This window comes from Theobroma cacao, chromosome 4, assembly GCF_053813885.1.
Source record: "Theobroma cacao isolate CCN51 chromosome 4, ASM5381388v1, whole genome shotgun sequence".
NCBI lineage: Eukaryota > Viridiplantae > Streptophyta > Magnoliopsida > Malvales > Malvaceae > Theobroma > Theobroma cacao.
Window position 1 is genome coordinate 25,674,693 of NC_142642.1, and position 72,089 is coordinate 25,746,781.

Consider the following 72,089-nt stretch of genomic DNA (forward strand, 5'->3'; position numbering starts at 1 on the left):
CAATAGTGATCACTAATCTCAAAGAAATTCAAAATTCAACACTTTTTTAAAAGAGAAAATTGTGAGGAATAACCCTCCTGATAAGACAATTTCAGAAATAATCATCAAAATAAGTTTAACTGTTTTGACCCAAAGTTAGGTATGAGTTGACAAAAATACCCTTAAAAACATTTTAAAGAAAATAATCTCGCAATTTCTCCCTTCTGCCATGTAGACAAATTAAATGCTTTTTCAGATCCCTAAGCTCCCTCAAGTCGCTCAACTTTATCAACTTTATCAGGTTTCTCAACTCCCCCAGATCTCACAAATATCTTAGCTCTATTAGATATCTGAGCTTTCCTATCTCTTTCTTGCCATACTAGCCTCCCTAATTTGAGCACCATCGACATCGCGTTTTGGTTTATCTCTTGCCATCTTGCTATATCATCGGCAGGATACAGACCCAAGAACAGAGATGACATCAAGGAATGTTATTTGGTTTATTGCTTTTCATAGAACGACAAAGTTGACGGAAAACCCACTCCATTCATTTCTTAAAATTTGTATGTAAATTAGAACACTTCCCATAATTGTTTACCTCTCATGGCTTCATTTAACAGCTTTAATGCACATAGTGTGTAAAACATATAGTGAACATGGCATGGCATGTAACAAAATTGTTTTGTACATGGCGTGTAGTAAAATTTGTCTATACATGGATGTAGCAAAATGGTTGAACATGGTGTGTAAAAATTTGTTTCTTTAAACATGGTGTGTAACATAATTTGTGGAAAGTAACATGTGGCAATATTTAAGAACCTAGTGTGTATAGGGTTGTTGATGAATTGATTTGATTTTTTTGATTTAAGAGAATGTAGAGAACGATGTAAACCCATTACGTGTAACATAACTTGCTTGTGAGCACTTGCTAGGTGTCTGCAGTGAACTTGATTTCATCATACAATACTTTGTAATTAGTGGTTATAAGAAAAGAGAAGAAAATAGGCATTTTTGTTAGGTTATGTAGGGAAAAAGCCAGGCCACTTATTACCATGTCTTGTATGATGATGAAAACACTAGTTTTAGATAGAAGAAGCATATCATAATATTAAAAGGAAAGCGTAGTTGACCTGGATTCCGGCATGAAATAAAAATAAAAATTTGTGGGGTGGCAAATGGTAATCTGAACATCAAAGCTGCCAAATTTTTTTCAACATGGCGTGTAAGAACAACATGTTTTCAAGGGGATATGTAGCAAAATTTTAGAGCATGGTATGTAGCAATGTAAGTACTGTGTAAATGGATTTTGACCTTTTATTTTTATTTTTAAATTACAGTGGTGTGCCAATTGTGCGACTTGTGATAAGATAAGGTGGTCATTGGGTCGATGGCATTTACAAGGGGGTGAGTCACGAATTGGGGGGTTTATGAGTGATTTGTCATTTCGGGGCTCGATGAAGCTAGTAGAAGATGTTGTGGATAAACTCACATAATCATGAAATCGAGTTACATGCATTGATAAGTATACCAGAAGAGCTATCACGGCCAGTTATCAAGGACGATGAGGATGCTGCCTTAATTCTAGTAGAGCAAAAGAATGTTTCAGCAATGTAAGTCACTATTAAGGAATTCCATATGATACCTCTATGATATAGAGTTATTTAAGCTTAATTTTGATAATAATTTGGCTAAGTTTTTATAATAATGCATAGAAATTAGCAAGCTTTATTTAATTATTTTAAATTAGTTATTTTAGGTGAGTCAATTTAATCATAGTTAATTTTATACTTAATTTGGTGTTAATATGATTAAGATAGGTTATTATTGATTTAATTGTTTTTTTGTAGGTGTTTGAAAGAAGAATTTTAATGGAAGAAGGAGAGCAATTTTAAGGTACAGGCTTCCAATGCATATGTTTCGATATTTCGACCATAGCTTTCTCTACAGAGCTCCAAATGAAGCGATGCTTGGACCATTGGAAAGCTAAGAGAAAGGTCTACAATTTTATGTTTACCACTTCACCCAGTTTGGTCTGTAGGATGGTCAAAAATCTTGTTGAAGTTGACATACTGCAATAGTCCTAGAACAATTATGATTTTTGTTAATTAATTTGGCAAAACTACAACTTACATAGTCTGATGAAGACATCCTAGTTGAAATTGACTTCTTTCTTCACCCAACTTGGTCTAACTTCAAAGCCTATAAAAATAACTTTTCGGAGGACTTGAAGAAAGAGAAGAAACACCAGATTAACATTTGAGAGTCAAGGCACAGAGTCATTGAAGCTAAGAAGAATTTACAAGATTTAAGGAGATTTGAAGATCAAGAACACAATTCTTGAGTTTCTCTATATTTTATTTTATTCTCTTTTTTCTTGGTTTTGTTTTAATGTTTATATTTTATTCAATGATGATGTATGACTTGATGGGGAACTAAATTTTTAATCTAAAATTATGATTGAACTCAATATATAGTCTGAATTATTTATCTCTCTTTGACTTATGTTTGATATATTTAAGTTGTTTATTTTATTATGTTCTTAATACTTCTAATTGCCTGATCACCAATTAGATTGAATTAAAAACCTAGGTTAAACCTTGACGAATGAGATTTAGGTAGACCTTGAATAAAATAGCGTATTATCGAATACACTTAGTTGATTAGGTGATTTGATTTGTCATATAGAGTAGACATACACCTATAAGCCATACGTAGCCAAAATTAGAGCACAAACTTAATGAATCTTTTTTTAATTTAATTTGCATAGACATATAGTAAATTAATTGGGAGAGATATTTTTATAAGAAACTCGACAGAGACTTATAAATAATTTAGGACTCTAGGTTAACAATTTAATGTATTAAACTAAGTTAAGAGAAAGAGAGACAATAATCAGATAAAGTATTGAGGGATATCATAATCTTAGGTCTGGTAGTCATTCACATTTAATAAAGTAAATTTGCTAATAGATTTTAGATTAAGTTTTAGTTTTCGTTATTAGTTTATTAATTTAAATTTTGCTTTTTAATTTTAATTGTTTAGATAAAGTTAAGGTGTGTTAATTTTAGTAGTTAATTGTAAGGATTAATTCAATTCTCAGTGGGATCGACACTCTACTCATATTTATATTAACTTTGTGATACTTACACTTGCGTGAGTAGAAAATTCAACAACACCATACAAATGCTATGCCACATAACAAAACTATACAACATGTTAATCACTTCAATTAGATTCAGATTTACACGCCTTCACAGATACCACAAAATTCAGTCCCTAACCCACAATAATGGCAATCAACGTATGCACATGAGTTTGTGCAGGTCAGTACACACATGACATTTGCACACTAGTTGGCTACACAATTCCAATCAGCATGTGTATTGAACCAATTACTTGGTTATGTGCAACTAATGCAACGCTTGAGTGAAATTATAGAGGGTCTAATGCCATTTCTAATTGACACTGTGACACTCGAGGATGACATTATGACGAAAGACACAACGTTGCTCGAGGATGACATTATGACAAAAGACACGACGCTACTCGAGGATGACTATGCGTCTGATCATGATAAAGATAGTTGGTTTTCTACCAGTGAAGATAACTTTAATGACAATTCTGACAGTGGGCCAAATGGCTAGCATGATGACAGTTTAGAGGATGACTGGGGTGACAACATTGACATTCCGAATTTCAACCATGTTAAAGGTGAAATAGAAATGTCAGAGGTGTAGATTTAGGAGAAGTTTAGTGTGATGACCCCGTAGACAATAACCCCATCACTAATAAGAAAGGGATTAATTTACTTGTGACATTGCCCAACGACAATCATCAAGAAAGGGGAAATGCAAGGGTATCTCGTACGTGGCATATTTTGGTGCAAAAATGTTCTCCTTGCAAACAGTTACCACAAAAAAGTCCATATCAACCGATGACTGCTTATACAGAGGAAAAATGTTTTCCTAGAAGGAATAATTGAAAAGATCTTTGAACATGTTGGCATTAAGGGAACAATTTGCGTTAAGAGTTAAAAGGTCATGTAAGGCTCGTTTTGAGGTTTCTTATAAGGACATGCTATGCAATTTTTGTGTGTGAGCAATGAAGTTACCTGAAGAAGATTATTGGGAAATTTGAACTTTCCACAAGGTACACACGTGTTCTGTCAATGGTTTAAAAGGACGGTTCTGAATTGTGAATGTGAAGATAATTGATGAACTTATGTCACATAAGCTTCAAGTTAATGGAGTAGCATTGAGACCTAAGGACATAATTAGTGAGATAAAGGTTTAGTGAGGATTGAAATGCTTGTATGGTGAGGCTTGGCAAGCGAAGAAGTATGCGGAGAGGCTTGTTTTTGGTCCTTCGAAGGAGTTTGTCCAACTCCTACCCTCGTATTTCCACATGTTGAAGCATGAAAATCCCAACACAGTCATAGCAATGGCTATTGATGAGGCACAATAATTCAAATATTGCTTCTAGTCATGTAGGGCTTGTATTTGGAGGTTCGAGGAGGTCATGCATCCTATAGTTGTTATTGATGCCAGGCAGGTTCAAGGGTGTTCTGTTTATGGTTGTCTATAAACACGTGAATGAGTGCATATATTTGGTTGCATTTGGCATAGGGCACATTGAGGACGAAGACTCGTGGACTTGGTTTCTTAGTATCCTGCGTTGTGCGGTTGGTTGTCCTGAAAACAGAATGTTCATTTTAGATCAACATCTTAGCATCAAGAAAGCAATTGAAAATGCATACCTAGACGCACACCACGATCTATGTGGTTACCACTTGAAGAAAAACTTAAGAAACAAGTTCAAGCGTGATGACTTTTCAATAATTTTCACCCTTGCTGGAGACTGCTACAAGGTTTCTAATTTTAACAAACATATAAACCAATTGAACCAGATTCATGTAAAAGCCCACTCTGACCTTGTGAGAATAGGCCTTGAGATATGGGCACGTGCACAATCACTAGTAAGGCGATATCGACTCATGACATTGAACATTGGAAAATGTGCTAACTCATGCTTGAAGCATGCAAGATAAATGCCAATCACTGTTCTGATCAAGTTGATCAGAGACATGTTCTAGTGTTGGTTCCATGGTTGGTATGAGGAGGCTGTCAAAGTGAGCACGCTCCTCAGCCATTGGGTTGTAAGGTTGTTGAGCAAATGGTTTAATGATGATTATCACTTTATAGTTAAACCAATAGATCGAGTGGAGTTCGAAGTTAAAAATGAGAGGAATGATAGACTTGTAAACCTGTCAAGGAAGACGTGTTTATGTTGTGAGTTCTAAACAGATCTATTACCATGCAACCATCCCATTGCTACAATAAGGTACGAATATGCTTGTTTCTGATTTGATTTGTATTTAACTTGGACATTGTGATTGAACCGTGAGTTCCTTGCATTCGAAGTAAGTGCAAATGTGAAGTCATTGAATTTTGCATGGAGTATTACAGGACTACATATTTGTTAAAGGGTTATGTTGGGTCCATTTGGTTGGTTGGGCATCCTAGTGAGTGGGACATCCCTCTTGATGTGAAAAAAATCATCATTTTACCACCACATTGGTGAGGTAAAGTAGGAAGACCTACAAAGAGAAGGATTCCATCGGTTGGAGAAGGCAGTCGACCACGGAGATGTTCACAATGCAACGGGTACGGGCATAATAGACAAAATTGCCCATCTTCATTTGTAGTTCCTTTCGCAAATCCTGTACCATATCCATGTCAGTCGATGCCTTCATGTATATGACGAAGGAAAACTTGTTCAAGTTGTAGATAACCCAATCACACACGCAACACTTGTCCAATACAAAGGACAATGTTTGAAAACATAGGGTGTCTTGCAGACGAAGACTGTGGGTCGACCTAACTAATTATGGGAGTCATGTTCAGTACTTTTCTTACATGTAGAGCAGGTTTAGGTGCAATGGGAGAAAATGTGTTAGTATGAATGAATGATATGTTGTGCAGTTTATTCATTTATTTTTTATCTACTAATGGACTGACTTGATTTGTCAACTGTTTGTTATTATAGTTAATTATTGCAACTAATATCTTTTTGGTTATAGGGACAATGAAACGAAGGGTAGTATGGAAGAAGTAGTTAGGTATTGGTCCTGTGAATTGGTCTACCTAAGCAAGGTTGAATAGCTTTAACAGTAGTCGTGACATGCCATGCCTTGGTAGGCAATTGTTGTTATACGACATACATATATAATATAATGTGAGACACCATGTTTATAATATGGCTTGTTGCAACATGAGTTTAGTTGGTACATGCCACGCGGACAGTGCGGTAGATTGTGACATGCCATGCTAACAAAAAGGTTTTTACCCGCCATGCATTATTAGAAACTATTATTACATGCCATTCTATATCAATCTTGTGTCGCAAGGAAAGCATTAGACATTTGTTGATTGATGTAAATCGTGAGAGTAAGCATATGATACAGAGAAAGAACACACAAATAATAATATGATGATATGTTCTGTAGGGTAATGCAAACCAAAGAGGAACAAAAATCAATTAAGTGAGAATGAAATAGGAAATTAGAGACATTCTAAACCCCACGAAATGTCATCTTTCAATGCTTATTCCTATGTTGCATCAAGGCAATCAAACATATTAATGGCTATTTCTAAAATGGGTTTATCAAGAAGGTTATTTCTCACAATTTCCTCCATATATTTCGTGTGAGTTTTCTATTTATTTTGTTTTTTTATATGATCATTTTAGTGTATATTTTCTTTGGCTGTAGGAACATAAAATATAGTATAATAGAAATGCAATAAAGGTATTGTGAGTAATTCGTATTTCAAAGAATGTGAAACACTTCATATTCAGAAAGATGGTTGTTTGCGATTTAAGAGACATAACTTTAAATTTAGTATCCAAAACGTCCTCATCCTTGACAAGGGTCACATTGAAAGGGTTCAAGTAAGTTTATATAAGAAGTTGAAAGGTTGAACTAACTTTTTTCATTGCTTTAATCTAAGGTTTGTTTTTCTCTTATTAAAATCTATTTTGTTTGCATTTATGACAATGAAGAAAATTTGCAGCAATACTCAATCTCTTCCAAGTGAGGTGTTGGCAAAAATTCTAATACATGTGGCATCCAATTCAGTGGGCGATTTTGAAAATGCGAAATTAACGTGTAAGGTTTTTCTTGAAGGATCAAGGGATAATCGAATATTTGAGAATGTTTCAATGGAGAATATAAGCCTTGTCTCATCATCTAATAGTGAGAAATTATTTCTTAGAATATGCAAAAATGTGAAGAATGCATCTGCATTATATAGGAAATGGATGCTCAATTGTTTTTGCAAGTGTAAAGTAGAGTCTGGGCTAAGTCACTGGAAGAAAGCAGTGGATAGAGGTAACGTCGAAGCCAAATATGTGTATGGCATTATCTTGATTTGTTTTGGGGGTGAGCCTAAAAGTAAAAGGCTTGAAATTCTATCTTCTTTCAATCATGCATGCTCAAGTAAAAGAAGCAAAATAGAGAAGATGTTGAGGATGATGTGGGTTCGTGTGACTTTGGAAGGGCCAACAAATTTTGTCCTAAAGGCAAATTTGAGCTACAAGTGTCATGCTAGTTTTTGTTCAAATGTTGGTGATGTTTGGGAACCTAAATTGAATCTATTTGATAACCTCCCTTGTTGTGATGCTTACTTTTGGGCTTCCGAAATAAGTTTGTTTGCTATAATGGTCAAGAAAAACCTACTTCAATAAATTTAATTATCCAAGGATTCAATGTTTTGTTTACTTTTCTTTATGGCATTGTATTGCAAATTGTTATATGAATTAAATATTAACAAACAAGGTACTGTCGACATATGCTTTACTATAACAACAAAAGCAATGAGCAATGATCTCAGTTATGACAAATGAAATTATTGAATATATTGATGTTATTACAACACGCCATGCGTACTGATTAATTATTATAACACACCATAAAGTCAAATTCAATTGTTACATGCTTCACCTTTAATCCAATATGACGCTACACGCCATGCAAACAACTACTTGTGTGTGCGTTGTTCGTATAGACACTATTATGATAAGCCATGGCTACTACATTGTAGCTTGTTGATACACAACATGCATAAAATTATATGGTTTGGAAAGGAAAAAGCCATATATATATATATATATTAATTCATACTATGAACCTGGTATATCATTTATTCCATTAGCACCATGGGCAACTTCGGGTAAGCTCCTTATGTTCTCCATCATCCCCACCAATATGTCTTCCAAGCTTATCAAAAACTGTTGCATTTTTTTATTTTGGTTTTTTTCATTATTTATTTTTGGAAAAAAAAATTTCTGGGTTTAGGGTACCCTTGCCACATCCTATGAATGAATATACGGTAATCACCTTTAAGATTTAGAATATACAATAGGGAACATTTGCATGTTGATGGAATAATATAGATGCAATAAATCCCTGAACCCTTGCCACTACGTTTGTTTTAAGTCACTTGTGCTGATGGCCATATGGGGTTTTGAATTGATATTTGGTTTGGAATGATTAAAGATAGTGGAAATGATTGAGGATTTACTTAGGTATTGTGGTTGCTTCAAGCAAGTGTCAATTTCCTAAGATGTTATATAGTATGCCTTAGTCATTTGATTATACACGCCTTCCCTTAAGCCTAATGTGTTAAATGACATGCCTTATCTAAACCTAAATGTTTACCCACCATTGCTACCCAATTAACCCATAAGGCCCTAAACCAAGTTCTGTCGTTAGATTATATGACAGTTTCCCTTGAATAAGAGATTACACTACATGCCATCTTTTGTCGGCTATTAAATGCTTACGTATATAAATAGTTGTTACATGCCATAAGTAGTCAGCTGGAATGGTAACACGCCATGACTAGGGATTTGTTGGTGCTACACGCCATGCATTAGCAACCCTTGTTACTGCATGCCATTTAAAGCCTTAAAGCTATATTTTGAACAAAGCATTTTCACTCGTAAATGCCCCAAAGCATAAACCCTTGTGTTGGTTTAGGGTAAGGGCCTTTGCTACGTGAAACAAATGCATAACACTTTTATAAATTCCATGCATCCCACCCATGCAATAGTGGAGCACGTCTTGGTCCCCAACTGCAAATTTGCCAGCTCCTTATCACCAAAATCTTCCCTAACCAAATTACGGTTAAGAATCTGATGTGATATGAGTATATCTTACTTTCATCTAATTTGATATGAATATATTTTGCTCATTTATCATCTATTATGTCCCTTTTTCCATCGTAATATCAAACAGCTTCAACTGGAGTTTCCCAATAGATGATCCTCCTGAGTGGCAATTGCAAAGCATATGAATCATGTCTTTACTGAAGTTGGTGTGATAAGGATAAGTGCAGGCATAGAATGATCCTTTTATAAGGAAAGTTGGAACTTTGCTAACAATGTTGGAACCTTGGTTTAAAACCCTAACAACTGTTATAACTAGTTGTATTTAATTTTTAATGGCATCCATCTGAAATATTCTTTCTGATCGATAATGAATCTGCACTATAGGTATTGCATTCATGAAAAGAATTATGGGAATCTTGAAATCTATTGTCGATTTGTGCATCGAGTGTGTTCATTGTAGCGATCAGTGCATTCATTGAGGTCGATTTGGAGGAAAGCATGGTAGATATTGCATTGCTTGTGTCAGGCTTCAGTCGATGTGCAAAATATACAGATAGAGGCCATGATGAAAATAATGTTGTTACTTGTGAGACATAGTCATAATGTGAATTACATGTAAAAACAGATGTGTTTCTGTTCAAAAGCTGCCAATTCTGATGTGATTCCTTTATGAGGTAATGACTAATTAGATGGGCGTTAGATATATGGATTCCATTATGGATTGCCTTTATGTTCTTGAAAAAGCACGTGATAAGGGATTTGAGATTGAACTTATTTTTCCGTCAGAAGCTAAACAGATTTTATTACTAGCTCTTTGTTTCAACCTATTGTTTTTAAATGAAATGTGATAGGTTTGTGAACGGTTTAGGGTACAAGCAAAGGTGTTTACAAACTGAATAGAAACAGCATTTTGAAAAACCACCACTACCTCACATCAAATGTAGTTCCCATTGAAGTCACATAGGGTAAGATTAACAAAGCTCAAAAGTAAAGAAGAGACATTGAACTCATAAAACTCAAGTTATTACTAGCTCTGCTTCATCCACCAACAAATAATGAAGAACCAAAAGAGGTAGCATCGATTGGCGAAACTTAACGATGATCTGATCGTTAGGATATTGGCTAGACTTCCTCTAAAATGTGTTGTCCAACTTTGATGTCTATCGAAATCCTGTTACACTTTAATTAGTAGCCCATATTACATCCGACTACATCTCAATAACTATAACGGTATGCAACAACTTTGTTTATGTTCTAAATTTTCTCTTCAATCTATGAGCTTTGAACCATATAAGAAAACAGTGTCCAATCTAGATTTTCCAATGCCATATATAGAGCAAAAACATTCTCCTGTACATTGTCTTGTACTGTTAAGGCATGTAATGGCTTGTTATGCATTCCTGTGCCAAGGGAAACTATTATCCTATGGAATGCTACCATAAAAGAATTTAAGAAACTACCCCTCTCTTCCCCACTAACCATCGAGTTATATGGAAACAGTCTGAAAGATACTTTTGGCTTTAGGTATGATCAGTTTACACTTGATTACAAATTGATATGGTTTGTTGATGTTAGTATAAGGGTAGATTTATCAAATCAAACATCATCATTAAAGTCTATTCCTTGATATGCAATTCTTGAAGAAGAATTGATGGATTCTTTCTTTCTATAAGTTTTTTAGATCGTGAGTGGTCAGGGACTCTTCATGATGGTGTCATTTATTGGAATGTGAACTATAAAACTAGTCTTGAGTTTAAGGAATATAAGAATTCACGTCATCGATTTCTTTCACTTCATCTATCATCTAAAGAGTTTGATGTAATCGATGCACCTAATGATGCAATTCGGGGACGTGATCATACTGTTAGGGTGGTGGTGCTTGGAGGATGTCTAAGTTTCGTACAAAATGACTATGGGGAAAAAATTAAGATTTAGAAACTGGAAAAGGATGTAACGACTCATAGTTGGATAAGGTTCATGATAATTTCAAATTGTCCCCCATCGACATGAAACTCATCCTTGGAGCCAATATGGTTATTTGCAAATGGTGAAGTCCTCTTTACCTATGAATCAGGTGTGTCTTACATGTATGTAGGTAGAAATTCAAAAATATTAGAATTGTATAATCCTGTTTAAGGCATTTTTAGAGTAGTCAATGTTAGTAGAATACGACAATGGTTTTAGGGAGTAACATACATGGAAAGTTTGGTTTCACCAAACTTTGATGTCATCCGATCATGTAATTGTTAAATAGTTTAAGGTTAAAGGGGTTATTATGGTTTTGGATTTTGTGTCTCGGGTTTATACTGCAACCAATGTGCATTGATAACTTCGTTTATGGTTTATGTCAGTTTGTAGACCTCACACTTGTTTTCTTTCAATTGAAATATTGAATGTTTTAGAATCTTCGAAATTGGTGTAATTTGATTGGGCCTTTATGTTAGATTTGTGTAACACATCAATAAGTGAAAAGGCATTTTTAACCATTAGTAGCTTCAGCTTCTTACTAGTTAACTTAGTATGTTATGGAAAATAAAAGTACATGTCATATAATTGTTAGAGTTTAACAACACATTAGACCACGAAGGCACATTGTGTATCAACATTTCAACCGAATGGCATTGCATTAAAGAATTAACATTTGATCTTCATATAGGAAGGCATAGGGTTATGTGCACCGTTTCACTAATACAACACGAGATTGCAACCTTTTAAGTTTTCTCGCCATGTTATTTTGCCTACATTGCCGATTTCCCTCCATAGAGCGCGATCTTGTGTCAATGTATGGATTACGTCTACCACGTTAGACGCAATCCATAAACCCTTAAACGCAACGATTTACAATTACACCCTGCATTTCATATGCTGAAATTGTTCAAACTCACTTCAGTGCAAACCAATAACCAACTTATTTCCCTAACCCTAAACTAGTGTTGGCTAAACTTTCGTTCACAGCCTCATGTGAAACCCTGTGTACAAAATTTCAACATTTTTGTTATTTCCTATTTATTCCTGGAATCAATGCTTCATACATTTATATCGAATCTGTCCCAACATTCATTGTAATGGAATTCATTTTCTCACCCTCAAGCAAGTCCCTAAATGGCCAACATGTAATCTCGCATCAAAATCGTTGATCATTTTTTTAAAGGCAATAACAACTTTAATTGCATCATTGACAAACTCAGTGCTTTACCTGACGGCATTCTATGTTACATCCTCTTATTGCTTCCCACAAAATATGCAATCCCCACCTTCGTATTATCAAGTAAGTGAAGGTTTCTTTATACTCATGTGTGGAATCTTAATTTAAATGAAGATGAACACAAAAGCTCTAGCTTCATGAACTTTATGGATAGAGTGTTGTTCCATCCAGCGGAGTCTATTGTGAGTTTCATTCCATTTTCATGGGTTATATGACTGACTTGATGTGGGCTGACTTTTTGTCTAGATCTAGTTTGCATTATGTTGAAGAGTCAAAGAAGTTGACTTAGCTATCAATCTAAAGGAATCAAGAGCATTACTGCCTTGGATGCTTTTTAGAAATAATACAGTTGTCAAATTGAGAGTCATGATTCGATGCCTTATTCTTAGCATTCGTCATCATGTCTACCTTTCAAATTTGAAGACTTTCCATCTCAGTGGAGTAGACTTTTAAGATAATGATTTGTTTCATAAGCTTTTGTATGGGTGCCCTGTTTTGGAAAAGTTTATTGTAGACTCTTGCTATAAGTTTCTCATTTTAACAAAGTTAGATATTACATTGCCTTCACTCAAGAGGTTGACTCTTGATATTAAGGATGATATCAAAAGTCAAGATGTGTTGCCATTGATGCCCCAAGGCTTGTATACCTTGAATACTCTAGTAGTTTTGTAACAAGGTATTCACTCTTGAATCTCCACTGTATTAAGCATGCTGAATTGTTTAGTCTATCTCCTTGTTTAGTTCAGCCTATGGTCCTTGCTGCTGCAACTAATTTCTTAAATGGAATTAGTCATGTTCGATCATTTTCTTGCAATGATTATTTACTATGAGTAAGTTAAGTGACTATTTCGTCTTTAATCAACATTCATCCATATTAATTTCATTGAAATTTAGAATATTCTACTCCCTTGTAACCCAAACTATTGTAAACTTTAGGCAATAACTTTGTGCAATAAGCCTCGACCTGTGTTTTCTAACTTGGTCAATTTATCGATTAAACGACATGCTCTAGATTAAGTCCCTGGACTAGCTGAGTTGCTAGGAAGTGCAATTCAGTTGGAAAGGCTAACAATTCATATTATATGAATTACACTTTACTTGAAATTACATTTTGCTGATGATTTCCACAACTTGAAACAACACCAAATGTCGTATAACAACAAAGCCCTACATCACATTCTCAACCAATATATCTTTCAAATCACTAAGCCCACTCAAAACCTAACAAAAAATTCAGCATTCCCTAAATTACTGTGTGTTGCCAACTTCTTCCCTGTCACTACTAATTTTGGTCTGAACTTGTTCGAACACTTCCCTATCTTTGAGAATGAGTGAAATGATCGTTTAATATTCATGCATTATTATATAGCCATCATTTCTATTTACGCCAATGTCTAATAAATCAGAGAAAATCATAGTCATATCCTACAACAAGAGCAAGGTTTGAACAAAGTGTCATTTACCAAATTCTGGGCATATCTATTTTTTAACCTCTTTGCACATGTGTGATAGTGCGCGTGATTGAGAAGGTTTCATTTAAGGGCAGTTTTGTCTAAAAATCTTATCTCTCGACTAAAAACAATCAAAATTATAAAGATGGTTTTTTTCTAAAACCACTTTATATTTGAGGGCTAACAAAATTTATCCTTTTTCAAAATTTAGGATTGATACATTGTTTGTTCCATGATTCAATTGTCATTGTTATGATAAACAGTTTTGTGGGGCAATTTTTGTTGGTCACAATGACAACATGAGCCTTGCATAAACATGAAAAAAAAACAAGAAAAGAAAAATATCTTTCAAAAACAAAGAGAAAGAGAATTGCTATGGTCACAATGGGGCATCCATTGTAGTCATGAGGATTAAAATTTTTTTCAATGACAAGACGAGCAGTTTTGAAGAGAATAAATGAGATCATTTGTTTAGGAAAAAAATGTTTTGCTAAAGTAGTTCGTAAGATTAAAAGTCATGGAACCATTAAAAATTCAAAATTGGTATAATACTTGTATAAAATCTAATTATTTATTATTATTATTACTATTGAATGTGGATGAAGAATAAGGGATTTCAAGAATCCAAATCAATATGGCAAGGTTGACACCAAGATTTTCTAGATATGGAAGATTTCAAACAAATGAGGTCATGCATACAAGTTTTTGTCAACAAGACCAAATGAATGTTGACCAAATGTGCACCACCGAAAAGCAAGAGCAATGAGTATCATTCTCTCCCCATCAGTCAATCATGCATACAAATCTATTCATGTATATGATCATGCAATATCACAATTAAAAATTTTGATGCAAAGTCAATTAGCACACTTTTTTTAGGCTTTTAAAAGTAAAAGTCCATCTAACTTAGAATTGTTGTCATCAAGTTTAATGAGTTCTAAAACCTCAGGATACATTTTTCAAATCTTACGGGCAATCAATGTTCAAAACGTCCAAGTAATCCTTTTCAAATCCTCCGAGTAAGCAATGTTCAAAATGTCTAAGTTATCCTTTCCAAATCCTCCGAAAATTCTTTTCAAAACCTTCGAGCACACTTTCCAATGCTCCGATAAACCTTTTCAAAACCTCTGAGCACACTTCTAATGCTCCAAGTAATCCTTTTCAAACCCTTTAGGTAATCATCTTCAAATCCTTCAAGTAACAATTCAAATCCTTCGGGTACAATCTTCAAAACCTCTAAGTAAGCAATTTTCAAATCCTCTGAATAGCCATTTCCAAAACCTCTAGGTAATCATTTTCAAATCCTTCAAGTAGACATTTTCAAAACCTCTAAGTAATCATTTTCAAATCTTCCACGTACCATTCTCAAAGACTTTTTAATCTTTAAAAATTGTCGAGCCTCATTAAGAGGAACCTTATTTGATTTTTAAAAGTCGTTGAGCCTCATCAAAGAAACTCTTTTAAATTTTCAAAGTCATTGAGCTTCAAATGAGGAGTCTTTATTCATTTCAAAGTTATATAACCTCATTCTAGATGAAGAGTTATTCATTTTTAAAGTTATGTAACCTCATTCCAGATGAGAAGCTTTCTTTGAATAAGTATATTTTCAATTAAAATGGTGTTTATGTCTTTACACAATTCCTGATTTTCAAGAAATGCATAAAGAAGGGTAGTTGTAGACACCTTATTTTGTCCAAGAAAGAAAAATATTGAAATTAAAAAAATAATAAACAAAAAAAGGAGATAAATATGAAAAAAGGATAAAGATCAATATGCACAAATCTTAATCCTAAATGAACTTGGAAATCTAAAAAGATTAAGTTAGATTTAATCAAAACTTAAGAAACAAAGTTCAAGAAGAAATAGAACACGTTAAGTATAAATGTTAGGTGAAGGCTAGTTATGCATTAAATGCATATGGAAACACAACGAAAAATAAAAACAAATTAAATTGTACCTTACCCTCCTAGGATCTCTTTCACATCGAATTGAGTACAAAAATAAATTAATAAATAAAACATATGATCAGATCATATTACCTAAATAATGAAGGTTGATGAATCTTTTGTTAAACCACCAAATAGCTTTCAAAAAGCTCAACCACCTTGGCTTGGTTGTTGCAAACCAAAGCTCTCTAAGGAATCCTTGTGTAGCTTTTAACAGTAATCCACACCAATGAATTAGAAAATCCTTCTCTAAGAATTGAGAGTGCTATGCCTTGACAATGTGCTAGCAAAGATGAGTTCCATAAACTTAAATCCCCATACAAAACCTTATGACCAAACACTCTTAAAAACTAAGTGAAAGAAAAACTATTTTTCTCTTCACAAAGGGTGACTAGGCAAGAAAGTTTTTCAAGTGTGTCATCACTATGTTGGGAGGCTATAGCTGATAACTCTATTACATATAGTTATCTTGTCATATTCTAAGTGCTAAAATGGCTAAATTCTTGAGTTTTAGAGTAGTTTAAGTTGTTTTAGTTATTTTCTTTAATTAAATAAAGCATGTCGAGTCAATTTAATTTCAGTTATTTTATTTCATTTATGTGTTAAAATGTTTAATTTTAGTGTTATTGATTTAATTTCTTGTTTTGAAGGTATATTAATGAAAAGGGCTGAAGCTGGAATGAATCGTGCAAGGATGGAATGGTTTAAGTGTAACTTGAACATGCTACGATTTTCTAAGTGTAACTCGAGTTACAGATACCTAATTGCTATGATTTTTGATCACCAGAAAGCTAAGTGAAAGACTTACAACTTTTGTGTTGATCACTTTGACTAGTTCTAATCAAATCATGGCCAAAATCATGTGGGAAATGACTGAATTGCAGTAGGGATACCATTAAAGTTGGAACGAGCAAACCGTGAAAACAACAAGCATAGTGTTGCAGTGCCATGCTCCTAGTGCAACAACATCGTCTCAGTAAGCCCAACAATGCATGAAATAGAAGCCATGATGTCGTAGAGCCATGCACTCAGCGTTGCTACGCCATTCCCACCAATCAAACATTTAGGATAGTAGCTTCGACGCCACAGTGCCAGCCTTTCAACGTCGTGACACCAACAGATAACCTAGGCAATTAGTGCCCTCTAATCTTTTAGATTTGAGGGCTATATGGAAGGGTTTAAATAGTTATTTTTACAGCTAAAAAGGGGGACATGATAGTAACTTTCAAAATAGGAAAAAGGCAAGGTTTCTTTAAAAAAAGGAAAAGAGAGAAATCAAGGATTTCTAGATCCAATTAGCTGCATAAACTCTTTTCTCTCACTAGTTTTATCTTTCTTTCTTTACCTTCTATTGTAGAAATGATTTATGTTTTGAGAATATTAAACTTGCTATAAATATGATGAGCTAAATAGTGTTTATCTAGGGATTTGATGGATTTTCACATGTAACTTGGATTTATTGTTCCTTTTTTACTTAGTTTGAATGGGTATGTTGATGTTTATTCAAATCAGAAATTTCTTGCCCATTGATTGCTTGATCACCAATTCAATGCGTGTGGTATTTAAATGAAGCTTGACAAAGTTAGTTTAGATTAGACCTAGGTTTAGATAATATGTGCTCATATCACTTAGAAATTAAGTGCCTTGATTAGCAACTAGGGTAGACATATGCCTAGATGCCACATATAGTCTAAGTAGAACTTATGCTTAAAGAACCTAGTTTAATTGCATTCTATAGCATATAAAGACCAAATTACTCTAGGCTTTTGTACAAACACCAAGACATAAGATTGTACAAGCATTAGGATTCTTGACTAGCATCAACCCCCATTGAATTAAATACTTCAAGAAATAACAATTCAAGTGAAATGTGGAATGAAATCATGATCCTAGACTTTAGTCCATTGAATATTCATTAAATTCTACTTGCAATCTCTAGTTTAATTTTAGATAGTTAAGTTTAAGTTTTATTTTAATTCTTAAATCTTGATTTGCTTGGATAAAATTAGTTTGTTTTAATGTTAGTACTTAGCAATAATTGTTAAACCAACTCCCTTGGGAAAGAATACTTTCTTATCACTATATTACTTGTTGACCATGTGCACTTGCATGATTTCTTTGCTAAATTGAGAAAATTCTTAAAGTAATTATCTTGGTAATTTAGCAAGCAACAATAGCAAGGTATTTACACCTTGGATTAATTTTAAAACCCAAATTAGGTCAATTACATAACTTTTATGTAATTGTCAATTAATTCAAGAACTTTTTTAAATGATTTAATTAAGTCCTTAAGAAGCTTATAAGTTCTTATTCATTTAAGTCCAATAACTTAATTAAACAATTTAATTAAGTCTTTGAGAAGCTTATAACTTTTAATTTGATTAAGTCCAACTTAATCACCTTTCTCATTTTATTTTCAAAATTCATTTTAAGTATGTGACCCATTAGGCTTCTAACATGTTGGCAATTAACTTAAGATATAATCCTTAAGTTAAACTTAGGATTAGATAAATTTAAACTACTTAATTTATCATTAATCAAATTAATTATCTAGAGTTCATAGACCAAGATTGAGATCTAGCCATCCATCATGGTCACCTAAATGTTAGAGGAGTCAAGATGGTTTAACTGAACCTTTCAATGATCGGTCTTTCAGTGTAATTCATTCCTTCATCATATAAATCGAAAATGATAAGAGCATGGTGCAATGTATACTTTTATTGATCTCTATATTCATTCTTGAAGTTAAATCATTAGTTTTAAAGAGACTAATGAAACTCCTTTTATAATCTCCAACTCGCCTTGGCCAAAGACTTCAATAAGCTAATATCAAACAAGAACAACTAGAATATGTCCCCTGAATCACTTGAGGTGATAATTCTTCTCTTGACCACTCATTTGCCTTCACATGCTTCATGATATACTTAACCATATCCTATTTTGGCATCCTTGGTGGGACTTGTAAAGATATAATAAACATATAACACTCCACATATAAGACACCTGGTGTCTCAAGTCTAAGGAGTATTTACATAATTGTCACATTAGAAATATTTACATAGACACTAGAAGGAGATAACAAATGCATTTTCATGTCAAAGTCATGTTCAGTGAACTTGTTCTAAGAACAAACAACTATATTCTAGATCCAAGTATCTCCACACTTCAAACTATGAGATCGGTTGCTTACTTCTCAAGTAAAAAACATAAAATGTACTAGTCTCTATGAAAACTCTGCAGAGTTATTTTTAACACATTTTGGGGACTTTAGTAGCTAGACCTTTGATTTTTAGGTTCAAATTTTAGTATTTTAGTTATTTTTCTAATTTAGGTTAGATTACATGTTGATTAGTTAAATTAAGTTATTTTAGTTTAATTTTACTTTATTTTGTTTTAATTTACTTTAAGAAAAGTTGATGTCAATTTCTCTCATGGTTTTGTGCAGGATAAGTGATGAGCAAGGTGAAATTGAGTATGATCGCATAAGTCTAGTAAAGGTATTACTCATACAAACTATAGTAATTTAAAGATAATCCAAGCTACAAAAGTCCAATTGATGTAATTTTTTATTCATTAGAAAGTAAATAGAATGGTCTACAACTTTCATGTTTACCACTTTACCCAATTTAGACTAAATAGAGGTGAAAATCACATTTGAAGATGATAAACATATGCATCCTAAAAAATTATGACTGTAGCGCTGGGATGGAAAAGTGCATCATACTAATGGCTAAAAGCACGGTGCCAGAAAAAGAGCACCATAGTGCTACCGAGCTTGTCACAGCACAGTGATGCCAAGAAGTCAAGGCCACGATGGCACCCTAGTTTCCAAAATTAAATTTTTGACGAAAAATTTGAAAATATGGCACTTTGCACATATTTAAGAGCTTTTTTTAGAGCATTCACAAAAAGAGATGATAACAGCCTTTCTAAAGAATTAGAGCTAAGAATCAACCAAGAATTGAGAGCAATTAAGAGAGATTTGTGATTAACCAGGCTTCGACATTAGTTTATTTCTCTCATTTTGTATTATTTTTACTTTCTTGTTTTGAATTCATGGTTAAATTTCTCTAGATAGTGTTTTATTTAGATATTATGAACTAATTTGCTTATCTAGGATTATGGTGGATTTCAACATGTAGTCTAAATACTTGTTTTTCTATTATTTATCATGAATGGGTATTCTTTTACTTATTTAAATCTATTCTTCATGCCTTTAATTGCCTGATCAATAATTAATGATTTGTGAATCTAATTGAAACTAGACAAAGAGATTTTAGATTGAACTAAAGTTTAGATAGTGTATGTTCATGTCACTTAGGTGATCTAATTCATGATTCGGGTAGACATATGCCAATTACCATACATAACCAAATTAGGACACTTGCTTAATGAACTTTATTTGATTGATTTCTATAGACATATAGTGAACTAGTTAAGCTAGGTATTTGTACAAGCATCTTGATGGAGAGTTGTCCATAGCTTAAGATTCTAGGTTAGTTGTGAAACCTTGCCGTTGATAGACGTGTGATGGAGGTAGACACGATGATGTAGATTAGGGGTAGTTCTGTCATTTTCTTGGTGAGCTCCTAGAAGTGGGTTTTTCTAATATTATTAAGGTCTAAGTAGGCCTAAGGAATAAATAAATGATGCATATAATAATGAAATAAATAGAAATAATGATAATTTCCACAGTAAGGGTAAAATGGTCATTTTGGTCTTCGAGTTTAAATTTTTAAGTTTTCATGAACTCAAATACCCCCAATCTATTATGGACCTTTTCTCAGTGTCAAAAGAGTAAAAAGGTTGAGCCAAAGGCAAGAAGAAGGCAAAGTTAACTACATAATGGTATTTTTGTAAATAAGTGGAACTTTAGTCAACTCTAGGATAAATATCTCATTTCTTTCCAACACTTTGTCCTCACTGCCAAAAGCTTTTTCTTTTTCTTCCCATCCTTCTTCCTTACTAAACGTTTTCCATCTGCCATGGAAGCCATCTCTTAAAACCTCCATAACTTCTCAAAGTAACTTCAATTCTCATGCCTTGGCACACTTTTTCATAGGATTCTTTGTGCTCTTTTACTTTTACACCTCAAGAACCCTCAAAAGTCTTTCCTCATTATTTTCTCTCACTAGTTGGACGTTTTAAAGAGAGAGAGAGACTTTCCATAATAGCCGAACAAACTCTTGAAAAGGAATTCAACTACAAAACCACCGAGGGGAGTAGTGAGTTAGGGTTGATTTTTAAGTTGTTGATGAATGGCCAATGGTTAGAATTGTGAATTGTATTATTGTTTAAGGTTATTTATTTATTTCTAGTGAGGTTAAAGTAGTGCAAAGTAATGACTAGTCAAATAGTAATTGAAAGCTAGTTAGGAATAACTAGTAAAACTTGATTTAGGAAACAACTTTTGGAATAGTATTCATGTAAATTGAGTTGGTGTGATGCTATTGTGTGTGATAGGTTCCAACGAGACCCCACATCTCCACTTGGAGTATTAGTGGAAGTTAGAGTCGATTAAAGAATCAACAAAGACAAGAGAGTGAACTTGTATTTAAATTGTTTTGGGAAATGCATATGTGTTTGAATGAATCATTTGAAAATTTTATTTGTTTTTACTTTAAAATGTACCTGGGAAACAAGCCCTTGATGAAATGTTTTTATGATGTGAAATGTGTAGTGTTATGAATTCATGTGTTCCTTTATTATGATGATATGTATGTTATGCCTTGAACGATAATGTTGTGTGATAATTATAACCGTGTGTGTGCGGTGTGGGAGTGCACATGACGGTGCCAGTAATGTGCGGTGTGGGAGAGCACACGTCGATGATATATGCCATGTGCGGTGTGGGAGAGCACATGATAATGATATATACCGTGTGCAGTGTGGGAGTGCACATGACGGTGATGGTGAGGTGCAGTGTGGGAGTGCACTTGATGATGATATTGTAATGTGCGGTGTGGGAATGCACATGAGCCGGAGGAGAGCTAAAGTGATATCGATAGTTATATATATATGTTTATATATGTTATATAGAGGTTATGGAAATAAAATGTGATTGCATTGAATGTTGAATGTTAAAAATTGTTAAATACATTCAAATTGATTTTCTTGCACCAAAAATGGACTTTCCTTATGACAAGAATTCTTCTAACTTAATAGCCCTGGTTTTCGCTGCAACGAAAATGCATTTTCGCTGCAATGAGAAACTCTCGGGTGCTGGGGGCTTGACTAGCTCAGATTTTCACTGCAGTAAAAATGAATTCTCTCTACAGCGAGAAACTCTCAGGTAGTTAGGTAAAATGCTTGCCCGAGTTTTCGCTGTAGCAAGAAACTCTCTGGTGGTTGGTTCAAAATTTTGCTTGAATTTCGCTATAGTGATATTCACTCTGCCATGCTTGCCTTGCTTGGACTTTACCATAGTTTTCAATTTTTAATTTCATTGTTGATCATGGATCTTTCAATACAAAGGCACTAAATAATTAAGGATTGAATTGAGGGGTTTTAACAAGAAATTAAGCTATATTGCATTTTTTTCAACATAAGTGCATCATTTTTTCTAAAACTTCCCGTATTGATGCTTGTTCCTTTCTTATGTTCACTCACTGGGTTTATACTCACTCTTTCAACTTCATATTTTCAGATTCGGAGGCAATTGGGACCTAGGTTGAGGTTTCCACGTATATCCGTCTTTTTGGTAGGTACCATGGATTTAATAGCTGTACCTTCACCCAAAGTTAATCCACTAGAAGTCAAGAGTCTTTTTGCTTGTGTAAATGTACACGTGATGTAAATCACTAAGATGCATGTTATAATCAAAATATGTATACTTTGAATTATGGTGCCACAATGAGTTGACAATGGGTGACATTATTTTGAGATAATACAAATGTAAATATTTGGTTGTCATAGTATATTATTGCAATACTTATAGTTGAGAATTAAGAATTATGGCTTTAGGAATGATGAATAAGATCATATCAAAAGGCTTACCTGGGCTTAGTGAGCTATGCCCATTGGGCCCTTGCGCCAGAAATTGGGTTGTGGCATTAGTAAAACTACCCAAGAAAGATAAATAACAAGAAAAGTTGGTATCAGATAAAGTGTTCAATGAACCCATGATCCTAGGCTTTTAATCTACTACTTTTCTCAACAAATTTAATTTCTACTGGTTAATTTAGTATTTTAATTTTGTTTTTAATTAGCTTTTCAATTGTCGATTAGCTTAGATAAAATTAATTTATTATATAATTTTAGTACTTAGTGAAACTTTAGAAACAAATCCTTGTGGGAATGATAATCTGGACTTGCTATCTATATTACTTGTTCGATATATATACTTGCATGTGCAAAATTAACAATAAGTTTTAGACATCGTTGCTGGGGATTTTGTTTTCTTTGTTATTTGCTAATATTAAAATTTTGCATATTAGTCTTAATTTAAGTTTTATTTCTTTGTTTAGCAAGTGTGTTTAGTCGTTGTATGAGAAAAACAAACAAGTTGGAGATTATCTCATGTGATCCAAAAATTAAGAAAGCATTTCACAGACTTCAACGAGAGAATCAACAAGTGTTGCTCCAATAAATACAATGGCTAATCAATAGGATGAATAGAAAATCCAATAATGTATAGTAGCTAAAAATCATTACTTAAAGGATTATGTTGTTCTTTTGGTACAAACAATTCCATTAAGCATTCAAAGGCCAACTTCAAGAGAAAGAAGCAAGGGCAAACACACCACCACCACTCTTTCCTTAACATATTCAATAACAAAAACTTGATAAGCAATTCCAAAAGTTTCTTGAGGTATCCAAAAAGCTTCACATCAACATTACTTTCGCAAAAGCTTTAGAGCAAATGCTGTCATATGTGAAGTTTCTGAAAGACATATTAATTGAAAAGAGGAGATTAAAGGATTTTGAGACAATTACATTCACTGAGGTGTGCGGCACTATAATACAAAATAAGCTTCCACCAAAGTTTAAGGACCTAGGGAGTTTTTCAATCCCTTGCTCACTTGGTAATTTTAATTTTTTGAAAGCTTTGTGTGATTTGGGTGCTAGTGTTTCAATAATGCCTTTGTCTGCAGCTTGGAGACTTGGACTGACGAAGATTCAACCTACTATAGTCACCTTGTAGCTCATAGACATAACAATAAGGCACCCTTGTGGGATTATAGAGGATGTCTTGTTTAAAGTGGGGAAATTGTACATTCTAGTGGACTTCGTAGTACTTGAAATGGAGGAGGATCAAGAGGTTCCGATCATACTGGGGCATCCATTCTTAGGCATTAAAAGTGCATTCATCGATGTAAAGGAAGACAAAATAACTTTCAGAGTTAGTGAGGTGGTAGTTGAATTTACTATTTTCAGTGCAACTAAATACCCTTCGTCCGTAGCTCATTGTTATAGAGTGGACTTAGCCAATGAAAGTAAAGGCAATCCTAATCCACCACCTACAAGTAAGCAAACACCAACTATTGAGTTAGAGCCATCGCCAGTACATCTCAAAATGAAGCAGTGCTATGATTAACACAATCTACCACCTTCTAGTAATAGTGATTTTGGGGTCGGAGAGCAAGTATTGTTTTCGAGTTCACACCTCTATCGTTTACCATGGCAATTTCAACCATATTGGTGGAAAACATTTAAAGTGGTAAAATTTTTGTCTTATGGATATATTGAGAGTTTTAATACACTTACCAGAGCATTCAAGGTAATGAACAAAGCCTTAAGCAGTTCTACGAGTGATGAAGAAGTGAAAAATAGGGTATCATAGTCAAGCTAGTGGCTATAAAGAAGCGTTTCTTAGGAGGCAACCTAAGTTATATCAATTTAGGTTTAGTTGTTATTTTAGTTAGTTTTGCTTTTATATTTAAATAAGTACTTATAGCCTTTCCCTAGCTTGTTTGTTGAGTTTGTGGGTTTGAAAAACATGAAGATAAGAAGGAAGAAAATTAGAACTTTTAATGCACTGTCACCATTGATAAGGGAATTTCTTTTTATTGTTCATTTTAGCTTTTCACATTAAGGACAATGTGCAATTTAAGTTTGGGGGAGGGTTTTATTGTTATTAGTTTTTGTGATTTTTAGGTTAGTTTAGGTTAGTTTATTTTTGTTAAAATCTTTTTTTATGCATGTGCATTTGTATTTGAACTAGATTTAATTGTGCCAGTTTCATTTAATTTACCTATCCAATGATGAGAACTTAGTTTCATTCCTATTTTGATTCTTTAAAACATGGGGATATTGTTTTATTGTTATGTAAATTATTATGCTAAGCTTTATCGTTAAGATGAAATTTCTACATTTTAAGCACCATGTTTATTACTTAGATTCATTGTTCAAATTTAGAAAAGGTTTATGTGAATGCAAAAATTTTGAATTATGTATTAAGTTCTAGAATTTGTTTGATTCTTTCTCGAGGCAAAATTCTTGGCTATACCTAGTTAAGGAAATGATTTAGGCCATTTTTGGACCGATTGAGCCTTTTGTTGCCTTCCTTTACATAAATTATCCTTAGTTTGCCCCCTTGAGTCTACTGACACAGTTTCTTTGTTTGAACACTTAATTTTTAGCCTGAACCCTTATATTAATATTTTCAATAATTATTGCACCCTTCATTCCTAAGTACATAAGTCAATTTAAGAATGTTATGAGCTAAAAAGTGAAAGAGGTAGTCAAGATGAAAATGAAGAAAAGTTCAAAATATAATTGTATTCATATCACTACAAATAAAAGAAATAAGTTTAGGGTGTGAAATTGAGAAAAGAAAAAGAAGAAAGAAGAAGAAAAAAAAAGATGAAGTGGTGAGCAAAAGAAAAGTCTTGATGAAAAGGGGTATGCTAGGTGAAGGAAAATAAAGTTCTTAATAGGCCCGAGATTGACTATGTGTTTAGGGTGATTTGAGCTATACATTATCCCATATCCCACCTTAACCCTAACCATACATTACAAGCTAATTAAAGTCAAATTGATCCTTGATTTAATGTAAGTTTACATTACTTGAGAGAGCAATGAAAAGCAAATTTATGGAATTTAATTACTAATTCTAAACTTTGCATGAATATAAACTTATCCAAATTGTACAATGTCTAGGTGAAAGGATTGCACACACACATGAAAATTAACTTAATGATAAGCTTGCATTTGAATTGAGACATGAACTTGAATAATATTTCTATGTCGATTAGATTATGAATATGGAGGAACTTTTGAGGATATTAAAGTTAATTAATGAAACGGTGCAATGGAACTCTAGTTAAATGTTTTCATGTTTAAGTTATTGCATTTGTTTTTCTTTTTTTTTTTGGTCAAGGACTAGTAAAATATTAAGTTTGGGTTTGTGATAACTTTGTTATGTAGAGTTATTTTTAACACATTTTGGGGGTTTTAGTAGCCAGACCTTTGAGTTTTAGGTTTGAATTTTAGTATTTTATGTGTTTTTCTAATTTAAGTTAGATTACATGTTGATTAGTTAAATTCAGTTATTTTAGTTTAATTTTACTTTATTTTGTTTTAATTTACCTAAAGAAAAGTTCATGTCAATTTCTCTCATGGTTTTGTGCAAGATGAAATTGAGTATGGTCGAATAAGTATGGTAAAGGTGTCACTAGTATATGTTGTGGTAATTTAAAGATAACCTTAGCTGCAGAAGTCCAATTGATGTGATTTTTAATTCATTGGAAATTTGAGAGAATGGGCTACAACTTTTATGTTTACCCCTTTGCCTAATTCGAAGCAGATCAAGGTGACAATCATGTTCGAAGATGATAGATAAATGTAGTTTTACACACAAGGCAACATGGTCGTGGTGCTAGGATAGAAGGGTGCACCATACAAATGGCCGAAAGCATGGCAACGTGGTGCCAGAAAAGGAGAACTGCAGTGCTACCAACCTTGTCACAATGCCACAAAGCTAAGAAGTCAAGGCCGCGAGGCAACCTTGGTTTCCAAAATTAAAACTTTGACAAAAAATTGGAAAGTAGGGCACCTTGCACATATTTAAGAGCATTCAGAGAGAGATGCGATAGTAGCCTTTTTAGAGAATTAGAGCTAAGAATCAAGCAAGAGTTGAGAGCAATTGAGAGAGACTTGTGATCAACCAGACTTCGAAATTAGTTTATTTCTCTCCTATTGTGTTATTTTTACTTTCTTGTTTTGAATTCATGACTAAATTTCTCTAGATAGTATTTTATTTAGATATTGTGTACTAATATGCTTATTTAGGCTTATGGTGGATTTCAACATATAGTTTGAATACTTGTTTTTCTATTTTTTATCATGAATAGGTATCCTTTTACTTATTCAAATCTGTTCTGCATGCCTTTAATTGCCTGCTCAACAATTAATTGATTGTAAATCTAATTGAAACTCGACAAAGAGATTTTAGATTGCACTAAGATTTATATAGTGTATGTTCACGTCACTTAGGTGATTTGATTCGCCGTTTAGGTAGACATACACTAATTGCCATACATAGCCAACTTAGGACACTTGCTTAATGAACTTCATTTGATTGATTCTTATAGACATACAGTGAACTAATTAAGTTATGTATTTGTACAAACATCTTGACGGAGACTTGTCCATAGCTTTAGATTGTAGGTTAGTAAAACCACCCATGAAAGATAAATAACAAGAAAAACTGATCTTAAATGAAGTGTTAAATGAACCCAAGATCCTAGATTTTTATTCTATTGCTTTTCTCAACAAATTTAATTTTTGCTGGTTAATTTAGTATTTCGTTTAATTTGTCTTTGATTAGCTTTTCAATTGTCGGTTAACTTAGATAGGATTAATTTGTTATATAATTTTTGTACTTGTTGAAACTTTAAAAACAAATCCATATGGGAATGATAATCTAGACTAAATGTCTATATTACTTGTTCGATACGTATACTTGCTTGTGCAAAATCAACAACCCTATAAGCATTATTGATATCCAATTTCAATGATACATTGACTAGGAACATCTAGAGATTATGCTTTGATGCATAGGGATCTCATAATTATAATACTTTACAATTCCCTTTCAAGGTGCATTAATCTCATGGACTTCATCTAATAGACTTATAATTATTGTCTTATTGAAGAAGGAAAATCTCTAATCATTCATCACGATTGCTATGGTTGCATGATTAGATCTAAGCCTTGACCAATCCAATTGGTTGTAGGGCTCAATCCAACAACAAATATGCCCAAGCCTCAAATAAAAAAAAAATTAAAAAGAGAAAAAAGAATAGTGGAAGTATTTGGTAGAGGAGAAAAAATAGTTTTTGAGTTCTTGGATTTTTATTTTTCTCTAGATCTAGGAGAATCGCTTTAGTTTATAAAGAAACTATTCCAATTAAAGGGAGAAATAAAAAAAAAGATCCAAAAAAGATATATAATCATCTCAATATGATGCCGTTTTATATTAGCTAAAAAGGAGATTTAAGGGTTGGATTTAATCAATCTAACTCACACTTGGTATTTGGGTCCACGTGAACCCATTTGTGTAATCTTGGCCCATTAATCTAGTTTTCTTTTTCAGTTTTTAGCCTAACTAGATGAGTTTTCTTTTTATTTTTTTTATATTGAAATTATTTTAATTTATATTTTTTTAGCATTTTGATTAAAGTGTTTTCTTAATTTAATAACCTTTGAACCAATTTTTTTTAATTATGATTTTGATTTAAAAATTAGGAGTCTACATAAATTTATGGAGATTCTCTAATGATGAAATCTCAAGAATGCTAAAAGAGGTGGCTTCTTGAGAATTTTTAGGTGAAAAAATCTTTCGAAATTATGCCATAAGAGTTTGGAGATTTTGCAAAATTTTCAATACCAAGGATTTTCATAAATATTTAAATAAAATAAAAAAAGATAAAAATATAGAATCAAATAAATAATTTCTCTAATAATGAAATCTCAAATATAACAAAAGAGATGGCTTATTGAGAATTTCTAAGTGAAAATCTTTTAAAATTATGTCATGAGAGTTTGGAGATTTTGAAAAATTTTCAATATCATGAATCATTATTTAATTATTTCGAAAAACTAACAAAAGAAAATCGAAATTATGAAAATAGAAAATGGGTAAAGGAAATAAAATTGAATATTGAACTAGATTTCTTCTACTAAGGCTTAAAAGACACATAATTATTTAGGTATCAACTATATGGACATTGTGAGCGTGCTAATACCTCCTCATGCGTAAATGAACTCCTGAACCTAATCTGCTTCGTAGATTAGAATCTATTCTATCTAATGAACCTAAGTTCAACCTATGACCTCATTAGGAAAAATAGATTCACTAGGGTGGTCAATCGCACCTAAATAAAAAATATTGATGACAACTCCTCTTAAGTTAAGTTTCAGGACCCACACATTATGATAGGTGTCAGAAAGTTTAACTTGCAAGTAAACCAAGCAACAATATCAAATATGATCAAGAGATCATCAAAGTATCTATTAGCCAACATTTAAAAAGTTGATGCCAAACGACACAAAATTGTAAAATTCTCAAAGCTAGAGAAAGTTCTCTATGAATGGTTTGTTTAACACTAAAACTGTATTAATATGATTGAAGAACTAATCATGGAGAAGGCTAAAGAATTTTTGAAAGAAGATGTAACTTGTAGATACACCAGAATTCCATTTTTCTCAAGGTTGGCTCAAGCACTTCAAATTAAGACATGGCATCAAGATGTATTAGTGTTTTAGAGAAAGTAGATTAATTGATATGGAGCTTGTGGAAAGCAATTTGCAATCCATAAAAGAGAAACTAAATCAATTTCCCATGAAAGATGTTTTCAATATAGATGAAATTGGATTGTTTTATAAGCTACAACCAGATCATTCTCTTGCAATAAAGCAAATTGTAAGTAAGAAACAAAACAAGGAAAGACTCACAATTTTTATTTGTTGTAATGAGGATGGTTTTAGGAAAATTCCTTTATGTTTAATTGGCAAATATGCTAAACTGATGGCATGGTACTCCATTATTTCGACAATATGGATTTCAAGGAATGAGATTACCTTTAAAGGTAAGAGATGGGTGACTGAGCTCATTTTTTATTTGATTAAAACCAAGGTGGCCTGGTGGTGTAACACAAGATGGCTAGACTTGAACCTAAGCATTGGTGACTTAGTATGTTTTCTTTGTGAAAGTAATAATCCTACTGCCAAAAGGAAAATCAAACCACAGTTGCAATAAGCGAAACCAGAGGTTGGATGGTTCAAATTCAATATTGATGGGGCCTCTAAAAGAAACCTTGGAGATTCTAGTATATGTGGTATCTTGCAAAATGAATATGGTGATTCTATAATTCTTTTCTCTAAGACTATTAGCATATCGGACTCCAACAAGGTCAAACTGTTTGCTATAAAAAAGCTACTCTATTGTTTGCAGCATCCACTTGGAGCTCTTCCCTTTCCTTTTTACTTGAAAGTGATTCTCAAAATGTGGTTAAATGGTTCCAAAGTCCTTGTGAGGTGCCTTGGAGATTCAGGACAATGGTGATGCAAATCATGAACACCTTGGAGAAACTTCATTGTTAGCAAATTCAATATATGCCACGGTCAGCAAATGATAAAGCTAATGCCCTTGCCAAGAGTGGCATGCAAAGAGCTCAAGACTTATTGTGGTTAATCTCTAAAAAAGACACTAGTGCGGCACATACAATTAGGGTGCTTAATCAAGATAGATAGTATGTATTACCCTTTTTACCCCTATGTACGACCCTTTTTACCCCTTCCTCTATTGTTTACTTATGTTCTACTTTTCATCGAGTTTGTTTACTCAAATTTGTTAAATTATGGTTTTTGGTTCATTATTTCTATTAGGCTTTTTACATCCTACTAATTCCATCCTCTACTAAACTACTTTTGTGTGGTTGCATTTGTACAGGGTCTTTTGATGTATAGAACTTGTTGTATCTAGTGGTCTAAGGGACTTTCTTCTAACTCATTTTGAATAATATATATATATATATATATATATATATATATCTTTACCTTTCACAAAAAAAGTATGCTAAACCATGGTGTTTCAAGAATGTGAACTTGAGCAATATGAATTGCAAGTATCATTGCAACAAACAAGCATGGATGATTGGGATTTTATTCCAAGAATATGGTTGACAACTTGATAGAAAAATGGATGGTAGAAAAGTTCTCTTGCTTGTTGATAATTGTCTTGCTGATCAAAAAACTATTGATGGTTTGAAAAATATTGAATTGTTTTTCTTGCTACCCAACACGACATCAAAGATTCAGCCTCATAATGCTAGGATCATAACAAATTTAAAGATGCATAGATTTTATCAAAATCTTATGGAAAGTTATGCAATTGGGATCCCAAATCTAGAGAAAAAAAATGTTTTAGGTGCAATGAATCTTGCAATCTCAACTTGGACAATAGATGTTCAAATAAGTACAATTGCAAATTGTTTTTAACATTGTAAAATTAGGTCTATGGATAATATGGCTTCAGAAAATTTGGATCAATACTCAGATGATAGAGACATTCAACAATTGCATGTTCTAACTAAAGAGTTGAAGTATCACTATACAATGGATGTTAAGTACCTTTAGAACTACCCAGGAGAATATGAGGCAACTTCAGAGTTGTTAAGTGATGAGCAAATTATTGAGAATGTAATGAGAAATGATAAAAAAGATGAAGTTGAAAATGATAGTTCTATACTAAAGCCTGCTTCACGTAAAGATGCATTTAAAGTAATAATCACACTGTATAATTTTCTTTTATAATACGAGAACACTACAACAGAGCTTCTTAATGCACTAAGAAAAGTTAGAGATGAGGTCTAAGGAGACATTAATTTCAAGAGGGAACAAGTAACATTGGAGTCATATTTTACAAAAACTTCCAAACTGAGTCATGTATATATATAATTTTGATGTATAAAGAGATTACTAATTTATATATCAAGTGAGACTTATGTGTTTTTTTTTAAATGTATTATCTTATAAATTTAATGAATTATTAATTTATCACATTGATCCCGAGTCAAAACCAATCAAAAATATTATTTAATCGAAGTTATTAATTTATAAAAATTATATTACTTTTCACTCATAGTAGTGAAACCTGAAAAAGGAAAATAACTTTAATGATATGCATGACTATTCTTTGCCTTTCTCCAATAATTGATAGATAAGGCATTAAATTGACAGCCATATATATGTAACTAATAAGAATTACATTACGTTTTTTTTCTTAACATTCTTCATTACACTTTCTCCATATGCTTTTCATTGTTGTCCAATTCCTAATGCCAAATTAGGTCGGAGGAACAACCCCTCCCCACCATTTAGACTCAATTTTGGCTAGGAAATTTAGTAACCGGCTGACACCTAGCTTTGGCGTGAAAGCCCAAACACTTTGATATTATTTTTAAAAAATTTTTATAATGATAAATTATACTTTTAATCTCAAAAAAATAAAAAAGTATTATTAAAACATTAACATAAAGAAAAATTGGCAGTTGTAATTATTCAAAAATGGAAAATAAACACGGTTGAGAAGATCTAAAAATAAAAAATGAACATTCAATCTAGACGGGGAATAAGTCTTCTCTAATGTGAGATGACACGCGCACTCCAATAAAAAAAAATCTAGACAGAGAATAATAAAAGATAAGAGAAAGTAGTTAACAAGTTGAGAGTAATAAATGGTGGTCTATTGATCTTATTCAATATCAAACCAACCCCATAAAATACATCATAAATACATCATAAATTGTGGGATAATTGGGTGTGCTTATTTCATTTATTTTTTATGGACAAAAGGAACATCAAATACATCATCAATTGTATAATAGCTCCATGCCTTAAAGATCTCTTAGCCCATCCAAAAATAAAGAAGCAAAAGTCTTCATTTCATGCTTATTCAATGCCAAACCAATCTCAATTAGCGCACTCCCATCTCTACTCTCAGCCAAAGAAATAGCTCCACCCCTATCTATGGACACAATCACCACTTTTCTAGGCTTGCCCCATCCAAAATCTGCCCCGTAAACACCAAATCGAGGTGACCCGGAAACACTAATCACTTGTTTTCCAGTTTCCATGATCACATCAAAAAACTGTGTCAGCTTCTTTTCTGCCTGTTCAAGAATCCCATTCATCTCCAACTCTTTAACCATATCGCTTGCCAGCTCCGCAGCAGTGGCAAAACCATTTTCATCCATGAAGTTTCCTGCTTTTGCTGAAGCTAAAGGGCCTAAAACACAGTTACCAAAATAATTTTCTGGGATCGGAGGGTTTAAACGTGACCTTGCATCTGCTGCAAACCCAAAATTAACCGTTCTATCACTTTCTCCACCTCTTGCTTTGATTAGACAAGTGGATACGTAGGCAAATGTAAGAACAAAACTTGACAAATGAAGTGGTTTTGCTTTATCCAACTTAGACAAAACCTTTTCTCTAAGTGACTTGATATGTTCACGACTTAAATCAAACGTGGCACGAACCAAATCATCAGGAACATCTCTGATATTCTGCTCAATTATCAAGCTTCGCCTATTGGGATCCGAATCGGAGCTAGTAAAGGCTAACCATTGTTTTAAGTACAACAAGTCAAGTCCACTTGGATCTTTGATAACACTCCTGTCATAAAACGGGGTTAGCTCTGGTGGCAAAGAAGAATTTTCAGTGTTACCTTGTTTGCAAAGATAAGCCCAGGACTTGACAAACATGGTTGTACTTCTACCATCAAGAATTGCATGGTGAGCTGTTATCCCAACGCAAAAACCCTGAGAAGGAAAGAGTGTTATTTGCAAAGCAATTATTGGTGCTATATTGTCAGTCATCATTAGTTGAGGTACCAAAGAATGTAACTCAAGAGCTTTATGGATTTCATTGCCTGAGAGAAGGCTAAAGTTTGAGTTAGACTCAGCAACTTTGACCAAAACTCCATCATTAGGACTGTATGTAACGATGGGTTTGGGGGAATTCGAAGGCCATCGGAGGTTACCGGCAAGAGGGAGGTAATGGAGGAGAGTGAGAGAAAGGGAGCGCTTGAGTTTTGGGAGGATAACTGAGTGGAAATATTCAGGGTTTGACACGTTGAGTTGGTAGAAAAAGATGCGCTCTACTGGATGGAACTTGAACCAGAGTGTGTCAAAGAAAGTAAGAGGGTGAGAGAATTCAGTGGCTGATATTGGTGAGTCAGAGGCAGGAGTGACTCGAGTGGTCCCAAGAACTTTAACTGTATGGGGCGATGCCATGGCAAATTATACAAAGTAGAGAGAGCTTTGTATGGAAAGACCAGGTAAATGCTAGGGAAATGCTAAGAGAAAATGTTTGCACTTGTCCAACAAGGAGTTTGAAACTTTTATAACAGTAGGACTATGGTTTTTTTGGCAACAGCAAGGAGACAAGAAGTTAGGGACGAGTTTGGACCACTCATTGCACTTGTCCAATAATTGATACCGCAATGATGCCCGACACTCGCAAATCAATTTTGACACGTCTCCGAATAATACATCTAGTCTTTCCATTTTTCTTTTCAATTTAAGTGTCAAATGAACAAAAACAAATAATAAATATGTGAATTAATTTTAAATAGATTTGAAATACCCCATACTTTGATATAGTGATAAATAAAGTTGATCGAATGCAAATTGAGGTCAATTAAAATGTTTAAAAGTGATAAAAGACGAAAGGAGTAGTTTAGGATAAAATATTTCGCAAGTGAGAAAATAACAATAAAATAATAATAATTTTATCAGAGGAGAATTTGTGAGATAAAAGGCAATTCAGAAGTCAAGTGAGGCATAATAAGGTATTTCAAGTACCAAGGAGACAAGATAAAATTTTTAAAATATTAATATTTAACCGGATGTCGAAATCAGTCAAGAAGAAGGATCATATGGTGGATCCAAGTGGGGGAGAAGATGACAAGCGCGACTCTATAAAAATATTTGTCATGACATACACGTGATGGATAGCATGTTTGCATGCTAAGAGAGTCCCGAAAAAAAAATTTACAAAAGTCGGTATTGTACCTAAAGGTACAACAAAGTTGAGTTAAACCTCAAACTAGATCAAATAGAGAATTTACGATGAAATTAAGAATTTTAAAGTCCCAGAACGGTTTAATATGGTGATTCGAAGTTCGAGGATCAATTTGAAGACAAACCGAACTTTTCGCTATCTAGGGACAAAATGGTCATTTGCCAGCTAAGGACAAAATGGAAATTTTTAGAAAAGATTTTTGGCCCCATTTGACTTATTGGAGTAAGATTTGAGGTTTAGAAGTGAAAAATTTTAATTTCGGTATAATTTGGAGAAAAAGGGTAAAATGGTAATTTTACCATCCGGAATCGAAAATTTAATTTTTGAAAGGATTTTGATCAAATTTAATTATTTGGAGTGTGAAATGAGTATGAGGAGTGCAAATTATGCATTATGGCAAATTTTCAATTTTTGGGGCAAAAATGTAATTTTTGAAAAGTTCGGGGGCAAAAGTGTAATTTTGAAGAATTTGCTCCACCAAAACTTTGGAAAAATCTGGAAATTTCACTTAAGACTTGGATAAATCAAAGGGAATGCATGGTGGAAAAAGTAGGACAAATGGATGGCTAGAAAAAAAAATGAATTAATAAAATATTTAAAATATGAATAAAATAATATTATTTCATTAAACAATAAAAAAGGCATAAAAAAATCAGCCCACCCATTCTTCTTCTTCAACATTCGGCCAAGCAAGAAACAAGAGAGAGAAAGGAGAAAATAAAACCCTAGCTAAGAAATTTAAAGGGAAAATAGGTGGAAATTCAAAAATCAAGTGAAAAAAGGTAACATTTCTTAAAGTTGTCTTGTGCTTTACCTTTCCCATGCATTTTTCATCATTTTTCATGGTTGAATCATGTGATTTGAGGATGATTTGAATTCTGGTCATATGGGTTTAGAGAGAGAAAGTTGTTAGATAAATTTGATTTTGAGCTATGTTAGTGTTTAGTGTTAGTTTAGCATGTTTATGAGTAAAACAACAAGAAAAATATTTATCTTCTCCATGAATTTCCCTAGGCCGAATCTAGCCAATGGTATGTGAGGATGAGGTTGACTTTATTTTAAGAGAATTGGGTGGAAAAATGATGAATTATGAGGTTGGAAATTAAATGGGAATTTTCGGTGCAATAAATTGAAATTTTTACCCACTAGAGGTAAAAGCGTAATTTATAGTCCGGACTGATAAATTGGACCAAATTCACAGTCATTGAGGTATTGTGGATATAATTGGATAATTGAAACTGAAATGGATGGAATTGGAGTCGAATTGGGGATTTTAGGAATTTACACCGTGTATAGGCGAGTTAGGTCGGACACCGCAATTAAGCGATTGTCTAGACATTTCAAATCCTATCTAGTGCATACGCATGGATAAGAGCCTGAAATAATTTATGATAAATTGACACAATTTACTGAATTTTGTGTCATGGATTATGGATAGGTGGTGAGTCAATTGTTTCGGGTAAGAGACTGCACCTGAGGGCGGAAGATAGGACTATTTCTACTCTTAATACTGTGAGTAAACTTATTATCGTCTTAATTATCTAGAGTAGTTTTATACAATTGTGTGATTTTATAAAAAAATGAGTTTAAATGGTAAATTGCTATGTTTTAAGAGAAATTGTGATTTTATAAAATAATTTTATAAATTTTCTGAAAAATCGAATATTAGTTTTGAAAATAGAGTAATTGGAGACTGCCTGCTTGTGTTGTAAATTTATAGTTTTTTAAATTGAATGGCTTATGACAATATATGAGCATGAATGGCTAAATTGATTTTGGTGTCAGAATTATTTGTATTGTGTATTCAGCCTTGAGAGGCTAGATTGTGATAAATTGCCATGCCATGCTAGAATGAATTTTATTGAATTGGTGGAGTATATATTAATTATTTACTGCAGAGGGAGTTCCGTGGACCAGCCTATTAGAGGGGCACGGTAAACTCCATTATATTATTACCTCGAACGGAGAGGCGCGTAGGGTATCTCCTGGGGTAAAGCTTAGGGTTCACTTCACGCCAAACCACCACGTGAAGGGGAACTCAGCCAACGCCAAGGAACGGCTGTATTTTTCTCAAACTAAAAATATATTTTAAGTGTATACAAAATTTTAACAGCCTTGGCGGACTCGGTTAGATGCCCTGCGCAAGGTATCACCGAGTATGAGTTTTGGCACGAGCCAAAGTTTTAAGAAATTCATAAGCCAAGTTGATTACTCGATTTATATGGATTGATTTTATTTGGTTGAAATGAACTGAAAGGTAATGAAATTACAGTATGATGACTTATTTTAATTGTCTCCATTTACTCGGCTTTAGATACTTTAGATGGTATCTGTTTACTCACTGGGATTATAAAATCTCACCCCTTCTTCCTATACATTTTTCAGGCTCAGGATAGTTTGTAGATAATCGAGTAAGACGAGAACTAAGCTCGGAACTGCATTATAGAAAGTAAGAGTTCACAGTCTTACATCCTCTTGGTCAATTGGGGCCCACGTGTCATTGCAGATCAAAACTTATATTTTGGTTATTTGTATTTCTATTCATACAATTTTTACTTTACTTTCATGTGCGAAAAATTATTTACGAATATTTCTATAAAAATTTATTTTATGAGAAAATAGAATATTTTATTGATTATTTTTGAATAGTACTAGTTGTTAACAATTTGCTTTCAAATGAACGTTTTAGATACTTATTTTGTTTTTAAATCATTAAATATATATTTTCTACTTACCTACTACATTTTTAGCAAGTTTTGAGATTTTTGACGAAAAATTACGAAAATACCCCTATGAGTCAGAAAATAATATTTTATTGTTCTTATTTGAAAATGACTTATGATTTTTTTTAAATGCGAGATTTAATAATTGTTGCTTACCGGGGAGATGCGGAAGTTGATGCTAAGCCTTGTGGGGTTTCAATTGGCATTCGAGGTGAAGAATGTTTGTCGAGGCCTCGCGGCGGTTGTCACGGGCTCGATGGGGAGTTCCGGGTCGTGACAAGATTATAGTAATCAGTAATTAAACTAACGTTTGCCACGCTTGCTATTAATTAGATTGTAATCTTCATCCCCTTTAGGCTTTCTCCTATTTATGTTTACCAGAAGAAATCATTCAATAATTTGTTACCTCTACATTACTTGTCAGATCCAAAAATCAAATTGTTAGATAAATTTACTAGGTTTACAATTTTGATTAAGCTAACAAAGTTATTACATTTTTAGCTCTACATATCTATATGCTTACATTCATTTTTGGTAACATGTTTGCACTCTAATTTATCAAGTCTACAATTTGAAGTACAGAGAATGATTAGTACCTTAAGGGTATGTTTGATTCGAAGAATGAAATAAAGAGGGAATAGAATGATTATTTTGTGAGAATGGAATAAAATATGAATAACTATTATTTAGCTTGGTTCATGGAATAGAATAGGGTAAGAATTGCTATTCTGATTTATTTCAATATTTCATTGGTAAAAGTCATTTTGGAATAGTAAAGGAATAAATAATAAAAAGACAAAAATATCTTTTATTTTAATTTTTAATTTAAAATATTTATTTTTAATAATTTATTAAAAATATTATTAAATTATAATTTAAAATTTTAATATAATTATTTTATTTTATTCTTAAATGTTAATAATTTATATTTCATTTAAAATATTAATAATTTATAATTCAGTATTAATACCATTATTTTATGGGACGATTTTTTTTTCCTAAAAAATAAGCTATTTTAAAAAATAACTTTTTTTTTAATTTTAACTATTTTTAGTCAAGAGAAAAGATTTTTAGATAAAATTGCCCTTAATGAAATCTCCTTATATTCAAATTACACTATCTGAAATTTAAATCGACTCAAAAGTGAAAACTAGAACAACTCCACCAAAAGGAAGTGCAACTGTAGCTGCAAGCATGAGGAAGAGAATAACGACAAGCAATGTGGCCTCTGGAGGGGTTGCAAGGACTATTATTCAGTTTTACACAAATGATGGACCAAGGCTCAAGATCTCCCCAAATGTCATGCTTATCACGAGCATTGGTTTCATTGCTTTTGTTGCCATTCTCCATGTCATGGGCAAGTTATAGTTTGTTCGTAGGGAGGCTTGAAAGTGTATTAACGTTAGTAAAATTAAGTTTCAATTTGCTGATTTTCAATTTTGATTTGATGGATTCGATTTCTCATTCATTTCTTTATAATACCAGTGTATTTTAATTTCTTTTACTAAAAAAATAATAAAATAACCCAAAAGCTAATTATCCAAATCAAAGGATTTTGGATAATATCTTTTTGTCCAAATCTATTTCATCCTAGCGACGTTGAATAATTTTTTAAGACATATTCATTTTCATGTCAAATTTTTTTTTTATTTTAAATTTTTATCTCTATCGTGAAAGTATTTAACTTCAAAAATTTATGTCCCAATGAAATATAAAGACAGAGAACAAGTTACACGTTATGTTTAAAAAATGTTTTTATTACATACTATGTTTAAAAAAATATTGTTACAGTTGAAAAAAATTTGTTACACGTTTTAATTTCAAGAATTTATGTTGCAGTGAAATACAAAGAAGTAAGTTACATGCTATTGTTAATAATAGAAAAAAGAAAACAAAACGACATTGCAAGCCTAAGCAGATGTTACATGTTTCAACAAAAGATGTTACACACCAAAATTTTAACAGCAGATGTTGCATGCCAAAGTCAAAGCATCATCACCAAATATTACATGCCAAAGCTAGAGTAGAAGATGTTACACACAAAAACTTCAACAGCAAATGTTACATGCTAAGGTCAAAACCTCAGCACTAGATGTTATACGTCAAGGCCAAAGCTTCAGCACCAGATGTTACACGCCAAAGCTAAAGTAGAAGATGTTACACATCAAGGTCAAAATCTTTGATACTAGATGTTACATGTCAAGGCCAAAGCTTCAGCATCAGATGTTACAGGCCAAAGCTTCCTTCTTCTTATTAATATTACATGCCAAGGCATGAATCACTTTCTTACATGCCAAGATATGTTCTACCGAACTTAAATCACTGAAAAACTCAACACTAATAAATCCAAGACCTATTGTTACTCACCATGCCATGCTTTTTGGCTTGTAGATTGACAATAGAAAGTTTTGTGAATGTAAAGTAATAAATCTAAGAATATGTTATTACATTCCATGTTATACTTTTTGGTTTGTAAATTGACGACGATTTGGCAAGATGATGAGAGATAGAAAGAGATGGTGATGGTGGTAAAATTAGAGAGAGATGGATGACGAGAGAGAAAAATAGGGAGTATAGTAGACAAATGATGGGAAAGAAAAATTGAGAGCATTTAATTTGTTTGAAATAGTTTTAAGAATATTTTTATCATTTATGGTTATAATTGGGTAAAAATAGTTAACTTTATATTAATGGTTATTTCTGAAATGGGCTTATAAGGAAAGCTATTTCTTACAATTTCCTCTTATTTTATTTTATTTTTTATTTTAAAAAATTTATTTTTAAAAATAAAATATTCATTATTATAGTTTATATTAAAATTTTAATTTAGTTTTTAAATTTTAAATTTTAAATTTATAATTTATATTAAAATTTTAGTTTAAATCTAGAAAGGGAAAGAGAGAGGGAGATGTTTAGAGAGAAAAGTGTGAAAATGAACAAATTACAGTTTCAAAATTGATAAAAGTTAATTTTGTACAACAGTATTTTTTGTCTATTCCCCCAAGTGTGGAATAGCCTTTCTTCATAATAACCTTTCTTCAGAATATCCATTCCATGAACCAAATGCAAGAATAGCTAAATAATAAGAATAGGGAGGGAATGTTCATTCCATTCTCCCCAACCAAACATACTATAAAAATGTGTTCAGAAAATATATAGTTTAATTTTTTTTCATTTAATGTAGAAATTACTTGTCAATATTTGTTTATATTTTAATTTTATAAAAGTATTTCATCAAATAAAAATTTAAAGAATTGTTTTTACAACATTAGTTAATTGTTAACACAAAAGCAATGAAATGGTTTTTCAAAACAAGCTATGAGATATTGAGCAAACCTATGTTATCATTAAACTTAGAGTGGCTTGATGGTATAAATCCAAATATCCTGAAGCACGTTGTTTGGTCATGGATATCATACAATATCCAAACATGGCCTTGCAACCTCAAAGGGGCAAAACATATAAATTAATTTACTAAACTAATTGCGCATAATTAATTATATAAATTGGAGTAGAGGAAACTACCTCCAATTGAAAGGATGCAGAAACATCTGTCAATCAGGATGAATTGGAGTAGGCAAGCCAAGACTCAGCCCTCAGCCCCTAGCTTGTGACATGCTGTTCGACACAATAGCAATGTCCGAAGTAAGGGTTTTGACTAGAATAGTTAGACTTGGTATCGATACCTCTAGCTTTACCTCAATATTTTCCATTGGAGTGGGAGTCCATGGTTTGGGGGGAAGATGGGACACAGGAAGTTAGGCAACTGAAAGGCTAGCGCTATTAATGAGTCCCTAATAGCCTTCCTTCATATTTTTCTTTAGCTTAACCATGTTTGTCAAATAAGAAGAAAAAATGTACAATTGTTAATACAACTATAAAAAAATACTTATATGGATATAAACATTAATTTAACTATGACTAAATAAATATATGACATGATATATATAGTGAATCAATTTCATAAAGTTTTAATGTCAAAGAGAAAAAAATAAATTTGTACATTTTTTTTACAAGAAAATCATCCATCAATCATCATCCGAACAAGCGAACTCATTTTCTTTGTTCTCATTATCATCATCATCGATATCATTTTCATCTTGTTCATTTAATGCGTCCTCTGTCTTGTCATATTCTTCTTCAACTTCATCAGCCTTATCATCTTCATCATCTTTTTCATTATGTTCAACATACACAAACATATTAACCTCTTCATATTCATCACTAACAACAATTGTATTATTGTCAAGGTCAATCGAAGTATGAACAAATTGTGAATTAAAGTTAATTCATCTTCTTGATACACCCCTTCATTAAGGTTTATCGTTTTTTCATCACTTTGTTCATTGTCCATAATGGGAAATCAACTTCGAGCCTTCGTTTTGAACAGTGCTCACCAATTATATCAATCTCTTTTGTTTGATGGATATAGAGTGTTGTACACTTGAGTTGCTTGTTCAACTAAAAAAAAGGCTCATTGCTAGCAAGAATCGAGTCATGTCTAATTTCAACCAACTTATGAACAGGATTTACTCGAACACCTTTGTCAATATCAAACTAATGACATTTGAACAACATGACAAAATTTTAGACACCAAAGTATTCTAACTCAACAATATTGACCAATAATCCATAAAAATCACAATCATAATCATTATTACAACTTCCCTTAATGCATACACCATTGTTTATTATTTTATGATTATGACCATAATCCAATGTGTGAAACTTGTATCCATTGACGTAATAACCTTTGAAACACTTTGCAATACAACCAAGATCGTAAGCGATGGGTACAACACGATAATCAATTTGACTCGCATGTGGGTCGACTTACAAAAAAGTTACATGGCTTTCAATTATTTGAAGTATTGAATTAACAAAATCAAATTGATTTATTAATTATAATTTACATGTTGTTTAAACCAATTACGAAATGATGCATCACGAACTTTTTCCAATCCTTTATTAAAAATACCATACTGTTCTCTTTTAACCATATCGTCGAACATCCTAGAGATAAGAGGAACATAAATCACGAATTAATACCATTCTCCATTCACAATTTTCTAAATTATTGGTTAAACTTATACTTACACAATGTACAGTAATATCTCTTCACAATTCATTAGTACATATAGTTTGGTAACGTAGAACCCATACTCCTCCAGATATTGACATTTCTTGAATTGACCTAAAGGTCGACCGAGATAGGTGAAAATTGACAAATGATTGACTGCATCAACCTTTCTGCCGTTGTCATTCCGTGGCACCCGGTTCATTCTTGTTAGGATTATAGGTTTAAAGTACATCGTACAAAACGATGATATTTCATCGATGACATAGGCTTCACAAATAAATCTTTCCATGCATGCTTGATTTTTCACCTTTTTTTCAGATGATGTAAAAACCTAAAAATCAATGTTCATTTTTAGATTCTAATTCTTAAATTAATAAAAAAATTTTAATAACAAGTGTGACTCATAATACCTTTCGAATAGATACATCCACAAATAATGGACCGGTCCACTAACCTTAGCTTCGTATGGCAAGTGGATTGGCAAATGCTCTGTTGAGTTGAAAAAACCAGGGGGAAAAATCTTTTCTAATTTGTAAATGGTTTCCATGATTTTCCTTCTCATGTATTGATGCTTAGAACATAGTTTGCTTGCACATAAATCATGAAAAAAATGTGAGATCTCAACAATTGCATTCCAAATAGCATGAGGAACCCAATCACGCAATGCAATTAGGAGCAAATGAAACAAGAAACTGTGACACTTATGACTTTTCATCCCATAAAATTTGCATTCCTACTCATTCACACACTGTGCTATGTTAGAGGTGAAACCATCTAATAATCGTAACTATTTCACCCAAGCACATACAACTTTCCCTTGCTCCTTAGTCAAAATGTATAAGGCTTTCGGTATAAAAAGTTTACCATTATTTGTCATTAAGTGCAATTTCGACCACCTGCAACACACCTCTAAATAATGACAAGCCTTGATATTATACTTCGTCTTTCCTAGAACATCGATCATCATGTTGAATATATTTTCAAATACGTTGTGCTCAATATGCATCAGATCCAAGTTGTGACGAACAAGATTCGTCTGTCAATATGGTAACTCCTAAAATATGTTTTTCTTAAGCCAATTATGGGTTTGACTGACCACCTTTGCCCACATGTGATATTTGGAATTAACTCCAATTGTTCCAAGATCTTGACATCAAATAATCGAGAAATTAGAGGGTCCCGTTCAACACGTTTCGTGAATTTATCTCTTTGGCAATGAAAAAGATAATCTATCAACAAGAATTGCAGATGAAAAAAAAAAAACAAGGCTTCCTCTTGTACTCTAAGATGAAACTCTTTTCATGTTTTATGCAATATAAACATGATAAACATCCATGAGTGCTTCACCCAAACAACATACCATATATAGGGAAGTTATTAATGGCCCTGTTGGTCCTAAAAAGAATGCTAAAAAGGGGTGAATAGTACTTAAAAATATTTTGGAATGTAACTCTTCGAATTTAAAATCGTTTAAAAAATTTTGAGATGGATAGTTTAAGAATTTGTTGAGATTAGTTAACACCAAGTAAAAAGAGGTTAAGAGAAATGAACAAAACACAATATTTATAGTGGTTCGGTCTACTTAACCTACATCTTCTACCTTGTTTTTTCCAATCAAGGATTCTAAACCTAACTTCACTAGAACTAGTAGAATTAACAGCTTTCACCGAGCTTTTACAATGACAGTTTCTAACCCAAGCTCTAAACCCTTACAATAACCCTTAAAGTGCCTCAAACACTCTAATCAAATAAGAAATACAAGAAAGATGAGGTACAAGTGATCACTTAGCTGATCTAAGATGTATAAGTTCAAGCTCAAACACCTTTATAAAGATAAGAGTGGAATACAAGTGTAAAGGAGAAGGTTTTTTGCTTTTTAAGCTCTCACAAACTCTTAATATCTTCTCTTTTAGCCTTTTTTACCATTGAAGGCCCTTTAAATACTTGAAAAACAGTTTTTGGCCTTTAAAAATAGTTCTAAACCCATTCTAACCATTATTTTATCTTCTAATGATTAAATTTAAATGTGCTGGCAATGAACCTTTAATCAATTAAATATGAGCTTTTACCAATTAAGCCTTTTTGTCTGGCAATCTCTTTCATTGTGTTAACTAGTTAAAGGGGACTTAATCGATTAGGAACTTTTTGTTTTGAAACACTTTCAAGCACTGTTTTCTACTAGCTTTCTTTCAACTGATTAATCTCCCATTTAACTGATTGAAGCTTCTCTTTCTTTATCTTTAACTGATTAAAATATGCTTCAATCAATTAAGAAATCTTCAAATTTGGATCTCTTCATTTGGTGTTCTTTAACAATCAATCACTACTTCAAATTTGAATTTTACGCTTCTAAGTGCTTCAAGTTTGAGCTTTAATCAATTAATCCCTTTGGTTAATAGATTAAGCAAGCTTTTGTTTTGCTTTCAACACCCTCTTAATTAGTAAAGCCTTATGATAACTAATTAAAGGTTTACTATCTTGCCTTTGTATTGTCAAACCCTGCTTTGTAAAATAAATATAATGTCATTCACATGTTCGATAGAATGTTTGTATATTTAGGAAGTTCGCGAAGTTGTTAAAAGACGATATTGCCCCCAATGGTACCATTGAGTCGATTAAGCCTCGAACTAGTTCAAATAGGAATTTTAAGGTGAAATTAAGAGTTTCACAGTTCAGGGATAACTCAAAATGGTAATTCAAAGTTCGATGATCAATTCGGAGTCAAAATCGAAATTTTCACTATCTAGGGGTAAAATCGTAATTTTTCCACTCGCAGACAAAAATTGAGATTTTGAGAGAATTTAGATCACATTTGACAAATTGGAGAATGGTATGAGTATAAGGGATGAAAAATATGTCTATGGGCAATTTTTCAGTTTTTGGGGCAAAAATGTAATTTTTCACTTTATTGGGACAAAAGTATAATTTTTAAAAATTTACTCCACCAAAACTTTGGAAAAGTCTAGAAATTTCATGGAAGACATGGATAAGTGAAGAGGATTGAGTGGTAGAAAAAGAAAGTAAAAAAGATGGCTAGAAAAAATAAAATAATAAAATATTCAAAAGGTAAATAAAATAATAATATTTTATTAAGCCTATTAAAAGGTTTGAAAATTTCAGAATTCTTCATTGGGAGGGTCAGCCAAAACCAGAAGGAGAGAGAAAGAAATAAGAACAAACCCTAAAGTGAGAAAATTCAAAGAAAAAGTGTGATTTTTTAAGGAATCAAGTGTTTAAAGGTATGATTTTTCAAGCTTAGCTTAAGATTTATCATTTCTATGCATTTCTCCTTATTTTTCATGGTTAAATTATGTGTTTTGATGATGGATTCAAATCTGATCATATGGGTTTAGAGAGAGAAAGTTGTTAGATTAATTTGATTTTGAACTATGTTAGTGTTTAGTGTTAGTTTAGCATGTTTATGAGTAAAACAACAAGAAAAATACTCATTTTCTCCATGAATTTCTCTAGGCCGAATCTAGCCAATGGTGTGTGAGGATGAGGTTGACTTTATTTTAAGAGAATTAGATGGAAAAATGATGAATTATGAGGTTGGAAATTAAATGGGAATTTTTGGTGCAAAAAATTAAAATTTTTACCCACTAGGGGTAAAAGCGTAATTTGTAGTCCGAACTGATAAATTGGACCACATTCACAGTCATTGAGGTATTGTGGATATAATTGGATAATTGAAATTGAAATGGATGGAATTGGAGTTGAATTGGAGATTTTAGAAATTTACACCGTGTATAGGCGAGTTAGGTCAAACACTGTGATTAAGCGATTGTCCAAACATTTCACACTCTATCTAGTGCATGGATAAGAGCCTGAAATAATATATATTGATTTGACATAAATTATTGAATTTTTTGTGTCATGTATTGTGGATAGGTGGTGAACTATCTGATACGGGTAAAAGACTACACCCAAGGACCGAGAATAGGAGTATATCTACTCCTAGTACCGTGAGTAAACTTACTATCGTCTTAATTATCTAGAGTAGATTTATTTAATTGTGTGATTTTATGAAAAAATAGTTTAATTGGAAAATTATCATGTTTTATGGGAAAATGGGATTTTATAAAATTTTTGAAATTTTAATAATGATCTCAAAAATAGAGTAATTGAATACCTATACTATGATTGTGTTGTTTATCCATGATTTTACATTAAATGGCTTATGATAAATGTGGGTATGACTGGTTTTTTTTATGATTTAAAGAATATGTGAACTGCTTTGATTTGCCTTGAATGTGTTAAGTGAGTCATGTCATATTATTGTGATTTTATTGGTTGGTGGATTCTAAAGTGGGCACTGCAGTGATGGGGCTTCCGTGGGCCAGCCTAATTAGAGGGGCACGACTCTCAATTATTGAGCTTACCTTGATTGGAGAGGCGCGTAGGATAACTCCCGAGCTAGGATTTGAGTACACTTCACGCTGGCTACCATGTGAAACTGGGACTCAGCCAACGTCGAGGAACGACTATGTTGTCAGAGGTGAAATGTGTTTGTGTGTGTGACAATAAATAGCCTTGGCGGTCTCGGTAAGATGCTTTCGCGGGGTATCCCCGAGAATAGATTTTGGGTAAGGGCCAAGTTTTTGAAAAGTGCATAAGCCATGTTGAGTAATTAGATGAAATCCAATTATTTATATGGGTTAGGGTGAATTATTTTAATTATCTCCTATTACTCGTCTTTAGATTATTTTGATAATGTCTGTCTACTCACTGGGATTTTGTAATCTCACCCCTTCTTCCTATATATTTTTCAAGCTCAGAATAGGCAATAGACTGTCAATTGCATCGAGAAGTAAATTTCGGAGTTACATTCTAGAAAGCAAGGTTATAGACTTAAACCTTCTCAGTTATTTAGGGGCCCATGTGTCATTGTAATTTAAATTGCATACTCCAGTTTTCTATATTACAGTATGTATAAATTTATTTTCTTTTTATGTGTAGAAAATTAATTTTTGATGTTTCAAATATATATATATATATATATTGTGTTTACATTAAAATAGATTATTTTAATTAATATTTTTATTTTATTTTATTATTCAAAAAAAAAAAGAAAAAAGAGAGAGGAATGGAAAAACTGGTACAAAAGCCTTGCGAGGTGTCGAAAGGCATTCGGGGGAAGAATGTTTGTCGAGGCTTCGCGGTGGTTGTCACGGGCTCGATGGGAGTTTCTGGTCGTGACAATTTGTGTGGTATCAAGCATGGTTTAAAGATCACAGAATTTGGTTTTAAAGCTTTGGATTTTAAAGTTTTTAGTTTTAAAGTTGTTTTAAAAAATTCACACTGACACTACGTGACCCCGAGTTAAGTTAAGTCGAATAGAATGCATGAGTCTGCATATAGAAACCTGCTTGTTTTTAGGGTGTATAAGAGATTAAGTGATTGTCGTTAGACATTCTCCACTAGATTGTGGGAGCGATGTAAGTAAATGGCAAGAGAAGAAAAAGGAAAAACTTGAAACGAACTCGAAAAAAGATCAAGATGATAATGATCCTAAAGATGTTTAGTACCTCATTGAAGCTTGTGATACTGTAATCCTAGATAGATGTAGTATAAGAAGGATAATAACCTTCTGTATAAAAGGCTTAAGAGTTGACTTTTGTCTTGTATAATATAAACGGATGATGGAGTAGTTGTTTAAATGACAGAAGGAGTATAAAAATCTTTTAGTATGACAAAGGTAGATTAGTAATATAAGTATTGAGGATGAATAATTATCTTAGTGGCAAGATCGATTATTTTAAATAAGTATTGAAGGTTGAAATAGGAAGCCATTAATGGTTCCAACAATTATTAGATTTAATAACAATTAAACCTTGCAGTACTATGAATTGATCACCAGTTAACGGGGTTAAGTCAATGATTATAATTTTAGTATGGAGGGAATTAGAAGGTGATACCGTAAAATTTTAAGATGAGAAATATAATCGGTTACGACTATGAGAGATTAATGAGAAGGGACATCAATGTTAAGTAACGAATTTGTGAATAAAGGATTACGATGATGGCATAGAAAATGAGTACTATAAAGGATTACTATGAGGATTTATAATTCTTGTATTAACTCAGTTGAATGAAAAGTGATTAAATGAAGCAACTCTTGTGGTAAATAGCGGAATAGTGAAGTTGACGTAGAGTCTTATTTATAGTCAGTGACTGAAGCATCGATTATAGACAGGAGGCTGCGTAGACTCTTTATCTTGGGAAACCACTTAGTATAATCCTAAATGACATAAAGACTCATGATCGAGAGGATTATTGCTGATCAAATTCTAAAGGGTAATAATAGATATAAGTGAAGTATTCAAGTTGAGCTGGAAATAAATACGAGGAGAAACTCAAGATTCCCTATAAAGGAGACAACAGAAGAAGTTGAGCATCGAATAAAAGATAATACCTCGCATTTTCTTTGAATTGATAAGTGAAAATTTTGAGGATAAAATTTTATTTTAAGGGGGGTAGTGTTGTCAAACCCTGCTTTGTAAAATAATTATAATGTCATTCACATGCTCGATAGAATGTTTGTATATTTAGGAAGTTCGAGAAATTGTTAAAAGACGATATCGCCCCTAATGGCACCATTAAGTCGTTTAAGCCTCGAACTAGTTCAAATAGAAATTTTAAGGTGAAATTAAGAGTTTCACAGTTCAGGGATGACTCAAAATGGTAATTTGGAGTTCAAGGATCAATTTGGAGTCAAATCGAAATTTTCACTATCTAGGGGCAAAATTGTAATTTTTCCACTCGCGAACAAAAATTGAGATTTTGAGAGAATTTAGATCACATTTGACAAATTGGAGAATGGTATGAGTATAAGGGATGAAAAATATGTCTATGGGCAATTTTTTAATTTTTGGGGCAAAAATGTAATTTTTAACTTTACGAGGGCAAAAGTGTAATTTTAAAAATTAGCTGCACCAAAACTTTGGAAAAGTCTAGAAATTTTATAGAAGACATGGATAAGTGAAGAGGATTGAGTGGTAGAAAAAGAAAGTCAAAAAGATGGCTAGAAAAAAATAAAATAATAAAATATTCAAAAGGTAAATAAAATAATAATATTTTATTAAGCCTATTAAAAGGCTTGAAAATTCCAGAATTCTTCATTGGGAGTGTCAGCCAAAACCCGCAGGAGAGAGAGAGAAATAAGAACAAACCCTAGAGTGAGAAAATTCAAAAAAAAGTGTGATTTTTCAAGGAATCAAGTATTTAAAAGTATGATTTTTCAAGCTTAGCTTAAGATTTATCATTTCCATGCATTTCTCCTTATTTTACTTGGTTAAATTATGTGTTTTGATGATGGATTCAAATCTGATCATATGGGTTTAGAGAGAGAAAGTTGTTAGATTAATTTGATTTTGAACTATGTTAGTGTTTAGTGTTAGTTTAGAATGTTTATGAGTAAAACAACAAGAAAAATATTCATTTTCTCCATGAATTTCTCTAGGCCGAATCTAGCCAATGGTGTGTGAGGATGAGGTTGACTTTATTTTAAGAGAATTAGATGGAAAAATGATGAATTATGAGGTTGGAAATTAAATGGGAATTTTTGGTGCAAAAAAATTGAAATTTTTACCCACTAGGGGTAAAAGTGTAATTTATGGTCTGAATTGATAAATTGGACCACATTCACAGTCATTGAGGTATTGTGGATATAATTGGATAATTGAAATTGAAATGGATGGATTTAGAGTTGAATTGAAGATTTTAGAAATTTACACCGTGTATAGGCGAGTTAGGTTGGACACTGTGATTAAGCGATTGTCCAAACATTTCACACCCTATCTAGTGCATACGCATGGATAAGAGCCTGAAATAATATATATTGATTTGACACAAATTATTGAATTTTTTGTGTCATGCATTATGGATAGGTGGTGAGCTATCTGATACGGGTAAAAAACTACACCCGAGGATCGAGAATAGGAGTATATCTACTCCTAGTACAGTGAGTAAACTTACTGTCACGACCCGGTACTCCCCTCGAGCCCGTGACAACCTCCACGGTGTCACGGTAGACACTTATTGCCCGGAATATCAACCCGAAACCCCGCAAGGCTTTACTATCAGTTTCTCTGTTCCCTTGTGAGCAACCATTGTCAAATATCGTGTTCTAAAATATTTTAAGCTGTTTCCAACTTTAAACAAATAAAATATTAATTTTTCGTCTCACAAGGGTATTTTGGTCATTTTTCTCAAAAATTTTAAAACTGGCTAAAACGTAATATACAAGTACAAAACACACAATTCATATTCAAAATGAGTTTAAAAGTCTAAAATCTTCATTTAAAACGAAATTATGGTTATTTGAATATAATAAGAAAATAAAAGAAATATTAAGTAAAATATTCTATTTTCTTATAAAACAATATTTATAGAGTTATACGTGAATAATTTTTATAACGTAAAAGCTAAATAAATTTATACATACTTAAATACAGTAAGCCAAAATATTTAATTTAATTTACAATAACAAGAGTGCCCTTGAATAAACAAAAGTAAAGAGGACTGTGAACCTACGGTTTGGAAAATGCAGATCCCACTGTAGTCCTCGATGAGATCAGCTATCTACAGTCTATACTGAACCTGAAATGGGTGGAAAGGAGGGTGGTGAGATTATAAAATCCCAATGAGTAAACAAACATCATCATAAACATCTAGAGTTGAGTACATGGAGACAATAAAGTAAATCATCATAAACTGGGTTATAGCATTAGAACACATTTTGTTCAAAACACGTAAAGAGGCTTATGAATCTCATAAAAATCTAGGCTTGTGCCATAAATCCATTCTCGGGGACACCTTGGCTGAGGCATCCTACCGAGACCACCAAGGCTATTAAAATTCACATTTCACATAAATCATGTTTTTGTTTTGAAAACATAGCCGTTCCTTGGCGTTGGCTGAGTTCCCCCTCACGTGGTGGTTTAACGTGAAGTGAACCCTAAACTTTACCCCAGAAGATACCCTACGCGCCTCTCCGTTCGAGGTAAGAATATAATGGGGTTTACCGTGCCCCTCTAAAAGGCTGGTCCACAGAAACCCCCTACTGCAGTGATTAATTAATATATAATCCACCATATAATAAAACTCAATAACATGATATGGTAATTTTGTAATTCGTAGTTTTTCAAGGTAACCAAACAATTCGCATTTCAATACAATTGCCAACTAGCCAATCATGCTCGATTTATCAAAAGCCAGTTAATTTAAACAATCAAATTGCCACAATTAACAGTCTCCGTGTACTCTATTATTCAAAATCACTATTAATTTCAAAACAATTTATAATTTAATTTCATTGAAACTCATTTATTCATAAAACATGAAAATTTATCTTTTTAAATTCCTTTTTCCATAGAATTCATGAAAGCATTTAAAAACCACCCTAGATAATTAAAATGACAGTAAGTTTACTCACTATGTCTAGAATGCAGATTTTCAAAGCACTCTGTCTACTGGTCCTCGGATGCAATTTCTTTGCCTTTATCGGAGGACTCACCACCTTGACACAATACAAAATCGAGAGTTTCACCAAGTTGGTACTAAATCAAAATTAAACTAATTTAGATTACCAATGCATGATATGGAATGCAAAAATGCACTGGTAACTATCTAAACCCGGTATTGGCCTAATTCGTCTTATTACCCGATTAAATTCCTAACGGGTCCGTTTAAACTCCAATTTAATTCTTTTCAGTTTCTATACCTCAATTGCACCCAAATTAACTTAATGTCCCTCAGTGTGGTGCAAATTATCAGTCCCAACAGTAAATTACGAAAATACCCCTAGTGGGTAAAAATTCATATTTTTGCTCCGAAAATTCCCATTATTTTTCTAGGCTCATAATTCATCATTCCTTAACCAATTCTCCTAGAATAAAATCAAACTCATCCTCACTCACTACATGGTAAATTCAGCCATTAATGGTTGGGGGAGAAAATAAATTCTTTTCTTGTTGTTTTGTTTCTAAATATGCTAAACTAACTAAAAACACTAACATAAATTAAAATCAAATAAATCCAACAACTTTCTCTCTCCTAACCCATTTTTTCAGAATTGAATTCATCATGAAAACATGTAATTTAATCATGGAAAATAAAGAGAAATGCTTGGGAATAAGAAAACTCAAGCTTAATAGAAAAAACTCACCTTTTTCACTTAATTTCCTTGAAAATTTACACTTTTTCTTTGATTTTCTCTCTCTAGGGTTTTGTTTTTATTTTCTCTCTCTTCTTGCTGGTTTGGCCGGCCATGGGGTGGAAGATGGGCTGATTTTGTGCCTTTTAAAAAGGAAAATAATAAATTAATAAAGGCATGACACATGGCATCATGTCATTAGCCCGTTTTTAAAATTTTAAAAATTTAAACATTTTATCTCCACCACATGTTTAGTGTCACGACCCGGAACCTCCCTCAGGCCCATGACAATCGCCGCGACGTCCCTGATTGACACTCATTATCCGAAATGCCAACCGGAACCCCGCAAGGCTTACATATCAGTTTCTGTCCTTTCCTATGAGCAATCGTTGTTAAATATCGAGTTTTTAGAGAATATACATTATCTTAGATCAAAAACAATCAAAATAAAATTTTCGACACACAGGGGTATTTTGGTCATTTTTTTCTCAAAAATTTCGAAACTGGCTAAAACGTAATATACAAGTACAAAACACATAATTCATATTCAAAATGAGTTTAAAAGTCTAAAATAAAATTCATTTAAAACGAAATTACAGTTATTGGAATAAAATAAAAAAATAAAAGAAATATTAAGAAAAATATTCTATTTTCTTATAAAATAATATTTATAAAGTTATACGTGAATAATTTTTATAGCGTAAAAGCTAAATAAATTTATACATACTGAAATACAGTAAGCCAAAATATTTAATTTAATTTACAATAACAAGAGGGCCCCCGAATAAACAAAAGTAAAGAGGACTGTGAACCTACGATTTGGAAAATGCAGATCCAATGGTAGTCCTCGATGAAATCAGCTATCTACAGTCTATACTGAACCTGAAATGGGTGGAAAGGAGTTGGGTGAGATTTTGCAATCCCAATGAGTAAACAGACATTATCATAAATATCTAAAGGTGAGTAAAATGGAGGCAAGTTTAAACAACAAATTAACACATTTCATAATGTTTTCAATTTATTTCTTAAACCATAAAATATTTGTAATTTACCAAAATAGTTGTTAAGGCTTATGTCTTTTATTAAAACAAGGCTCAAGCCAAAACTAATCCTCGGGGATACCTTGGCCGAGGCATCTAACCAAGTCCGCCAAGGGTGTTAAAATATTCACACGTGAAACACATTTTTATTTTTAAAAACCAGTCGTTCCTTGGCGTTGGCCGAGTTACACATTCACGTGGGGGTTCGATGTGAAGTGAGCTCTAATACTACCCCAGGAGTTACCCTCCTCGCCTCTACAACCGGAGTAACTATATAACTGGGTTTACCGTGCCCCTCTAATAGGCAGTCCACGGAAACCCGTCACTGCAGTGACTAACCCACCAATTTTAATAAAATTTCGACAGTATAACGTGACTTTTATTTATTTATCCAGCCTGCATAATAAAACAACTTACATAAATTTCCCAATGCATTCACAAAATATAGCCACATATACTCATTTCTCATAAGCCATTCCTAGGAAAATATATATTTTTCAAGTCAATTTGTAGCCTCCAATTACTCAATTTCATAATCAATACAATATATTTTTATTTGTCACATTTATTCCTAAAACATCAAAAATCCCGTTTTAATCTCGTTCTCATTTCATAAAATACATAAAGGGCATTTAAAATAAACTCTAGATAATTTACAATAATAATAAGTTTACTCACCGTTTGTACAAACTAAAACCTTTCTAAGCGCCTCGATCACTACTCGTCGGGTATGACTTCTTTACCTTTTCTGGAAGGCTCTCCTCCTAGACACATTACAAAAATTTACACAATTCATCACATTGATGCTAAATCACTATATAATTAACTTAAATACTATACTAATGCATGGTATGAAATGCAATAGCCTAAACCGGCTTAAACGCGGTATTAACCTATTTTTGGCACTTTGCCCGATAAATTACTAACGCGCTCCATTTTAACTCTAAATCATCTCATTCTCTCTCCAACATTTCTAACCATTAAATATCAGCCAATAACCTTCTAAAAACAACAAAATCAGCTCACTCCCTTCCTTGAAAAATTCGGTCAAAAATGGGACATTAACTCGGTTAATTTTCTACTTTGTTTTTCTATCACGTTTAATCGTTTTTCATCATTTTCTCTTCATTTCCCTTAGAATAAAATCAATTCATCATCATTGTACAGCATTGAGCATCCAGCCAAGAGTGGATATTGTGAAAATTTAATGATTTCTTGCCCAATTTAATTTCTAAACACATTTAACTAACTAAAACTATCAATTTAACTAAGAATCAAAACCTAAAAATTTCAATTTCTCTCTCCTAGAATTTCATCCAGGCCTTGATATCACTTTTTGATCTCTCTCCTCAAGCATGCTAAATGGAAATAAAGGCATAGGAAAGGTAGAAATCAAGCTAAAATCGAAAAATCTTACCGTTAGACGCGTAAACGGTCGAAAACCGTGAATTTCTCTTTGAATTTTCTTGTTTCTCTTTGGTTTTTCCTTTTTTCTTCCTTTTCTCTCTATTTCCTCTCTTGTTCTTCCTTATGGCCGGCCAGCACTTAAAATTTGGGTTTAAATGGCTGACTTTTCATTAAAATAATATTATTTCATTAAAAAAATGCCACATGTCACTTTCCCATTGGCCCATTTTTAAAATTTCATCCATTTGTTTCCAAATTTTCACCATACACTTGTCTCATATATTCATAGCTTAGATAAAATTCTCAGACTCATCCAAAGTCTCGGTGGAGTAATTTTTAAAATTTACACTTTTACCCCCGTAAAAGTCAAAAATTACATTTTTGCCCCAAAAATTGAAAAATTGCCCATAGACATATTTTTCATCCCTTATACTCATACCATTCTCCAATTTGTCAAATTTGATCTAAATTCTCTCAAAATCTCAAATTTTGTTCGTGGGTGGAAAAATTACGATTTTGCCCCTACACTCCAAAAATCACCAGAATTAAACTTTTTCACTTCCTATCATTAAATTATACTCCAAATAGTTAATCTTGGTCAAAAATTTCACTCCATGATCAAATTATTATCTTAGGTGGCAAAATGACGATTTTACCCTTGAATATCAAAATTTCTAATTTTACCCTAAATGAACCCTCGAACTCCGAACAATCATTTTTAGTCATTCCTGGACTATAAAGTATTAAATTTCATCCTACAATTTCTATTTGAACTGGTTCGAGGTTAAATCAATTTAAGTGTACCGTTAGATACAATATCAGGTTTCGTCTATTCTTAGGTGCTTTTCTAGCGTAATAACATGCTACTCAATGCATGTATGTCATGATATGTATTTATAGGGTCAGGTTTTACATTTAGTCAAGGGTCAAAGATGAAGACAAAGGAAGACCATGTGCTGGAAAAAATATCCTGGTGGTGGAAAATTACAATTTTGCCCCTGAGGTGGCAAAATTACCATTTTACCCCTATACTCCAAATTATACCGAAATTAAAATTTTTCACTTCTAAACCTCAAATCATACTTCAATAAGTCAAATTATACTCTAATAAGTCAAATGGGGTCAAAAAAATCTTTTCTAAAATTCCCATTTTGTCCCCAAGTGGCAAATGATCATTTTGCCCCTAGTTAGTGAAAATTCCGATTTGACTCCAAATTGATCCTCAAACTCCAAATTACCATTTTAAGTCATCCATGAACTGTGAAACTCTTAATCTCACCTTAAAATTCCTATTTGATCTAGTTCGAGGATTAAATAAACTTTGTTGTACCTCTAGGTACAATACCGACTTTTGTAAATTTTTCGGGACTCTCCTAGCATGCAATCATGCTATCATCACATGTATGTCATGAATAGTATTTTATAAGGTCGGGCTTTACACTTACTATCGTCTTACTTATCTAGAGTAGATTTATTTAATTGTGTGATTTTATGAAAAAATGGTTTAATTGGAAAATTATTGTGTTTTATGAGAAAATGAGATTTTATAAAATTTTTGAAAATTTAATAATGATTTCAAAAATAGAGTAATTGGAGACCTATACTATGATTGTGTTGTTTATCCATGATTTTACATTAAATGGCTTATGATAAATGTGGATATGATTGGTTATTTTTATAATTTAAAGAATATGTGAACTGCTTTGATTTGTCTTGAATGTGTTAAGTGAGCCATGTCATACTATTGTGATTTTATTGATTGGTGGATTATAAAGTGGGCACTGCAGTGACGGGGGTTCCGTGGGCCGGCCTAATTAGAGGGGCACGGTTTTCAATTATTGAGCTTACCTCGATTGGAGAGGCACGTAGGATAACTCCCGAGGTAGGATTTGAGTACACTTCACGCTGGTCACCACGTGAAACTGGGACTTAGCCAACGCCGAGGAACGACTGTGTTGTTAGAGGTGAAATGTGTTTGTGTGTGTGACAATAAACAACCTTAGCGATCTCGGTAAGATGCCTTCGCGGGGTATCCCCGAGAATGGATTTTTGGTAAGGGCCAAGTTTTTGAAAAGTGCATAAGCCATGTTGAGTAATTGGATGAAATCCAATTATTTATATGGATTGGGGTGAATTATTTTAATTGTCTCATATTACTCGACTTTAGATTATTTTGATTATGTTTGTCTACTCACTGGGATTTTATAATCTCACCCCTTCTTCCTATACATTTTTCAGGCTCAGAATAGGCAGTAGATTGTCAATTGCATCAAGAAGAAAATTTCGGAGTTGCATTCTAGAAAGCAAGGTTATAGACTTAAACCTTCTCAGTTATTTGGGGGCCCACGTGTCATTGTAATTTAATATGCATACTCCAATTTTCTATATTACAGTATGTATAAATTTATTTTGTTTTTATGTGCAGAAAAATAATTTTTGATGTTTCAAAAATATATATATATTGTGTTTACATTAAAAATAAATTATTTTAATTAATATTTTTATTTTATTTTATTATTCAAAAAAAAAAAGAAAAAAAAGAGAGGAATGGAAAAACTAGTACAAAAGCCTTGCGAGGTCTCGAAAGGCATTCAGGGGAAGAATGTCTGTCGAGGCTTCACGATGGCTGTCATGGGCTCGATGGGAGTTCCAGGTCGTGACATGTATAGTGCCCAAATTTGCTTTAATCAATTAAGGCTCCATGTTAATTAGTTAACCTCATTTTGTCTTCACTAAGTTCTTTCCTTTTTACTTGTCTTAATTGATTGACTTATCTTGTAATTGAGCAACCTTCTTGACTTGCTTTCAAACAACAACTCTATTAAGGGATTTAAATTTTGTTTTGCACACTTAAAAAATATAGTTATACATCACAGAATGAGGAATTTTTTGTTATCATAAAAAACATATGTACTCAACAGGTCCATAGGAGTACTACTTACAAAATAAAATCTTGGCGAGTAAAGGCATCATACTTGACCACCCCTTCGTCCCACAGAACTTTTTACTAATCTATCAAATGGCAGAGGAACACATCAAAGTTTTGTCCAGGACTTGTCCTTTCTAAGATGATCATACTAAGAAAGATGTATGGTTACTTCATGCACATCCACAGAGGTAAGTTATAGACAATGAGCATTATTAGCTAAACAAAATATGGTTTTGTTGTCGGCTCAAATGGACTAAAACCATTTGAACATAAATCAAGTCTCACGCTACAAGGCTCAAAGGAAAAAGACTTATGGATGCGATTACAATGTTGCCAAGCTTCACCATTAATAGGATGCCTAAGTACTCCATCATTAGATTGGTGTGTGGCATACCATGTCATGTGTTTTATAGTTTTGCCTGACATATATACCCTCTACAATCTCAGTGTTAGTGGAAAGTATCGCAAAATCTTATAAGGAATTTTTTTCTCCTTTCCTTCCCTTGATTTATTCGATTTATATTGAGGTTGACCACAACATGGACAATAAGACAACTCGGAATATTTGTTCTAAAATAACACATAATTATTCTTACATGCATGAATTTTCTGATAGCCAAGCCTAAATTCTTTTAGTTATGTCTTCATTCTATAGAAGTTTTTCGTTAATGATTCATCCAATGGAAACATCTCCTTCACTAGATTCTTCGAACAATTAAAATATGCCTCACTCATTTTAAACTCTAACTTCACATTCAGTAATTAAGACATAGCCAACAATTTTGTGTGTTTATTGCAACTGATCCACAAAGCTACATCAACATCATTTAACAAGAAAAAGAAAGATGCAACATTCAGATTTGAATCTTCAACAAAGACAGATTCATTTCAGGTCTCATCATTGAATTGAAACTGCGGTCGTAAAACATCCATAACCATTTTAGCATTTGGATTTTCTTTTCTGACTTCATTAACTCCTTCATTTTGCTAATCAACAAAATGTCCCTATGATTGTCCTGCATGAAATGATTACCCATGTGCATCCCATAACAACCAAGAACTTGCTATTCATGCACTGAAAGCAAGGACATCTGATTTTATTCTCAGTCACATATCTTGGTTGATTAAACAAAAAAAAAAATCATCTATGCCATTTACAAATTATGTCTTCAAAAATCCACTTCAATCGACTCGAGAATACATATCATTTCATTCTGAGAAAAATATTTTAACGAACATATGATGTTGTTCGTTAACAAATGTTAACACAAACATCAATCAAAAGTAAAAAGCCATCTTAAATACTAGATTTACTTAATTGCTTAATTACTACAACAATTTTTCAAAATTAATTTTAAATTTAAGCAATTTACCATAGTACATTTGGAATTGATTAATTTTTAATAAATTATTCTCCATACCTATTGATTAATTTTGTCACGACCCGGAACTCCCATCGAGCCCATGACAACCGCCGCGACGTCCCGATAAGCACTCATTACCCCGAATACCGATCGAAACCCAGCAAGGCTTAGCATCAACTTCTGCATCTCCCCGGTGAGCGACAGTTATTAAATCTCGCATTTCAAGAAAACATAAGTTGTTTCCAACTCAAAACAATAAAATATTATTTTCTAGCTCACAGGGGCATTTTCGTCATTTTTTTCTTTTTTTTTTTGAAATTTCAAAATCCAAAAAAAATGTAATATGTAAGTGGAAACACATATTTCATGATTTAAATTAAATTTTGAAGTCTAAAACATTCGTTTAAAGTAAAATTATAGCTATTTGAATATAATAAAAACATTAAATAAAATATTCTATTTTCTTAAAACACAATATTTTCAAAGTCTTCCTAAAATAACTTTTGTAACGTAAGAGTAAAATAAATTTATTCATATAGTAATAAAGATAATTAAAGTATGAAATTTCGTTTACAGTGACACGTGAGCCCCCAACTAACCAAGAAGGTGTAGAGCTACGAACCCTTACTTCCTATGATGCAACTCCGAGATTAATTGTCGTCTTAATCAACTATCAACAAACTGTCCTGAACCTGAAAAATGGATAGGAAGAGGGGTGAGATTATGATTACATAATCCCAGTGAGTAAACAATTACCATCAAAAGCATCTAAAGCCGAGTAGATGGAGACAATATAAAAACATTATATCTCAATAATGTTCATAACACAAAATTCGTTTCAATCTATACCAAATAATTTCTTTTCATCAAAATTTCTCGGCTTATGAATTTCTTAAACTTGGCCCCTGCCAATATCATTCTCGCGGGTACCTTCGTCAAGGTATCCCATTGAGACCGCCAAGGCTGTTCAATGACCTATACCCATAAACATGTTTTCACATCTGACACACAGCCGTTCCTTGGCGTTGGCTGAGTCTCACTCTCACGTGATGGCCCGAACGTGAGGTGCACTCAAATCATACCTTAGGAGATACTTCACCCAACATCTCCCCCTGGAGGTAAATATATAATTGAGTTACCGTGCCCCTCTCATAGGCAATCCACGGAAAGCCCCACCACTGCAGTGACCGTTTAATATACCACCAGACCCATAAAAATTCCAGTAGCATAATATGGCGAAGAAAATGTAATCCAGTCTACCGAGACCAATCCAAAACTATTCATATATTTCATGCCAACCCCAAAAATTTAGCCATCATGCTACCATAGTGTCATAAGCCCCAATTTCAATAACATATAAAATCATAAATTTCAACATAGTCTCCATATGCTCAATTTTCCCAAAACAATATTTGATTTCCAAACCAGTATAGATTTTATTTTTATTAAAAAAATATTTTAATTGAAAAACATAATATTTTATAATTCAAACTCACCATTTAATAAAAACATCAAACAAGTATAATTACTCTAGATATTTAAGATGATAAATTGTCCATTTACAGTTCTAGGAGTCAATGTACTCCTAATCCTAGTCTTCAAGCACAATCTCTGTACTTTTACCAGTGTAATTTGCTCACCACCTATCCACAATGTATAATACATAATTCACCACATCAATACTTGACCATTATAAAATCAATTCAGGCTCGGTATATATGCATGATATGACATGCAACTTATCCGAGTACCGCTTAAATGCGGTGCTGACCTAATTCGGCCTATTACCTGATTAAATTACTAACGCGTCCAATTTAATCTCAAATTAATTTTTTTCAATTTCTATACCTCAATTGCACCCAAATTGACTTAATGTTCCTCAGTGTGGTGCAAATTATCAGTCTCGATAGCAAATTACGAAAATACCCCTAGTGGGTAAAAATTCATATTTTTGCTTCGAAAATTCTCATTATTTTTCTAGGCTCATAATTTATCATTATTCATCATAATTCCTCAAATAAACATCAAGATCAGCTGCCAATATTCCCCTAGAAAATTCAGCCAATAATGGTAATGGAGGAAAATAAATTCTTTTCTTGTTGTTTTTTTCCTAAATATGCTAAACCAACTTAAAACACTAACATAACTTAGAATCAAATTAATCTAAAAAGTTTTTCTCTCCTAACCCATTTTTTCAGAATTGATTTCATCCTCAAATCACATGATTCAATCATGGAAAATGATGGGAAATGCATGGAAATGATAAATCTTAAGCTAAGCTTGAAAAATCATACCTTTAAACACTTGATTCCTTGAAAAATCACACTTTTTCTTTGAATTTTCTCACTCTAGGGTTTGTTCTTATTTCTCTCTCTCTCCTGCTGGTTTTGGCTGACCATCCCAATGAAGAATTCTGGAATTTTCAAGCCTTTTAATAGGCTTAATAAAATATTATTATTTTATTTACCTTTTGAATATTTTGTTATTTTATTTTTTTCTAGCCATCTTTTTTACTTTCTTTTTCTACCACTCAATCCTCTTCACTTATCCATGTCTTCCATGAAATTTCTAGACTTTTCCAAAGTTTTGATGGAGCAAATTTTTAAAAATTATACTTTTACCCCCGTAAAGTGAAAAATTACATTTTTACCCCAAAAACTGAAAAATTGCCCATAGACATATTTTTCATCCCTTATACTCATATCATTCTCCAATTTGTCAAATGTGATCTAAATTCTCTCAAAATCTCAAATTTTGTCCGCGAGTGGAAAAATTACTATTTTGCCCCTAGATAATGAAAATTTTGGTTTGACTTCGAATTGATTCTCGAACTCCTAATTACCATTTTGAGTCATCCCTAAATTGTGAAACTCTTAATTTCACCTTAAAATTCCTATTTGACTAGTTCGAGGCTTCATCGACTTAATGATACCATTAGGGGCAATATCGTCTTTTAACGATTTTTCGAACTTTCTAAATATACAAACATTCTATCGAGCATGTGAATGACATTATAATTATTTTACAAAGCAGGGTTTGACAACACTAACCCCCTTAAAATAAAATTTTATCCTCAAAATTTCACTTATCAACTCAAAGAAAAGGCGGGGTATTATCTTTTATTCGATGCTCAACTTCTCCTGTTATCTCCTTTATAGGGAATCTTGAGTTTCTCCTTTTATTTATTTCCAACTCAACTTGAATACTTCACTTATATCTATTGTTACCCTTTAGAAGTTTGATCAGCAATAATCCTCTCGATCATGAATCTTTATGTCATTTAGGATTATACTAAGTGGTTTTCCAAGATAAAGAGTCTACGTAGCCTCCTGTCTATAATCGGTGCTGCAGTCACTGACTATAAACAAGACTCTACATCAACTCCACTATTCCGCTGTTTACCACAAGAGTTGCTTCATTTAATCACTTTTCATTTAACTGAGTTAATACAAGAATTATAAATCCTCTTAGTAATCCTTTATAGTACTCATTTTCTATGCCACCGTCGTAATCCTTTATTAAAAAATTCATTACTTAACATTGATGTTCCTTCTCATTAATCTCTCATCCTCTTTATTTCTTAAGATTTGACTTTGATCAATACATTATTAATCTTAATACTCCACAAGGTAATTTATTTCAATGTAACCGTTGGAATCTACTTAATTAAAACAAATCTTTCACTTTTGGAGTTACTACCTTAGTCATTCTCAACGGCTTGGCTCCTTTTTGAGTCTATACCACAATTAGCAAAGTAAATTTTCTATCATAGATGCATGATCGGGATACTGACCCCAATATATCTATATTATCTATGTGATATGCCACCATCATCCCTTAGGGCATATTTCATTACCAATATTCACATATCTTTACCGTGACAATTTCTCAAATAAATTAAAACTTAGGAAAAACATACTTTACAATTTATATCTCCCTCTATAAGCATCTCCAAAAATCCTCATGTCCTATGTTCCACCTTAGGACAGTCTTCCCATATGGTTCAATAGATCACAACTTCATCACACGCCTAAGGATTCATTATTGATAGTATCCCACTATTGTCATAGTCGAAACTGATTATATTCCTCATCTTAAAATTTTACGATATCACTTTCTAATTCCCTCCATACTCAAATTTATAATCCTTGACTTAACCCCGCTAACTGGTGATCAATTCATAGTACTGCAAGGTTTAATCGTTATTAAATCTAATAATTGCTATAACCATTAATGGCTTTCTATTTCAACCTTCAGCACTTATTTAAAATAATCGATCTTGCCACTAAGATAATTATTCATCCTCAATACTTATATTACTAATCTACCTTTGTCATACTAAAAGATTTTTATACTCCTTCTGTCCTTTAAACAACTACTCCATCATCCGTTTATATTATACAAGAAAAAAGTCAACTCTTAAGACTTTTATACAATGGATTATTATCCTTCTTATACTGCATCTGCCTAGGATTACATTATTACAAGCTTCAACAAGGCACTAAACATCTTTAGGTCATTATCATCTTGATCCTTTTTCGAGTCTGTTTTAAGTTTTTCCTTTTTCTTCTCTTGCCATTTACTTACATCACTCCCACAGCTTGAGGGAGAATGTCTAACGACAATCACTTAATCTCTTACATACCTTGAAAACAAATAGGTCTCTATATGCAAACTCATGCATTCTATTTGACTTAACTTAACTCGGGGACACACAGTGTCAGTGTTGATTTCTGAAAACAACTTTAAAACTAAAAACTTTAAAATCCAAAGCTTTAAAACCAAAATCTTTGATCTTTAAACCATGCTCTAATACCAACTTAATTGTCACGATCCGAAACTCCCATCGAGCTCGTGACAACCGTCGCGACTTCTCGATAAGCACTCATTACCTCGAATGCCGATCGAAACCCAGCAAAGCTTAGCATCAACTTCCGCATCTCCCAGGTAAGCGACAGTTATTAAATCTCGCATTTCAAGAAAACATAAGTTCTTTCCAACTCAAAATAATAAAATATTATTTTATAGCTCACAGGAGCATTTTCATCATTTTTTTCTTTTTTGTTTTTTTTGAAATTTTGAAATCCGAAAAAAATGTAATATGTAAGTGGAAACACATATTTCATGATTTAAATTAAATTTTGAAGTCTAAAACATTCATTTAAAGTAAAATTATAGCTACTTGAATATAATAAAAACATTAAATAAAATATTCTATTTTCTTAAAACACAATATTTTCAAAGTCTTTCTAAAATAACTTTTGTAGCGTAAGAGTAAAATAAATTTATTCATATAGTAATAAAGATAATTAAAGTATGAAATTTCGTTTACAGTGACACGTGGGCCCTCAACTAACCAAGAAGGTGTAGAGCTACGAACCCTTACTTCCTATGATGCAACTCCGAGATTAATTCTCGTCTTAATCAACTATTAACAAACTGTCCTGAGCCTGAAAAATGGATAGGAAGAAGGGTGAGATTATGATTACATAATCCTAGTGAGTAAACAATTACTATAAAAAGTATCTAAAGCCGAGTAGATGGAGACAATATAAAAACATTTTATCTCAATAATGTTCATAACACAAAATTCGTTTCAATCTATACCAAATAATTTCTTTTCATCAAAATTTTCCGGCTTCTGAATTTCTTAAACTTGGCCCCTGCCAATATCCTTTTTGCGGGTACCTTCGTCAAGGTATCCCACTGAGACCACCAAGGCTGTTCAATGACCCATACCCATAAACATGTTTTCACATCTGACACACAGTCGTTCCTTGGTGTTGGTTGAGTCTCACTCTCACGTGGTGGCCCGAATGTGAGGTGCACTCAAATCATACCTCAAGAGATATTTCACCCAACATCTCCCCCCCGGAGGTAAATATATAATTGAGTTACCGTGCCCCTCTCATAGGCAGTCCACGGAAAGCCCCACCACTGCAGTGACCGTTTAATATACCACCAGACCCATAAAAATTCCAGTAGCATAATATGGCAAATAAAATGTAATCCAGTCTACCGAGACCAATCCAAAACTATTCATATATTTCATGCCAACCCCAAAAATTTAGCCATCATGCTACCATAATGTCATAAGCCCAATTTCAATAACATATAAAATCATAAATTTCAACACAGTCTCCATATACTCAATTTTTCCAAAACAATATTTGATTTCAAAACCAGTATAATTTTCATTTTTATTAAAAAAACATTTTAATTGAAAAACATAATATTTTATAATTCAAACTCACCATTCAATAAAAATATCAAACAAGTATAATTACTCTAGATATTTAAGACGATAAATTGTCCACTCACAGTTCTAGGAGTCGATGTACTCCTAATCCCAGTCTTCAAGCACAATCTCTGTACTTTTACCAGTGTAATTTGCTCACCACCTATCCACAATGTACAATACATAATTCACCACATCAATGCTTGACCATTATAAATTCAATTCAGGCTCAGTATATATGCATGATATGACATGCAACTTATCTGACTACCGCTTAAATACGGTGCTGACCTAATTCGGCCTATTAACCGATTAAATTACTAACGCGTCCAATTTAATCTCAAATTAATTTTTTTCAGTTTCTATACCTCAATTGCACCCAAATTGACTTAATGTTCCTCAGTGTGGTGCAAATTATCAATCTCGGTAGCAAATTACGAAAATACCCCTAGTGGGTAAAAATTCATATTTTTGCTCTGAAAATTCCCATTATTTTTCTAGGCTCATAATTTATCATTATTCATCATAATTCCTCAAATAAACATCAAGATCAGCAGCCAATATTCCCCTAGAAAATTCAGCCAATAATGGTAATGGAGGAAAATAAATTCTTTTCTTATTGTTTTGTTCCTAAATATGCTAAACCAATTTAAAACACTAACATAACTTAGAATCAAATTAATCTAACAAGTTTCTCTCTCCTAACCCATTTTTTCAGAATTGAATTCATCCTCAAATCACATGATTCAACCATGAAAAATGATGGGAAATGCATGGAAATGATAAATCTTAAGCTAAGCTTGAAAAATCATACCTTTAAACACTTGATTCCTTGAAAAATCACACTTTTTCTTTGAATTTTCTCACTCTAGGGTTTGTTCTTATTTCTCTCTCTCTCCTGCTGGTTTTGGCTGACCATCCCAATGAAGAATTCTGGAATTTTCAAGCCTTTTAATAGGCTTAATAAAATATTATTATTTTATTTACCTTTTGAATATTTTGTTATTTTATTTTTTTTCTAGCCATCTTTTTTACTTTCTTTTTCTACCACTCAATCCTCTTCACTTATCCATGTCTTCCATGAAATTTTTAGACTTTTCCAAAGTTTTGGTGGAGCAAATTTTTAAAAATTACACTTTTGCCCCCGTAAAGTGAAAAATTACATTTTTATCCCAAAAACTGAAAAATTGCCCATAGACATATTTTTCATCCCTTATACTCATACCATTCTCCAATTTGTCAAATGTGATCTAAATTCTCTCAAAATCTCAAATTTTGTTCACGGGTGGAAAAATTACAATATTGCCCCTAGATAGTGAAAATTTCGGTTTGACTCCGAATTGATCCTCGAACTCCTAATTACCATTTTGAGTCATCTCTGAACTGTGAAACTCTTAATTTCACCTTAAAATTCCTATTTAAACTAGTTCGAGGCTTAATCGACTTAATGATACCATTAGGGGCAATATCGTCTTTTAACGATTTCTCGAACTTCCTAAATATACAAACATTCTATCGAGCATGTGAATGACATTATAATTATTTTACAAAGCAGGGTTTGGCAAATTTTTTCATTAATTCCCTAAACACTTAATTACTAATGGATTTTCATAAATAATATTACATTTTATTAAATTTACTAATAAATTTGGAATTGATTAATTACTAATACATGAATCTTCATAATTAGATAAATTAATGTAATTAATTTCCTAAACCATTTAATTAATGCAAAAAAGTAAAATATTATATAATATTACTAATTTAATTAATTGCGTAATTAGTTATAGCACTTTACATAACTTAATTAACTAAATTATTTAATTAACTCACTAAACACCTTAATTTATTTAAATATTTTTAAAATTAAATAATATTACTAATGTAGTTAATTGCTTAACTATTAAAACTTTTTTTTCATTTGATTAGTTAATTATTTAATTTTTTCATAAAACCTTAATTAATTTAAATATTTTAAAATTTTACTAAACTTACTAATACATTTGGAATTGCTTAATTACTAATACATAATTCTACATAATTAGGTAAATTATGTTAATAATTCCCTAAATTAACCCCTTAATTAATTTAAACAAAAACAATTATATAATATCACTAATTTAATTAATTGCTTAATTACTTACAACATATTTCATACCTTAATTAACTAAATTATTTAATTACCTCACTAAACACCTTAATTTATGTAAATATTATTTGAAATTAAACAACATTACTAATTTAGTTAATTGCTTAATTATTAAAATATTTTTTCATTTGATTAGTTAAATTATTTAATTATTTTAATAAAACTTAATTAATTTAATTAAGTTCTTTAATATTCAATTTGCTAATACATTTAGAATTGATTAAGTACTATAATTTGATTAGTTAAATTACTAATTTAATTGCTTGATTCATTACATGGTTTGTAACAATTTTTTTTTCTACATCATGTATAAGACTTTCCACGATACAAACAAAGCTTTGGCTTTGTGCTTATTTGGCTCTTATAATCCCAAGACATTTCAACTTATCAAAAGCCTAAACCAAAAGCCTATGAACATGAATTTCAATAATCCAAATCTAACTTTTCTACATCATGTAACTTTTTTGCCTAAACCAAAAGTCTATGAATGTCAATTTTGATATTTCATATGTTGCTTCTATGTGATTGGTGAATGTCATTTTATTTAATTTCTTTACAATGCAGATTTGGTGCTTTCAATCAACAAAATCAACAAATGAACAACAAAGACCCAAATCAACAAATGAACAAATCCAACCCTAAATGCATCACAAAATCATTTAAAATTAAAATCCTATACTATTAGAATAGAAACCTTACTGTCTAGGCTACCAAAACACACCACCGGTCGAAGCAAAATGGGGAGAATCAAATAAGAATTGGGCTATCAGATCTCAACTAGAATAGGAGAAGGAAAGCTTGGGGAGAAAGAGAAATGCACGAGTGGAGGGTGGGAGGGTTGGGTCAGATGACCGCTATTGCTCCGGTGAGCATTAGGGTTAAGGGAGAATAAAGCAAGGAGAAACGAGGGGGGGGGGGGGGGGGGGGTGAGGGGGGAGGGGGAAGGCTCACTGGGGTAGTTTAATTTTGATTACCAACTGAATTTCCGTTGGCAATTCAATCGGTGACTTGATCACTTTTCCACCATTCCGGCTATAAATTGGTCAAAAAACTTCGTCGACGAAAGCATTATTGATGAAATTTTTCCATTCATAAACTTTACACTACCCCACATTCTGCGCCAATGTCTTACAAACGAAATGTCAATAGATTTTATTCTATTGGCATATTCCGTCAGTATTTCGTTGGTACTTATCGTAACTTAATTCCGTCAGTAATTTTCAACGAAGTTTACCAATGAAAAATATTCCATTGGTAATGGGCAAGGGTTTTTTCTTGTTGATTCTAAGAATTGCATTGGAGTTTCTTTGAAAACATTTTTATTAAATATAAAAAAACATTTGAAAACATTCTTATTAAATAAAAAATAAAAATAAAAGTGCAACATAAAAAATATACATTTAATTAAATAACAAAAATATATGATTAAAAATATATTTCAAATATTTAATTATTAAATTATTGATAAAATCATAAATGAATTTTTATAAAAAAATGTATCGATTAACTACTAATTTCATGTTAATAAAAAATCAAAATACATAAATAATTCTAAGTATAAATTGATTGTACTTTTTTTTTAATTTTCTTCTAAAGAAAACAAATTATTTTATTTTTATATGGCCATGTAATACGATTACATGTTTATTTATATGGTAAATGTAGTAAGCTTATATATTTTATATTACTATTTTCATAATTTCAGAAACGTGAAAGTGAATTATGTGTAATATAAAAACTTTCTATTTGATTAAATAAAATATAATAGGATTAAATGATACACATTTAAAATATTCACTTCCTTTATGCTTAGTAAATTTATTTTATAAAGAGTGATGTGATTTATAAGAATTATATTCATGCTTAACTTTATTTTATTATTAAATATAATTCTTTTTAGGTTATGAATTAGAAAAGAGCTCTTTCGTAGAAAGATGTATATGCTAGGTCATAAGTAAATCATAGATTTCGCCATTGAAGGATACAAATTTGAAAATCAGGGCAGGCTTGTCCGCATAGCAGGCACTTAGGACAAGATGCCACATATTCAGCAATTCACTCTCTAAATATGCACTATCTGAACCTCCTAAAATGTCTCCAAAATTTTTAAAAACCAAACTCTACACCATTTTCCTTCAAATCAGAAGATTTTTAAATTTCAAAATATTCAAAAACCGCCTCCTACGTTACCTTAACCCAGAAAAATCGCAGCCAAAAATAGCGTTGAAGAGCTCGCATGTCCACTACTAATAGTTTTATTGTTAAACTTGCAGTTAGTTCCAGTCTATCATGGTGAGGGAAGAAAGATAGAAAGAGGGGAAATTGAATGCAAATAAGCTTTAAAGTGAGAATGAGGAGAAAAAATAAGAGAGAGAAATGTAAAAGAAAAAAAGTTAAAATCAAACATTTATTAACCTAATAATAAAAAAAAATGAACATATGTCACTTTGTGAGAAATAGGGCAAGTAGTGGGGCAGGAGATTTGAACTCCCAAATACCTTCAGAGGAAGTCTCGATATTTTTTATCCAGAAGCTTATGGAATTTGATTATGTTTGAGAAGTCTCAGAACCTTTGAGATATGTCTCGAAACCTGCAATGTTGGAAGCTAAGCATCAAGACTTATGCGTAACGTGTGGATACTTGAGGTCTGGTGATGAGATTAACCCGATTTTAAAATGATTTTGAAGCACGTTTGATTTCGTAATGATCATTAAACTTTCTAAAAGCTTTAATTACATGTAAAATACTTTGTACAATGTTTGGAATCAAATTATTGCATTGGAATTCAAAGTAAGTTTATAAAAACTTCTGTTTTACTTTGTTCTCCTTCTTCATATCTGCTTAGGAAGTTTTTGTGACTCAACATTAATTTTTCACATTTTTATTGTAAATCAGTAGACTGCTTGGCTCACTTTCCTTCAACTGCTACTACAATTGATTTTGGTAGGTCATTGATAAGGCATTTAGTAGGCGTCAACCCTTACCTTTAAGTTAGACTCCACTAGTCAAATAATGGGTTATACTATGCCATGGATTTTTCTTTCTATTTGGATTAATGCAATAAATGTTACACTTTTGGTTGTCATGCGATGGTTTACTCTTGATATTTGATTTGTAATTGTTTCCGCACTTTGAGCACGGGAACATGCAAACTAATATTTATAATTTTGATAATTGGATATAATCATATATATACATATGATTCACGCATCCCATGAAATAATTGATTATTGACTTTGATCTATTGGTTGAGGCATGCTTGGGTTAGGTAAAACCTTTCCATTCAACCCTTGCGCCGGTCATGACCCCTGAGTTTGAATCGTGACAAAAGAGCATGGCCTATAAAAAAATCTATATTGAATGGAAAAGTTTATTAATTGCAATACATATAATTCCAACTTATAAATATACTTGTCATAAAATAAAGTAATTTGGTCACATTTACTGATAAATATGTCTTAGATAGGAGTATTATTCGCAACGGATATGCAATCCTCATATATAGCACTACCATATGAACAGCAGTGGCAGTCTATTAACCAGGACAACATGTTGGCATTCATTGTTCAACTTGAAATGAAAAAAAAATGAGACGATCAAAAAAGATAATGCAACAGAGCAATTTATTTTATTTAATCCGCAAGGTTGTTAATTTTCCAATGCTAAATAGGATGGAAATGCGCACAATCAATCACTACTTATGCATTTGAGGGTGGTTAAGAAGGCCTCCAAGGAAATCTAAAATTTCAGTTTAGATTGTTAGAACACCAAACTGGAAACCTTAGAAACTAGCTTCAAGGCGTGTATCGATGCCACTATCCTTAAGGTTTTATTCACCCCTACTTGTAGTATGCAAAAGAGTTACCGGTATATAAACTTTGAAGATACAATGAAGCCTAGTGATTGATGGTATTTTGCATTGATGAAAACAATCCACTGAGCACTCACCATAGTATAACAAGATTATCAAACTTTTATAATATTTTTCTACAGGAAAATAATATAGAAGAAAACTTAGAAAATGTTTGAGAAACGAAGGAAAGATTCTGCTGTTTTCTGATATACGTTCTGTTGGTAAAGAGGATCCTCTTTTATAGGCTTAGATGCCTGTTACCAATAGACACTATTTGTAATAGTCGCTCTTATTGGTTTTTTCCAATAGATGTGACTTTTTTATTTTATTTTGTTTTATTTATTTATTTCAAACAGGCATAGCCCTTCTCT

The 72,089-nt window shown here is 32.4% G+C and overlaps 1 long non-coding RNA gene and 2 pseudogenes across 1 annotated transcript; 2 read left to right on the forward strand and 1 right to left on the reverse strand.

The window, feature by feature from the left end:
* Positions 1–32,418: 32,418 nt before the first annotated feature.
* Positions 32,419–34,080, reverse strand: LOC18601670 (phenolic glucoside malonyltransferase 1 pseudogene; annotated as a pseudogene).
* Positions 34,081–35,443: 1,363 nt separating this feature from the next.
* On the forward strand, positions 35,444–38,003 carry LOC148763205 (uncharacterized). The gene is made up of 3 exons (XR_016025982.1): positions 35,444–35,560; positions 36,217–36,290; positions 37,164–38,003. It is a non-coding gene; the product is annotated as an uncharacterized LOC148763205 (long non-coding RNA).
* Positions 38,004–38,086: 83 nt separating this feature from the next.
* LOC148763206 (protein transport protein Sec61 subunit beta pseudogene) lies at positions 38,087–38,890 on the forward strand (annotated as a pseudogene).
* The last annotated feature ends 33,199 nt before the right edge of the window (positions 38,891–72,089 follow it).